The 72,089-nt window shown below is 45.5% G+C and overlaps 1 protein-coding gene across 1 annotated transcript; it reads left to right on the top strand.

Moving 5' to 3' along the window:
* Positions 1 to 22,427: 22,427 nt before the first annotated feature.
* On the top strand, positions 22,428 to 41,059 carry CXXC4 (CXXC finger protein 4; the record flags this gene model as incomplete). The annotated part of the gene is made up of 2 exons (XM_082281982.1): positions 22,428 to 23,495; positions 41,015 to 41,059. 2 exons carry the CDS (start codon positions 22,428 to 22,430, stop codon positions 41,057 to 41,059), a joined length of 1,113 nt encoding a protein of 370 aa, XP_082138108.1.
* Positions 41,060 to 72,089: the final 31,030 nt, after the last annotated feature.

The following is a 72,089-nucleotide window of genomic DNA, read 5'->3' on the forward strand; positions in this document are numbered from 1 at the left end:
TAAGGCAATTGTAAAATGTAAATGCTTAGAAACACTAGCGAACTTCAGCCAACAAAGCAGGGATCAGAAATTTATACCCTCGTTACTGGTAATTACAGTCGCATTCTTTACTGATCTGTATTCCCAGCCAACACATAAAAGTGTCCTGGTGCATTACCTGCTCAGAACTGAGTCACCCCGAACACACATGTTCCAGAAAGCAAATCTGTGCCCATGCTAGCACATGGAGCTCTGCATGTGCTGCTGTAAATGTATCTGTCTACCTTTTAAGCAAAGTAACTGAAAGCCCCTCAGGGTGTTCTTACAAAACGTAAATTCTCTGACTTGGAGACCTCAGCATAAAATCGCTGCTTTTAGTGGATGGCAGTTTAACCCCCTCCTTCCCATAATAAAGTGAGGAAAAAGAAATTCAGTTCCATGGTTGCTTTTACATACATGCAGCATTTGTCTTTTTTCTTCTTCTTTGACAAAATAATTAATTTAGGCATCTAAAGTAATGGAGGCATCTAAAAGTAGCTGCTTTCTTTTTTTTAACAAAAATAAACAATGAATTCTTAATGCCCTTGTGACAGATTAATCTCAACCTGTCAATAATTCATATTTGAAGCTTCTGCTATTCAAGAAGGAATTGTGAGGAAAGATGAGCCTTCTTTTAGGTTCAGGCTGACACCTCCTGCCAAATATTAATATGCTTAAGAAAAAAAACCCACACACATGGGAGCTTAAATTCATTAGCGATCATCTTGTAAATATTTTGACAATACTGCATGAATCACATGGTTTTCTTTGAATGATGTGCACATACACATGATTCATATGTCTTAAAAAGTCCAAGTAACTATCTTGGTTACATAAAATTACCCATCCAGAGTGGCAAGCATCCACATGCTTGACTTCGGGGGAACTGCTGCAGTTCCTTCATACCTGATAACTGGGCCCTTTTCGGTGTACAGTGGGGTGCCAAGTGCTGCCTGTCCAGTTCCAAGGCCACTAAACTGTAGCCATGAAGCAAGAGCCCTAGGTGATGAGAGCTTGTTGCCTGGAAGACTGCTGTGACTTGAGCACCTTCAAGAGTCAGTCATTCAAGTCTAAAAGTAATTTTATAGTAAGATGGCTTCCTTGACGGGACAGAAGTTTCAGGACATGTTACAGAAGTCCAGAGTACTGTTAGCTAAATTCTGATCATCTCAATTTGAAAAAGGGGGATCTAAGAAATTACAGAAATCAGAACCAAAACTTCTCATTGAATCATAGAATGGTTTGGGTTGGAAGGGACCTTAAAGGTCACGTAGTTCCAACACCAGAGCCCCATCCAACCTGGCCTTGAACACTTCCAGCAATGGGGCATCCACAGCTTCTTTGAGCAATCTTTTCTAGTGTCTTGCCACCCTCACAGTAAAGAATTTCTTCCCACTTTCTGATCTAAACCTACTCTCTTTCAGTTTGAGAATTCCCTATTGTCCTGTCACTACATGTCCTTGCAAATAGTCTCTCCCCATCTTCCTTGTAGACTCCTTAATTCTTGTGGGTACTGGAAGGCCGCAATGAGGCATCCCCGTAGCCTTCTCTTTTCTAGGCTGAACAGACTCAATTGTCTCAGCCTTTCCTTGTAGGAGAAGTTCTCCATCCATCTAATCATTTTGGTGGCCTCCTCTGGACTCACTCCAACAGGTCCATGTCCTTCCTATGCTGGGAACCCCAGAGCTGGATGCAGCACTGCAGGTGGGGTCTCACCAGAGCAGAGCAGAGGGGCAGAATCCCCTCCCTGGCCCTGCTGCCCACACTGCTTTGGATGCAGCCCAGGACACGTTTGGCTCTCTGGGCTGAGTGCCCATTGCTGGGTCATGTCCAACCTCTCACCCACCAGCACCCCAAAGTCCTTCTCAGCAGGACTGCTCTCAGTCTGTTCATCTCCCAACCTCTCTTGATAAGGTGTAAACTTCCTCACAAAAGACTTCCTTTTTTCTGTTACTTTCTCATCCTATTGAAAGCAGTTAATGGAAAGTCACCAGTCTTAATGCATTTCAATAAGCTGATTCTCTCTGGGATCTTTCAAAGGCAATGATAAAACAATCTTGAGTTTTAAAGCATAGTGACACTTTATGTAAAAATGTTCTCCAGGATTTTTTCTGTACGTTGTTAATGATGTAAACAATAAGCTTTCTTCCATTTGAAAGTTAAAATGCTACTTTTCCTTGTCCAGTTCTCCAAATTTGTTTGGGCTCTAGTCATCATAGTCATCATGTCTCTGTTCTTTTCACTTTTCATTACCAACTTTTTTTTTTTCTTCTTTTTGAGGTGAAGTAAACTTATTTTAAAGACTTCCCAATTCATACTTGTCTCCTGTCCTAAGTGCTATACAAACACAGAGAAAGAAACAGTCCCTTCCTGAAGGTCTTCCCTGATGATCTAAAACAAGAAGGAGCTGATGGAGGTGTGCTAAAATAGGCCTTGCAGGTCAGTGATGTTGGCTGGTAGGCTTGATTGAACAAGCTAGAAAAAATGTCATTGACAAGTACACAAATTGCACAATTTTATTCAGTGCCAGATCAGAGCCAGATCAGACATGTGTGCATAAGCCAGGGAGACCTTTCTCACGATAAGCTAAGGGAACAGGTCTCACTCATTCTGTTCTCAGGACTGTGTATGAGCTGCTTGACAAAGCTTAAAGGCTGCCTCCTAGGGCTACAAGAAAGGGCACTGTCCAGCCTGCATATAATAAGGGAATAAGTGAGAGGAGAGCTACCTGAGCCCTCCTGTTATATCATGCATTGTTCCTGATGTGCTTAATTTATTTCTCTGAGCCAGTGTGGTTCTGCCACTGTCTCCTCTGGATTAATCACAGCTGGTTTCTCAACCCAAGCAAATTCTTACGGAAACTTGTTTCTCTCTCCCGTGAATGCATGCAAGAAATAAAGTGCTATTTTTTAAATGTAGTCACATTTTAGAATAGAACTCGATGATACAAGCACAAGACACATCATTAACTACAGGAGTCTGTTAATACTCATAATCTATAAATGGGTACAGGACTGTTTCTTGTATTACAGTCACAAAGCGATGCATAGTGTTTGCTAACTGCTGTTCACTTCTAAATACTGCATGTTACTCACTCATTAATTACTGCCACAATTTGCAGGAATTATTCCATAATTAATTGGCCTCTAAAGCACTCTGCTGTATCTCTTTCACATTTGGGAAGTGCTATTCAACATCTGATTTTTCATAAAAGTTTTTCGTACAAGCTCTGCTAAAGCTCTTTGAACATGTCATCTTGGCAGATAAAAACATGACATGGGAATGGCTACAAGAAATGGGAACGACTACAAGAAATGAGATAGTGTGAAAAGTTTTGGAAGCAGTGAAATATCACTATTAAATGTAAAATTAATGTGGCATTCCTACATCATGAAATTCTTCCTTCAAACTATGAACCAGGCAATACTGTAAAAAGTTTGAATGCAGACTACTTTATAATTTATCTAATTCGGGAAATGGTTCAAATTTTAGAAAAACTAATTTATTTGAATATATTTGAACAATATGACTGACATAATGGCATAAATAATAACGTATACCAACTTGGCATTCTTCACTAGCATGGATCCCAAATTAAAGTATCAGTTGTGGAAATGAAGCCACTGCTTCAAGCACCTCTGGCAACTGTATTATAGATCCAGTCTTCTCCACTACCTCTGGTGAGCCATTTATGAATTGCAGGGATTTAGCGTCGCAGATGAATGAGCCAGCCTCTGTTAGGAAAGAAGTACCTTCTCTACAGAGAGTTGCAGAGAGAGGGGGGCAGGCAGAGATGTAATTATTTATGTGGTGCGTAGCTCCTTATGATCTCTAATGACTGAAAATACTGGGAATGATTTTAAGTCTCATTTTAAAAAGCATCACAAATAGCAAGTAGCACAATCCCCACTTCACAGGACTCTTTCAAGAGCCAATCTCATAGTGCCAGTCCACACAGCACTGAACATGTAGCGCTCTGGGAAAATCTTGACATTTATTTAGGTGCTTACAAGGGAGAAGAAATCTGAAAATTTAGTCCCAGCTGCAGGGGGTGCAATGCCTTTGGTAAATTCCTACCAATAGCTGGATTGTAAAGCTGGAGATCACACAACAGCCTTGGAGTAAATCAGTATTATGTACTGTTAATCCACACCCACTCCCAGCCAAAACAAATAAAATAAAAGCTCTTAGTGCATTACAGTAATGCAAAGCCCAAGATAATACAGGGAATGTTCTCCCATGAGCCAGAATGCCTGTTCAGCTGAGGTTCTGAGCACTGGTGATCAGAGCATGGCCAAGCACACCCAGGAAGAAGTGCTGGGGAGAGAAAGGGAGGCAGAACAGGAAAAGTATGCTACCAGAGGCCGGAGGATGGTGTCACTCCGTCTGTCACACTACATGTGCCAAAACCTAGTAACTCCTGCCTGCTCTGTGCTGGTCACAACATTCATGATAACTTGCCCATTGCCTGCTCTGGCAAGTACTGTCTCATCCAGTCAAAGCAACTAAATGGCATTTCATTTTGCTGTGCCGCTATCCCTAAAAATCCTTTATCATGAAGCTTGTGGACTGCTCCTCTTTGCCTCTGGTTAGACCAAATGGTAAGTTGAGATATTTGCTGTTCTACAAAACCCTTTTGTATTTATCACCTCTAGTTCCCTATCATGATCTGTTTTGTCTGTGCACTGAACACGTACTCTGAAGACAAACTCTCAAAGGAGAACAAACCCTTCCTAGGCACAAATTTCTACAGTGCGTAGTGAGGAGGTTGCAAAGTGCTTCTGTGAAAATGAGCTCTTAAGATACGTAGTAGATGAAGTAGTGGGTTTTTATTAGAGAAAAATGATTCTGTTCTACGTATTAATTTAAAAAGTAGATGGTGGTTGTGAAGATGGAGGAGATCAGTATTGTGATGGCTCCCTTTAGTAGTAACTGAAGACTGATACAATTTGTTGTGGTTTGGGTGCATTGATAAGGGTTGAAGATGAATAGGTATATACAAAATGAATCTAAATCATAACCACAGCTAGCACGTGATGTGCTCTCTGGACTCATAAAGACAAAATGGGTACTGGCACTGAAGGACCGACCTGCAAAAGAGGGCTTCCAGAATAAAAAGTAATACACATTACACAGCTAACTATGGTCAAAAACTATGGTTTCATGTTCAGCTCCTGTAAATACATTAGTGTACTTTGATTTCCAGGGCTGCCAAGCCAGCTTCCGCTTTTGTTAGATCAGATGCTTTTTTTGATGAATCTGCAGTGGATGTGGTGGTTTGTTGAGTATTACACTGAGCTAAAACTACTGAGACAAGCAATTGTGGGCCATCTAAGCTGAAGAGCATTAACAATTAAGCTTTGGTGGCAGTATTTGATAAAAGAAAGATACATTACCCTAACTTTGCTGAAAGGACTGCTAATGTTGTGAAGTATTGGATGTGACTCTGAGGTGAGTATGAATGCGAACTCAGACTAAATGAGTAAAATGTGAAGAAAGTTCATTTTGGATTACATATGAAAATGGTTCAACTGTAGGTTTAGCCTGAAAGTTACTTAGAAAGCTTAGCCTGAATTTTTGCATAGTAACAGAAATGTTACCAGCTATTTGATGAATGTATCATTGCATATGAAAATGTTTGATTAGAAACCAGTGACCAACAATGATACAGAGCACAAGAGATTACACAGAAATATACTGAGGAATGCAGAAACAACTGGCTTGTATTAATACTGTGACAGCAAATACAGCTAAGCTATCAAGATAGTAGAAAGGCTTTCTAGCTTTAATACAAATTCCCAAATTGTTTTGGCACTGAACTCAGAATTGCACAGGCAGATGCATAGGATGACTCTGAACATCATAGGAACGCAAATAGCTGCTTTTGCTGAAACATGGAAATGCTAACCTTAGTACTAAATGGAAAAAACATGATTTGGGGAGACATCAGGAAAAAAGCTGAGTGTTGTCAGGTGAGAAAATGAGGTCAAAGAAAAAGAAATGTACTTTCTTCTAATGTTTAAGGAGGCAGAACCAAAGCGGAGTTTCAAACTGGCAGAAAAAAATTGGGGAAGATAAAATAATGCAGGAATCTGACTGAGAGGGCAGCTAAATCAAAGAGGTAAGAATTAATGATCTACCCTGAGGTATAATACACATGGCACAGTTTAGGTGGCCCAACAGAAGCAGCAAATCAAGCTTAGTGAGAAGCTTGGAATCAGAAAAACCGAAAAGGGGGAAAAAAGGATCAATTTATTGCAGAGGGAGAGAAATTTATAATAAATGGGAAGCAAGGTATAATGCAAAGTGAATATGTGGGATTAGCTAGACGTATTGTTTTCTTCTTGAGCAATATGACTGAGCATTAATATAGCTTCTGTATGTGGAAAAAGTAGCAAGGCTTTGCAGGGAAAGCTTTAATGTCTTATTAAGATATGGTTCTCAACCTAGAACTCAAGGTGAAACACTGCAGTTGTCACCCCCCTCACCAAAATGATGCCAGGGACGCTGAGTTAGACCGGCTGATAGACTGTACTTTCCTACAATACACAAACATCTAAACCAAAACCTTTATCTGTCTAATTATCTGCTACGGTTGGTCTAAATGGTGCCCCAAACTGTACAATAAAGTCACTAGATCCTCTTTGTCCTTAGTCTGCCATATGCATATGGCACTTGAGGGCAAAAATGAGTTTCAGTTGAGTGGGGAAGTAATCCATTCCCTTTACTGATGTATGCTAATGCCATTAGAGCATACACAGAAGATACTATATTCTACTTATCTACCTGACTTCATCTCAAGTGCTGTAAAGGATGGTCAGAGTGAAGGAAAACATCAGACAAGAAGCTTTAACTGAGATGAGAGTATGACTGAAGGGAAAAATGCAGGTTAAAATTGTTGATGCTTTTTACAAATTACAGCAACTGAATCATCTATTCCCTTTCCTACTACTGCCAAGTCAAACAATGTACAACTGGAACCAAGAGAACTGTCCTTGTGAGAGAAACAGCCTGTGATCATTAATATATAGCTGATGTTTTCTATACCCTGTCAAGCCATATGTCCACTTTTTCCTGGGTCATAACCAGCCACAACCAGGCAACAGATAGCTTCCTGATGAAATGGAAGCATTATGATATCTAACTTCTATCTCTGTTATTGAGCCAGCAGACTTCCCTTCTTGCTAGGTCTGTTTCACAACCTACAAGATAAATCCTTTTGGGTAAAAGGCACTGGAGGAATTAGTGTTATTAAGGACATGTGTATATGCATATTCCGGTGTATTCTAGGACTCTCCCTAGCAATTTAAAAAACCCGTTTAAAAGATATACCCAGTCCAAAAATGATCTCCAGAAATCCCTTATTGGACAGTCTTTAATAGTACCTCTTAAGACAATTCCTCTTCCAAGATGGAGACTGCAGCAGGTGTTGGAAATTTGGTTGCCTTTGGCTTAAAAGTGTTTAGACTTTCCAGCAATGTAAGAGGTAACACTCTTTCCCCAGTCCAACACACGTACAGTACTAGATGCTTCTGTTCTGAGAGCTCTGAATATATTACCCTTAACAAAGAGAGAAAAGGTGAGAGTTTCAGCCCTTTTGCTCTTTTACTCCAGATAAAAGGGAACAAGTAAATTAAAGCCACCCTCAGTATCCTTTGTCCAGCTGACAGAGATTGCTGGAAGCACAACAGAAACCATCTGTGAGGGTTCCATTTTCCCTGTGGCATGTATTGGCAAGTACAGGGCTTGGAGTGGCAAGGGAAAAAACACCAGTCTGGGCAGGATAACCTTGGAATATTTATGAAGACTGCAGGACTTTCTTAATTATGTAATTGACTTCTCCAGCATCTCAAACCAAGGTGATCTAAAGCTCTAGGACAGCTTCTCGCTCTGGAATAACTGTGATTTTTGTCTTTTTAATTACATTATTGGCAAAATTTAGAATCAGTTAGAATCACATAAAACTGGGAGGAAACATCCTGGCATTTAAGTTACTTGGAGACAAGAGAGATTTCCTAAATCCTACAGTAAATATGAAATTTAAAATATAGGGGTTTTTTTAATTAAGTGGAAACATAGTAAGGAGGAACTCTTGACTTGTTGAATGACTTGAATTGTGAAAACCTAAAAGCTACAGAGAAAATAAACAGCAAACAGAAAAAATTCAATTGAACCAGATCAAGCTGTTACAATAGGAAAAATAGCTCTTTGGATTATTTTTCCGGAGCCTGACTGCTTTTTATGACCAACATATATTTCTGCATGTTCCCTCTTTCATTTCCTTTCTTCCTTCTAAATGTTGTGAGGGAGGGACATGTGAGGGTCGATGGAGAACTCACTGTGGCTGTACATGAATGAATTGTGAGACTTCCTGAAGTGCTTATGTCCAGGCTAGGCTAGAGTACTTGCAGTAAGTATACATTACTCTTAATATATTTATTCATGTTGGTGGCAAGATTTACTTTGAGGGAAATGTTAACAGGAGTTTGATGGAGGAAGAGAGTAAGACCTGCAAATTAGAAACAACTGGAAATGGCTAATATGGTCAATCTCACAACTGGAGAGGGCTCTTCTAAAGTGACAGATGTGATATCTCTGCTAGACAGAAGGAAGACCAGTGAGTCAAATCATGTCCACCTTTCCCTCCCATGACAGTATTAATTTGCTTTCATTCCATAAGGATCTCTAATCCATGCCAGCTGTGTCTGCCTTTTAAATCCTACTTCAAAACGAACTTTTCACTGCAATGCCTAAAGGAAACACCTTGCCAAGGGAGCCTAGCTTGATAGGTAATTTGAGAGATGACTTTATTTATAGTTAAAGAGATCATACATAAACCAGACCTAGTAGTAACTAAAACTACTTTGATTCACAACTACCCCATTGTGCATGGTACGACTGTCCTACTAATGCTCATATCTTCTCCTCTCTTCCCCTTTTCATTGCTTACCACCTTAATAACTGTATTGCTCCTTAAATTAAGTCTGCCACAAATCTGATCAGTATTTTAGTTTTGGGTCTTCTCTGGGTCAGTCTTGGATTGTGCTTTGGAAGCCTCTCATTTCACTGCACATCTTACAGCATTTGATGCATGAGCCTTGTTGTTGCAAATGGATCATTTCAGCAGTGTGGGTTAGACTCATCTCACCTGTCTTCACCTCCTAACATATAAATCTGAGTCAAGAGAGAGAGGTAAGGATCATTAAGATGCCATTCAGACTTATCTGTGACCTGTACTCTAAAGCAGGTTACTTTATTGACAGCTCAGGTTTGGTCTCCCCCAGGACCACAGCACAAGAAAATGGCCACTGTATGTATGTAAATATACAAACATATATACATACATTAAAAAAACATACATATATACAGGTATTTGTTTCAAAGTCACCCTAGGAAGCAAAAATCATTCATAAATTTCCAGTGTTTTGTTAGGTTTGTTGAGTTGGATCAAAAGCAGAGGAAGTTCAGGTGAACTGATGGTGCTGAAGGGATTGTTGTGGGCTGCAGTGGTCAAGGAAGAATATCAGCCAAATAGAAGAGTGAACTCAATTCTGGAAGCTTCTATGGGTATATTTAAGCATGAGGTGCATATATTATCTGCAGATTCTTACATCACACTGGAATGAGCAGGATGCACAGATATTTGAAATACATATTTGATAACAACAGAAATGAAAGATGAATAACCCTAAAATCCTTAAATATAAAAGGACATTTGTCATGGCTGCAGCAGGAAGTGAACCACAGGAATGTCGATAGAATTATACACAGTGATGAATTTCATATGGTAGGAAAACATGGGAGTTTAGTACCCCTGTCAGTGTGTGAAAACATACATTTATTAAAGATTCATTTCTTTTACATACTCTACAGGTCTGCTGTGACTCCACTGTTTTACAGTCACAGCATGGCACAACCAGAAAGCTCGAGTGTTCCTGTTTCATTGAACTTTCTCTTTTGTCCACAGTTTGCAGCAGATTTGGCAGTGATGGGTTTTAGCAGCTGAGATTCTCCAGACAGGAGAAGGAATTATGTGGGGGAGGGGGAGCAACAGAAAGCCAATTCTGAGGCTGACTTTAACAAAAAGAAAGGCTAAAATGTTCCAGTCATTAAAGTCAAGATATTTTGAAGCCTTCCTGAAGGATACATTTAATTCCCGATTCAGAACAAGACTGTTCTACCATTTAACCTGCAAGTTTACATGAGACTTAAATGATACACAGTATGTCCAAAGAGTTACAACTTGCATCGTGCATTGAATGGTGCATAAAGAAATTAGTAAGGTAAGCATATAATTGGTGTTCTCAGTATCTTGCTTTTACAGATGCAAAACCAATACCTATTTTGGGCAACTATTTATTCACTCATACTAGTACTTTTACAATAACAGACATTTAAAGAACCATAAGATAACACTTGCAGTATGGCTAGAAGAACTAAAAGAAAATAATGTATTGTTAAACAAAATTATGAGTGTTTGAGGGTTTTGACAACTGTAAAAACAACACTTTCACAGGCAGCACTATTAAATAATTTTAATTTGCAATAATAGTGGGGTTCAGGTTCTCAAATGTGAAACATTAGAGACCTGTGAAAACATCTACAAAAATATTGAGAGAACATTTACTTTGTGGCAATACTAATCCTAGGTGATAGACAGTGTTCTCAAGGCTTTTTTCAATAACAAAGACAGCAATAATGCTTCTTCATAAATAGCTGTAAAATGACAACAGTCTGCAAAATCCAAAGTCATTTAAAAAAATCTACATTCAGAGAACACAATCCTCACTTTTTTCGAAAGATAGTTTCTTAATTGTGACTTTTTCTGTTTTGATTGAGTCAGATGCCAACAAATTTCTTTTGGGATCTGTTCCTTAAAAACTGAGAACAAATTATTAGCAGAAGCCAGCAGCAAAATAACAACAGTGTACAGTTTTCCATAACAAACTTGAGAAATAATTACCAGACCCCTTCTGCAACTTTACTTTCTCCATGGTTTTTCTCCTGAAGAGCAGGATCATCACTTCCATGCAGATGCCAGGGCGCAGCTCCTTACTCATAGCAGGACTTGGTTCAGCGCAGCTGCAGTAGAGAACATGGCTTTATCTTAATGGGCCAACTGGCAATCCCTGGCACTGGAGAAGACCAGCACAGCCTCTATATTAATCTTGGATAGCATCATTTTGCCCTCAGGACATCAAATACTGCTGGCCTCTCGTAAGTCTGACCCACATCTTGTGATCAGGGCCAAGAAACACACATCAGTCTCAAATTAGCATTTTTCAGTGTCACAACCCCATTAGAATTGGCATAAACAAAAGCAAGAAGCACTACTTTCACCTTCCCACCTCCTGGCTTCCTCCTAGGATGGCTGTGGGCATAAAATGAAGATCATTAAAGAGGACTTTTGTATTAATGATTGAGTGTCTGTTACAGTAATCAGATAATGGCTATATCAGCTTTCATTAGAACTCTCAAGAAACCCATCTTTGCTGTGCATGGTAAACTAATTTCTTCTAGATACTTTGACAACATTGTTGATTAAAGCCTTAATGTTCACTTTATATCTATAGGGCCAACTGGTTTTTGGTCAGTTTATTGCTTTGTGTAACAGCAAACCTGAATATTAAATAGGCTTGAGAAGCCCTAAGGAAAACTCCACATATCCAGTGTGTGGAGTTCTACCCTAAAGTATTTGCATGGGTGTTATAGATAGATCGATAAAGAGAAAGACAGACAGACTTACATACAGTCCAGGTATAAAAAACATAACCCTGTTACTTGATCTCAATTATCAGCTAAAATGTCTTGAGCCATTAAAAATCAAGAGTAATAAAATAATAACATTAATTAACAATGGGCATTTGTGTCATCCTGCTTAGAGTAACACTTTTGCAACTTGGAATCAAGCAGATTCAGCAGAGCAGTGATAACAAACAAATGTTCAAGACTGAAGGTATATGGGTCCTTGTTCAACTGGCTGATAAAATCTCCTGGTCTGCCTATAGCATGTTTTAACAAGATTTCTGCGCTCAGGGCTTTGTTTCTTCTGTTCCGCAGATGCAGCGTAAAGCAGGTGTGTGACTCCTCAAGGGGGCTAAAGTTACACCCAGAAAGGGTTGGAGCACTCAGTGAAACATGCCCGCCATTCCAAGCACGTAGCGCAGTGTGCCGGGAATGGCATGGAATCACGCCGGCGCACCGGTGCACGAGTGAGAGGCGAGAGGGCTTTCTCTGGGGGCTCATCTCAGCAGCACAGCACCGGCTGCCGTGATAACAACTCTTGCTGGCAGGAGAGAGCCGCTTAAAATATTTGTGTGACAGCGCATTTGGACAGCGTTGCACATGCGTGAGAAAGGATAGTGATCTTGTTGAAACAAGAAAGTTTGCTCGTGTCCCTTGTGGTGCCTTCTGTGTTTTGTTCTGCCCTGATTTTCTTGTTAAATCATCGCAATACCGTTTATCCGTATTTCTTCCACTCTTAGCAGTTTGTGGGGTTTTTGTGTTTGCTTTTCACTATGTTTATTCTTATTATTCCTAAGTCCAGTAGCTCACATTTTGTTGCCATTTTTGGGATTGTAGGGTATTCTGACCACACATTGGCATCTGGAACATCATTTCCCTTTCCCAGCATCCTCTTTCTTGAACGTCTGGGTCCACAGCTGTAAGTAGGTGAATATTGAAAAAGCACTCAGGCAATGGGGGGTAACTGGTAAAATGATGGAAACTGGTATTATCTAAACCTCAGAAATTACCTTCTCTGTGAAACATTGCCTGCTGCTGAATGTCCTGCCATACAAAGAAGGTGTTTAGTTGTGGTCATCTAAATGCCAGACACTGTACTGTCAGTATCCAGCTACTTGCAGCATCTTTTAAACCCCCTGATGTGTGGAGAAGCCAGCTGGCCTCTGCACCCCTATTCGTCTGTAGATACGTCTGAAATCAGAGAAAGAAGCAGGTTCTGGGGACATCAGCAGAGGATCAACAGTACTCCTCTGGGGTCATCTGTCAGTCCTACACTGTGCAGCAGTGGAGTCCCATTTTTATGCTTTCTGACAGTAAAGCCGAAAGATGATTAACATTACCCCAGGGAACAGTAAGGAAAATGGCCACCCACTGGCTGTTGATGCTTATTGTAAGTCAGAATGATGGCCTATAGAAGGATACAAGTGCTTCTGGCACTGAGACCATCTTTGAGTCATGAGTGATTGTCATTCTTCCCAATGAAGCCTTAGCCATAAATAGTAGTAGTATGTGAAATCAAGTATTTGAAAACATAAGCTTATTCCAGATTAGTCTTAACAGTGAAAGTGTGACAACAGATGAGGGGAGCAAAGCATTAACAAAACTGGATAGTAAAATATACATGTCTTTTGTCAGAGTGTGAGAACTGAGATGAAAGTAGAATCTCTGGCTATTTCAATGAGAAGGTAGCCAAAGCTATGCGACATCACAACTACAGAGAAAAGACTTTTCTCTAGGGAAAAACCCTACTCAAATTTTCCTTCCTATAGAAACTACCTGAAGCAGATACTACTTTTTCTTTTGTGGTTTTATGAGATACTGAAAAAGTTTGATGTACTTGCTAACTTGGTTTCTTCCAGATGCTCTTCCAGACCAGCAGAACCTGTAATAGTTTGATGTAGCTATCCTGGGCATCCCAGGGCCACAGTCACAGCTCAGTGGTATGAGCTTGATTTTCATTGCTGTATTTTACCAGGGCTGTTTGATCACAGTTGTATGAAAACCTGCCATAAGATGACTGTCGTTCATCTGAAGATGGTGTTAAATTGATAAAACTCTGCTTTTTAAGTAACTCTTTACTCTCCCCAGTTTACTAAATGTGAAAGTGGAACTAGCTCATCAAAAACTTACATACGGAGGTAAAGCAAAACCAGTCACTTTTAAGACAAGTACCAAGATTCAAAAGGCAGCCAAGCCAAGGAAGTAGAACCTCCAGAATGTTTGTAACGGTCACAGACTAGGATCTAGATGATGCCTGAGTTGAGCTTACCCATTAAATCCTTACTCTACCAGTTCTGTACATATGTCTGATTGCATACTAGTCTCCCTGCGGGATTGTTTCCTCATTTAGTTCCTGGTCCATTCTCAGCATGAGTCTTCTCTTCCTTCACACATTTGCCCCAACTCCACACAACCGTATTCCAAAGCTGGAATTCCAAATTCCGTATTTCTACGGGTTCTCTCTGTGATACCTATGTGCTTTTCAAGCATCCATGAGTCAGTGTCCCTACTCTGGGATATCTTCTTTGCTCTGATAATCTGATAAGAGAGGTGTCTAAATTTGAATGCTCTGTGGCTGATGCTGACCTTTTGCTACTGTCACATCACTTAGCAGTTCCAGTGCAGGGAATGTGTCTACAGAGCAAACCTTATTCAAAGATCAGCCAGAATTAGACACTTCAGAGAATTTTTCTCTGTTGCACTTCTAGAAATTCTCTTGTGTGTGAACTAAGATTTCTTTCTTACAGCTCAGAAATTTGTGCAATTTGGCCTAATGAGGTATGTTCATGATAACCAAATTTCAAACTTTTTTCTTCTAAGTGCAAAGGCATTACAGCTCCTTAGAAAAGTAGTTCTTAGATAGTTATTATTTTAGCACAGAAAGTGTGTTAGTTAAGAATGAACTCTGGAAACCAGCTGAATGGTTTTATAGAGTGCATACCTCTCAAACAGGGAACTTTTAGTTCAAAGAGGTAAAACTTGACAAATTGAGAAGTATCTGAAAATAGGGCCCAAAAGGAAAGAAAAACTGTCGGGCATCCTGAACTAGCAGCAGTGATTCAAACCTTTCTCACAGTTTTCTGGGGGACATGCAAGCCCTGAAAGAACAAATACACTTTCTGAGTAGCTGCCCCAGAGCAGTGTTGGTGCAATGCCATTTGAAAAAATAGAAGCCTTAGTGCTGAGGAGCCCAAAAGCTGATTAGGTGAACAAGCCCATGCTTACTGCGTACTGGCCAGGGAGTGCTTATTCTAAAGCCCCTTGTTAGTTGCTGGCATGACAGCTCTGGCTTGACATTTAGATTCATACAGTCTTCAGAGGGTAAAAGCCACTCCAGTCCCCCTCCAGTAACAGGCGGTTCTTAAGAACCATAAAGAAATGAAACTGTAGGACTGACACATGGGCTGTCAGTCACATGGGAGAGACACCTGGAGGAACTGAGTTGATCTAAACAAATCCAGGTGGTTCTAGTAGCCAGCTTTTCAGACCCAGATTTCAGAGCTCTCTGTCTGTGTCCTGTCAGAGTCCCAATATCGAGACAATGAGGATCCTGTGTGTTTTCTTTTTCCTGGGCACTGCTGTTTCTCATCTGGCAGCATCCTATCAAATGCAGAGCTGCGTTGTTGACTTGCATCTGTGACGGATCGAGCCCTCTGGGAGTCGGCATAATTGGAGATCAGCAATCTGGATTCCTGCCTAGGAAGCATCAGGAAAGCGTCTGTACCTGAAGCAGAATCAAACCATATTCAAAGTAATGGGAATGTTTAAGCTGTGATGACTTTAAAAAAAAATCCCTTTGCTACATTATTTTAGTAAATATTTGTAGGTGTCTGTAATAGGGGGTAATTGCTGCATTTCCTTTGAAACTAAAGGAGAGCAGTTTTCAGTAATATTGGATAAAAGCAAGGAATTCTAATGGGTGGGTTTAACCTGATTTTTGCTGACAGATAGTGCTTTTCAGCAGTTCTCAGGTGTCTCTTCTTGCAGCACACAAAAACTAGTTTGTGCCTGGCTTTTCCCTTTACTGATACAAGAATTCCACAGTAGCTGGCAAGCAGTGAAGCATCCCCCTTTGTCAGGGAGCTGGGATGGCTTGCATGTGTCGAAATCAAGAGGGGCAGTTACGAGCGGGGTGAATAGGACATGTCTGGCTGCAACTATGAGAAGGAGGAATGGTACATAGGTACCAGCAGGAAGGTGAGCATCTACAGAGGAAGGAAGAAGGGAGGGTGCCTAGCACTTCTATAAGTTACAGAGATGAACTGCAGCTCAGAGGGGTTGGGTTTGGTATCGTGGCAGTGCAAACAGACAGCTTTCAGGCTAGGTTGGAGCCCAGGTCCCAGAGAGTTCATGAAATAATTTGTATCTCAAAGGATGTTAAAGAGTTATGAGGGATTGCAGGCAATTGGGGTGCAGGTATGCTGTTATGGCTGTGGATGGTGTACAAGACATTTCCATGTCTTTGCACATGTTTGTTGCACCAATGAAGTAAAGAAGAATTTGGTTTGGGAATTTTGAGAAAAGTTTTGCATCTCTTCTTTAAGTTACCCTCATCTGAGAAGGGAAGGACTGTACATTCAGAGTGCCCACAAGACTGGTGCTAGAAGAAAGGTTGTGCTAGAAATGTGTTTCTACTTGAGGGTGGAAAACAGCTGAGCCACTATTCCATTTTCACCAAGAGGTGATGCACAGAGCTGGGGGCAGGTAAAGGGACATGGTCCTGCATGAAAACATACCATTTCCATTTCAAGGTGGGACATTTCCTAATGAGAAAGTGAGGGGAGCAGAGACAGCTACTTTTCCAGTCCCCATCCACAGTTTTTCTGTAGCGAAGGCCTACACCCCAACATTAGCCTGCTCAGGATGTGTGCCACGTGGACCACCCAGAGGAGAACCAGAGTTGCAGCATGTGCCATTTAGAGCTCTTGGCCCCAGCAGAAGGGAACCCAAACACAGCAACAGAGTCTAGTCCTGACAGTGGATCCATGAGTTTTAAGAGACTTAGGAAAAGAGCACAAAAAAGGAAAGAGTAATAATACTAGGAAAAAAACCCAAAACTCCAGCTCGCAGTCTGATGAACTGCTGCATCCCCCAAGGGCTTGCTTCACCTCCTTTTTCTAATCCTGGTGCAATGCTTATAATGCTTGATGGATCTGGGTAGGTTTACAGTGGTGACTTTGTGGATACACACTAGAGTCAGCAACAGAATGAACAAGAACTGAATGTGAGTTTCAGTTAGTTTCTTTTTTTTTTTGCAACTTTCTTTCAGAACAACCTCAATATTTACAAAGGCAGGGCAGCTCCCATGTTCCCACATTACAACATACTGCTCCAGCTGCATTCCTGCTAAAAATGAAATAGGAATGGTTTTTGAACAAAAATCAGAGCCTGTGATTTTTAACTGTCTGTCCCTCCCATCAAAGCACAGATTATGGTGAAAAGATAATTGTAATTGCTTTCTTAGGACTCATCATGAGACAGTTGTAGCTATGTCACTGATAGACTCCTGAACATAACAGTCCTCCTCAGCTCCCAGGCTCAGGGCAGAATGCAGGATAAAACCAAACCCCAAACAAACAAAGTCCCCCAAACTCTCCTAAATGAAAGGTTTCAGGAAAAAGACATCTAAACTGGATTCCACACTTCCTCCCCAACACCAAAAAAGTGTACAACTTTCCAGGCTGGAGTAGAAAGGTTATATATAGCACTACAATTTAATTCACATGACAATTAAAAAATACATGAAATGGTCTTCCTTATGCATGAGAAAAGATTATCAGAGTTTCCCCTTTTCCTCTTTTAGCTTATTAAAAATGTAACTCCTTCAAGAGTAATAAATTAACTCTGAAAGCATTGCTTAAGTAAGACACAGGTTGTGATTAAAGGAAGTTTGGAGTTCAGGAGAAGTCTGTGTTTGAAAAACGTCCTCAGTGTTTGGAGTATTGCATATGGCTTTTGACAACTAATTTGGGAGAAAAGTGGTACGGAATGAACCTCAACAGGAAAAGCTCTTGTTTTTTGTCACTTTGTGACATTACTGAAACACCGTTTCCCCTCATTTGTATTTTCCCCCCCTATAAGTTTGTGTTAAAATGTATCAAAACAGAAAAGACTTTGAAAAAGGCAGCAGAACTGTCATAAAGGATGACGCTAGCTAGTCGGGAGGTTATGCTTTATTATGTAAATCCATGTTTGGGGGTATTTTAAAATGCATATCGTATGGTTAGAGGCAGCTAATTAGCTAGATAAACTACTGCTTCCAAATAAAGCATACCAGTCTATAACATAAATGCCAGGGGCACAACTTCGTGTAGATCTGTGACCTACCTGATTGACCAAAACTGTCCCTCACCTGTACCAGTCAGTCTCACTTGATGGAGCATTAGCCACGAGGCTGCTGGTCCTTGCCAAACCCCACTGCTCAAATCCACCTTGTCTTGCTGCTCCTGGGAAAAGGTTCCTGCAGTGCTTTCCCTTGGGTAATTCCGTAGTGTTGAGCACCCTGAGCTTGAATTCAGTTTGGAGCAGAAGGAAATAAAACTTCAGTCTGCACATAAATCCTTCATTTACTTACATATAAAACCAATGAAACAGTACATTTTCCCCTTCTTTTTCTGTAATTTACAAATGGTTAAAATTATTTTCCTGGCAGAAACATCCATTTCTTAACTGCTTAGTGCCCATGCTGGCAGCACCAGGCTGCAGCAATGGCTCTGTAAGTACCAGCGCTCACTCTGGAGGTACCAAGAGGAGCTGGATGAAGAACTTGCAATGCATAATTTATTCAGTGAATATAAGCCCTTTTTTGTGCTTGCAAGAACTCTGGGGAAGGCAGGTGGGCTTGGTTGTGTTTTTTTTTTTAATAGTTTGCTGAAATTCTTTAAGGAATTGCAGTGTGTTTGTATGCAGTACCTGTACACCGGTGGCTTGTTAAGAGATGCGTTTTAATGTTGGCAGTTCAGGTGCGGGGTACACATGGCCTGCCCGGACAGGTGCCATGCAGCTCCTGCGCTCTGGCACCGGCAAAGGGCAAATGTTGGGAAAGCGCTTCTAGTGAGTGCCAAGACACTTGGGGTAACATCCACGGTTCAGCCGGCTCCATCTCGCCTAAATATGCCTGATATCCGCAGCACCTCACGCGTCTGAAAGAAAATTACAGCGTGCGCGGGGGGTGGTAGTCATTAGAGATATGAAAACTACAGGCTGCGTGGCCGTGCGCCGACCGGGGCAGCGGCCTCCCGCTCCAGCCCGCCGGGCTGGGCCGGCCGGGGGGACCGCCGCTCCCCTCCGCAAACTTCCCGGGGCACAAAGTTTGCCGGCAGTTCCCCGCCCGCCCGCGGGGAGGGTGACAGGGCGCAGCGCGGGGGGCGCGCCCTCCCCGCCGCCCCCTCCCCTCCCCTCTGCGGCGCGGCGCGGCCCCGCCCCGCCGGCAGCCCCGCACCGGGCGGCCGCGGCCGCAACGCCCCCGCCGCCGCCCCCTGCGCTCCCCTCCCGCGGCGGGGGCGGCCCCCGCGCTGCGCCGCGGCCCGTGCGCGCCGCTCGGCGGCGGCCCCGCCAGCGCTCGGCGGCGGCGGGTGTCCGCATCCCTGCGTCCTCCCGGCGCGCTCCCTCACCTCGGCGGCGATCGCCTCCCGCCCGCCCCCGCCCTCCCCTCCCCCGCACCGCCACACGCACACGCACTCCCGGCGCTGTGTGCGAGGGCGGGCGCCGGGAGACGGGCGGCGAGCAGCGCGCCGGCAGAGGAGACCACCGCGCACACGCACACACACACACGCACACTCCCTCGCGCCCGCCCTCCCTCTGTGCCTGCTCCTTCCTCGCCCCCCGCCGCCTCCCCTGCTCCCCCCTCCTCCTCCTTTCTCTGCAACGAGCGAGAGAGGGAGAGGGGGGAAAAAAGCCACTTACAGGTATTTGTTTAGTGGATCGGCGGCTTAATTTATCCCCCCCGCCCCCCCCCACCCCACCTTCCCCACCGCCCCTTGCAGTTTGTTTACAAGTATCAAAGTTGTAATTGAGGAGCTGCCAAGGCACATCTGGATATTTTTCTTCTTCTTCTTTGTGTTAGGGACTGATGTGCAACTAATTAAAGGCAGACAGGCTGGTAGCGTCTGCACAGTCAAGCCCCCCCAAATAAAGAGCCTGGTAAGTGACTGGTTTGCTTTTCCCCCCTCATCTTTTCCCCCCTTATTCTTCGCGGGTTTTGTTTTGTTTTTCGGGTTTTGTGTGTGTGTTTTGGGTTTTAGTTGTGAGGGTTTTTTAGGGGGGTGGGTTTTCTTTCTTTTTTTTTTTTTTTTTTAATTTTTTGGGATTGTCGTGGGCTCTTTTTTTTCTGTTGTTCTTGTCCTCTGGGATCGTAAAAGTAGATTAATGCTAGACTTGGGCAATAAAAGGCGTCGCTATATTAATTTATTAATTAATCTGCACCCGCCCCTCCTCCTGAATGTTAAATATGACCTTTGATCTCTCTGTCTTTGGCAGAGCAGACATGCAATATTGAACGTGTACGGTCACATTTAGCTTAAGCAGGGACGGAATCGCAAAGCCCGGCTAGCAATTTCTATTTATTTATTTCATTCGTGGAAAAGAGGGCGATAGTTAGAGGGGGAGGGAAATCAATAACTGCGTCTCGGGTACCCTTTTCATGCTCCGGAGATGCATCGATTAAGCAATAATGACCCGCTTGGTGGGCACCATCATTTTCTCGCTGCTGGTGGCAATAAAGCCTGAGAAGGGATCGCGGAGAGAGAAAAGGTAGCCAGCGAGGGAAGGTTTTGTGGAGAGAAGCCAGTTTAATGCTGGGGGGAAAAGGGCAAGAAAACGCATATGACTTCTGGCATAAAAGGCTGAACGCTAACATTTTATTCCTTACCAGATGCGTGGCTTTCGTACACATGGCTGACAAAACTAGTTTTATTGAGTAGTTGTTATCGAGGACGTGCAGCTAGGTTTTCCTTTCTGGAAACGGGAGAGGTTTTTTTTTTCTTCTGCTGTATGCAAATCCTTCGCATCCCTCCAAGACGACGCTTAGCCTAGAGCTCTCCGGGGCAGCCTTTGTATTGCCACTAGACCTGTGAAGGCAGCGAGAGTCTGGGTTTTTCCCTGACGTGGAACACAGAGGTGGCTCCTGCGAGCTCGGGGTCTTTTTTTTTTTTCTTTTTCCGACGGAAAGACGCCCGCCAGTCCCCAGTGCAGCCGGGGGTGAGGTTCCTTCTGTAGATTTACGCTCCCTTCATCTGGATTTGTTTACATAAAGCCCGCTTTCAGTGCACGACGCTGGGAGAAGACGAAGTTTTTGCACTCGGTAGGTTGGGCTGCAGACGGTTCATTAATCTAATTATGATCATAATTACCGTAATTGATAACCATTTTGAACTAAACATACCGGAGTCTGGAAACTAGACGTAGCCCCACGAGTGCCTCACGAGTGAGCGTTTCTGATCGATAGCCCTACATCAGAAAAGGTGCTGGAAATATCTGAACTATTCAGGTAGAGCATCTGGAAAACAAAGAGGCAGTGTTCATAAACTGAGGGCATTTTAAGTTATGCTTATGTTTGCTTTAGTTCGCGCAGGCTGCCATAATATACCTTCCTCACTGCCATGAACTAAAATACCCCCCTTCACCTCCCTGGGGGAGAAAGGGGCGGTGGGAAATAACAGGGACGCCGTGTCCTTAGCCCCCTCCTAAACTTTCCTAGCCTGAAGCAGAAAGCCATCTTTCCCCGATGAGGTCTAGTTCAGCAGGTACAGCGACCTGCCCTCCCGAGCGTTTCCGGGCTGTCTCTCGGCGAAGCCCCCTGCCCCGCGGCGCCCGCAGAGGGGCTGTCCCCGTCTCGGTGCGTGTGTCCCCAGCCCTCCCTGCGCAGCCTCCGGCGGCGGTGGCGGGGAATCCTCCCCGAGAGGCTGGGATAAATACTCCGTCGTTAGTACAGCTGCAGGCGCCGGGATCACAGGCTGTGAAATTGCTTAAGTATTTTTTTTTTTTTTTTTAAACCTAGCCCCGTGCCCCCCGCGGCCCGCAGGCAGCCCCCCCGTGCCCGGAGGCGGCGGGGGGGGGGCCGGGGGAGCCGGTGCCGCCGCAACCAGCGCCCGGCGGAGCCAGCTGTGCCGGCAGGCAGCTAATGACCGCCGGGCTCAGAAGGACACCGTGGCAGCTGGCGGCTCCCTCCCCCACCTCCCTCTTTTTTATTTTTTTTTCCTAATTCCTTTTATTTATGTTCCCCCCGCCCTTCTTCCCTGCCTTTTCATTTTTCCCGGTGCTGGTAGGTGGGCAGCTCCTGGTCCCCGTCTCGTGTCCCCCGCCCCCACTTTGTCCCGGGACCGCGCTTGCTCCACCCGGGCCGGCGCTTCGAGCCCTCTGCCCGCGGGTAGGGCGGCGTGTGCCCCCCACCCGTGTGTGCCCCCCCCTCCCCCGGGGTGGCCGTGGGCGGCCGTGAGCGCCCCCCGCACGCGCGCACCCCCTCGGAAATGACTTTTTGTGTTTCAGCTGCGGCAGCTCCCGTGAGGATGCCGGAGGAACGGCTGCCCGGCCAAGCACCGACCGCGGGGATGCGTCCGGAGGAGGAGGAGGAGGATTAAGCGACCCCCCCCCCGCCCCGTCCCTCTCCCCCCGGCCCCCAGCCCCCCCGTCCCGTCCCTTCCCGCCGCCCCCCCGCTCCGGCCACCATGAACACCAACGTGTGCGTGGAGAGCGGCCCCAACCCCGAGGCGCCGGGGCTGCCCAAGGACAGCCACCTGCCCGAGGGGGCCCTCAACAGCCTTGTGGATTACAACTCGGAGATGGAGAGGTACCGCTCCTTCGCCACCTTCTACAAGACTAACGGCGGCGCCTTCCCCCAGGCGGCCAAGATCGCCCGCATCACCACCCCCATCTTCCCCAGCGCGGCCGCCGCCGCCGCCGCCCGCATCGGCATGTCCCCCTGGAACTGCGACACCGCCACGGCCGCCGCCGCCACCGCCATGCTCTGGGGCAGCGGCGGCGGCGGCGGCGCGGCGGGCGGCGCGAGGAAACCCTCCTCCTCCTCCTCCTCCGCCGCCGCCGCCGCCTCCGCGGCCGCCGCCGCCGCCTCCTCGCTGCACGCCGGCAGGGGCGGCATGCACCACCGGAGCGACTCGCAGCGGCTGGGCAAGCCCGGCTGCCCGCCGGCCGAGCAGCCCGCCCTGCCCATGGCCAACGGCAACTTCCTCTCCACCCTCGCCCCCGAGCACTGCCGGCCGCTGGCCGGCGAGTGCATGAACAAGCTCAAGTGCGGCGCCGCCGAAGCCGAGATCATGAACCTCCCGGACCGCGTCGGCACCTTCTCGGCCATCCCGGCGCTGGGCGGCCTCTCCCTGCCCCCCGGGGTCATCGTCATGACGGCCCTGCACTCCCCCGCCGCGGCCTCGGCCGCCGTCACAGACAGCGCCTTCCAGATCGCCAACCTGGCGGACTGCCCGCAGAGCCACGCCTCGGCCTCGCCCGCCTCCGCCCTGGGCGCCGCCGCCGGCGCGGGGGGCGGCGGAGGCGGAGGCGGTGGCGGCGGAGGCGGAGGGGGGGCCGGTGGCACCGGCGCCGGGGCCGGGGCGGGCAACCCCGCCAAGAAGAAGCGGAAACGCTGCGGGGTGTGCGTACCCTGCAAGCGGCTCATCAACTGTGGAGTCTGCAGCAGTTGCAGGAACCGCAAAACGGGACACCAGATCTGCAAATTTAGGAAATGTGAAGAGCTTAAGAAAAAACCGGGCACTTCGTTAGAGGTCAGAGGAGATGATTTCTTTTTCCCCAGCCTCCCGCCATCCCTCCTCAACCCCCTGCCCCCGCCCCTCCAGTGCTTCTTGTCTAGCTTCAAGATGCAGCATCCCTTCTCCGAGGCCTCCTTCAGGCTCTGAGGGAGCCCCCGCCGCGGGCGCGGCTCCCCGCGGCGCGGCCCCGCCGCCCGCCCCTCTCCGCCCCGCAGGGAAGAGAAACGCCGCCTCCCGCGGCGCCCCGCCGAGCCGGGCCCCGGCCGCTGGCCCTCGGCCCCGGGCCGAGGAGGGACGGCCGGGGGGCGCCGGCCCTCGCCCCACCAGCTCGTGGCTGTTTCGGAACGATGCTAACCTGGTTTACCTGCCGTGCTGTTTCCATAAGACTGCTGGCTCTCTGGTTCTTTTTTCTTTTTCTTCTTTTTTTTTTTCCCTTATTTCTCTCTCCCCCTTTTTTTTTCCCCTCCCCCACCCCTTTTTTATTAATGGCAATCAAGACGATTTGGGGCAGTTTGTAGGAACGGGGAGGTGGGAAAAGGAAAGTTTTAGCTGAACATCAGGATCTCGTTGTCAGAAGTTCAGGGAAAGCAATGGCAAGTTAATCTCCAGGCTGGCTGGTAGCAGTTTGTCCCAGACAGACAACGGGCCATGGAGCCCAGTAGTAGGTGAAATGCACCCCAGTGATCTCTGTGGCAATGTCTTTCTTGAAATAACCTGCTCGTGGTGTATTAAACACAATGGAAGAATAGCACAGGTATGACTGAACTGATTTCTGACTGAACTGTATGCACGGTTATCTTTACAACGTTTCCTCGGAACTGACAATGTATTGTGTTCCCCAAAGCTGTAACAACAGGTTTTCAGTTTTGCTAGACGTACGAGAGACAGGCAGATCCCGTGTCGCAGACATTTCGGTTACTGTATTGGGTGCGACAGACAATGGGAACCAAAATAGACAACCGTGAGGAAAATGGCAATTGGATGGTATCGTTAGGGGAAGGAAACAAGTGAGAGAGAAGACTAGTAATCATACTTAATCCCTTGTCATTATTAAAATTATAGTGTTGCTGGTTTGACACACATCTCGGATGTGTCTGAGGGTGTCGGGGATGATGGATTTAGTACAGAGGAGTAGTGTGTGGTGGGTGACACCAAGATTTGTAGTCACAGAAATCAGCAACTAAGTGAGAAATTGTAACTTCCTTCTGTGTGTGTGTGTGTGTATGCCTGTGCATGTTTGCATAGTGGTTTATTCCCTTGCTCATTGCTTGCAGGAGCTCTCTCCAAGAAGAGGTGGGATGAGGGATTCCAGGGAAAAAGCAACACTTAGAGCCAATTAATTTGTTCTGTGTTAAATAAATTGAGATAATAGTGTTGGTATTGACACGGCCATGGGACAAAAGCAACATTTGGGGGTTAACTGACATTTGGCTGATAGCATTAACTCTTTCCTAACCAGCCTCATCAAAACAACTAATTAATTCCTTCTTGCAAGAGTGAACTGTCCTTGCTATACGTTTAATTTGTACCTCTGCATCCTTTTAGCTCTATTTTTGTGAATGGTGACCCAGCATTGCTAAAGCAAAAACCAGGATGGATTTCCCAGTGGATAGAACCTAGGCTGGGTTTTCAGCTCTTGTTTTTCTCAATAATATGCTTTTGTTGGTTTTGTAGCAAGTTTGCAACAAGGATTGCTAACACCCTTGTCTGTTAATGCTGAGTACAACCTAAAAGAGATTCCCTGAACCAGAGGTGTGGAGAATTCCCCCCACACGACCTAGCACTGAGAGTGCCTTTGTGTGCCAGGTTCCCTCATTAGGCTTGCAAACCAGGGGGCTGCTGGGATTTAATGTTTGTGATAAATGATAGGTTCTGATGGCTTATCGATTTGTGCAGAAAGTGAGCTATCTCTGGAAGAAACAAATTTGTACATTATCAGATCTTCCTATGGGTTTGTGTGCATCTCTAAGCACATTTCCAGAACTTCCCTGGCTCCTGACGAAGGTGTTTGGTAGTGTTAAAAACTTTTCAGGCGTGCTATGAGAATGCCTCCCGTTAAAATTGTTTAACCACTGTGACTAGTAAAACCCATTCTTTAATTAGCCACTTGTGTGCTCTCGTAACCACCTGCCTTCACTTCTTTTCTTCATTCTCTCTTTCCCCCACTCGCTCTCTCCTGTTTCTGCTCTGTGAGATACGTAAACACAAAAGCTCCTCTGCTGCTGTACTGTGACTTGAAGGAAACAGGTTTCTCTTTCCAGCTGTCAGTAAGGCATCACTTCTCTGCAGGTCATGGCCCATCACAAAGTTTTGTCATGGGATGTGGCTAATTTCTTTACAGAAATGTGGTTTGTCAGTAGGAGAGGAAGAATAACTTGCTTATATGGTTGTTTTCCTTGTCTTCTTTATTCTTTATGAAAAATTCATTTTAACTAATAAAGTGACAGAAGGGCTGCCTACTGCACAAATGCACAGCAGTGCTCTGGCTGTATGGCCACCAGCTGGAAGGGTGTCAGAGGGTGACAGGGCCTACACGAGGGCACTGTGGCAGCAGGATTGGTATTGGGAGTGGGCAAGGGCAGCCCTCCTGCGAAGTGAGTGGCTGGAGCGACTCATTTGGCCTGTGCTCCTGGGGAGTCCACCACTCTGCGTGGATGATCCCCTGGCACCTCGGTAGGCATGGAAATGCTCCCATGGAAATGCGTCGAGGATCGAGGGGCTCACGTTCCACTCCACACTTACATGATTCGTGAATTGTGCTCAACAGCAGCTGCAAATTTCAGGGGTGATTTACGGCAGGGGGTGGCACCATGTTTAAAAACAAACGAAAAATTAGAAAAATACCAATAAACCGTAAACTGGCTGATCCCACAGAAACCATTTCTCTCTTTTTCCTTTAAATCTCTCCTGCTGGTGCAATGAAGGCATAGGATATAACTCTCAAAGACAGTACATGGAGCTGAAGACAGATTCACGTGAATGGTTTCCAGTCCCTGACCCTTGCATTTTTAATGGAATGCTTCTCGCCCAGCATTTTTTTTTAAACACTTGAATTCTTTTTTCCTACTTTCCTTGTACTATTTTCACATTAAAAGTGTCCCAATGCTCTAGTATTTTTCATAGAATGTTATTATTACTAGGAAATTTTATGTACAGCAATAATAAATCTATAAAAATCAGATTGACGTCACGTTGCACGCTGCCTACTTGTGTATGTATATTCTGTGTTCATTCAGATTTACAGTCGGTTTAAAGAGACATAATCTTTATTTACCCATAGAGACTACTTATTTTCCTTTGATTGGTGTACATGCCTGTAACTTCTGCTGCAGGTTATGACAGTTAGGTGCCTGACGATGGTTTACATCCTTCTCCCTTTGAAGTGAACCCCATTCAGTGTACAAATCTCAGTTGACCCAGTCCTCATTTTCATTAGCATGACAGCAAGTTCAGGTAGAGAGGCTGGCTTGCATTGGCAGGGGCTGAAGTGTCCTGCCAAATGTGAAATATCAGCTGTTTAGGCATGCTGTCACCATAGTGGGCACCGCTTGCTCCCTTTGTAACAGCCCAGCTAATTGATATGTGCACTATTAAAGTGAGCGTTTGCATACCAACCTGATTGAGTCAATACCAGCGTCCAAATCCGAGGCATCTCGCTGAGTTGCATTTCAAGCCAGTGGGATTTTGAGATGGCCTTCTCCAGGGATAGGTTGTGATGATTGATTTCAGCAGGAACGGCGTCTGATCCTGAAAGTCTTAACACCATATGGCATTGCCACGAGGGAGAGAGGCTGCGCTGGCAACCTCCGAACTTGCACTCCGTGTTGTGGTAGCGCGTGCGAGCGCTGTTAAGGGAAGACTGCTGAGCTCTGTGGATAGGGGTCAATTAGTAGGGGCCTCAGAGGAGGCAATTTCCCCGCTGTCTATCTGGCTTTAAATTACATGCACAAGTTAAGTGACGGCATGATGGAATTGAGTAGTGGTGAGGGGGAACTGTAAAGGCTGATAAGAAGCAGGCGGCTAACACGATCCAACGGGCTAACTGGAAGGTGGGAAGAAAGACCACCTTGTAGTTCGCGTTGCTGTTCATCACTAAACATCAGCAGTGCTGCTCTATGATAGGCTGTCTCTCCTGCCTGCCACTGCCTCGTAGCCCTCCATCTGGCTGAGGCTCCCTGTGTGCATGTGTTAAAATACTTTGCAAAAGGGCAAAAAAGCAGTCCTTGTTCCTGGGCGTTTACAGCTGGAGCAAGAACTGCAGTCCCTCCTGAGTGCAATTTATGTTGGCATTGGCTGCAAAGCCCTGATCAGCCCTGAATGCAGTTTTTTCCCCTCTTTCTTCCTTGTTTGTGCCCCTTGTGCTTTGCCAGGGTTCTCGTGTATTTTCTGTTCCCAGGCCCGAGCCTGCAGGGAGTCTGCCTGGTGCTGGAACTGGCTGCTAGCACCATAAGAGAACCCTCACTGGGTGACCGTGATGCTCTTCGTGGGGCTTCCAACATGGTGCGTGATCCTGCCGTGACAGTGTGAGCAGGGAGGGGAGGAAGTGAGAGGCAGGGCAAAAATCTGACCTTTGTTGAACATTTTGCCATGAGATTTTGTCACTTTCATTCAGATACTGCATGTCTGGGATAAACAGACCTTCAATGATGAGTTTTCCTTTTGACCTCTGGCCTTTTGACACCAGGCCTCCTACTGCCACCTCCAGCAGAGACCAGATCAGCTACATCTTTGCTCAGTAGCGCCTGATCTCTGCTGCTCGGAAATCTCCTTGAAGGGCGTTGACTTTCTGCGTTAGGTTCACATCTTGCAAGGCAGGAATGTGCTGCAGCTGTTGGGAGATGTGGGGTAGAGGAAGATGTTTAGAGCCCAAAGGAGTCAAAAATGTGGTCTCCTTACAGTTCTGACAGATCACTGAGTGCGAGTGATTTTGTCTGGTATGTGGTTGGATGGTGCCTGGTTTACTGTGTCATATGTTGTTGTTTCCCTTTCCCCGTGTGAGACTTGCAAATGAGAGAAAGTGTCCAAACCCCATGACATTACTGTTCAGTTTAGAGTATAAATGGCTGCTTGATATTCTGTAGGTTGTTAAGGAGGGGGGCAAAAATGAAGTCTCTCCTGCCTAAGAAAATCTCTTAGTGGTGGGATTTGGTACTGAACTGAACAGAATTTCAAGACATTCTGCAAAATTGTAAGCCAGTCAAGGACTTAACAGCCTCTCTCATACAAACACTGCTTTCTACTTGCATTAAAAATTGCTTGCTTTCAATCACTGAACTATGATTGTTTGCTAGTGAAATTGGCCGTATGGTAAGAGAGATTAACTGGTTGTGGTGGTTCTGAATTTTGATTGCACTGTGTAGTTCTTTGCATGGTTTTCTAAGTACTAGTATTGGTTATGCACTTGGGGCATCAAGATTCTGTGCCAGACTCTGGATTTCAGTGCTGTGACTGGTTAGTCTGGTTTTTTAAGCTGACATAATGAAATCTCTATGTATTGTTTAGGCTGGGCAAGCTGCATGTGTCATGAGAAAGATGATGAATGAGGGTGGTTTGGGGGTTTTTTGAGCAGTAATTAGCATAATAAGTGTCTTTTTCTTTTCTTTCCTTTTTTTCCCCCCCAAATCATCTAGGTCACTTTGAACTAATATTTCAGTTAGAGGTGCATAAAACCATCATGACTTGGAGTCCTATGCCAGCTACAGGATGTTTGGAAAATCTTTTCCAGTTCTGTGTTTGTACAAATTGCTGTAGACTATACACATCATGCCTGATTCATATAGGGAGACTTTGTTTAAGTTGGTAGATATGTGAATGTCATGTTATATACCACTGATTAGGGGTGGGTAACAGTGAGGAACAGTCTCAGTTTTTGTCTGCTTGTCCATGTGTGTTCATATTATCAGATTTTGGGGTTACTTTCCATGCAATTCTGTTTGCTAAGTGCACACCTAACACCTTTACTGAAGTCAGGGAAGATCTTGCTCACTTGGAGAATGGATTAGGATGTCAGCCAGCAATCTGTTGGTACTGCGGAAAGAAAAGGAACAGAAACATTTTTGGGTTTTTTGGTCAGAAAGCAACATCCTGGTACTGCTTTTTGGGTTTTAAAAGAAAAGTGCCCTAGAGAGTTAAAAAAAAGGTTGATATTAATTTCTGTATGCAGTCATGCATTTATGCATGGCAATGACGAAGAACAGGTCTTTTCCAAATATCCTATAGATTTGTATTGTTAAAAAAACTAGCAGTCTTCCAGCTCTTAACATGCATGCATTTTAAGGGTTAGGCTTGGTGAAATAATTCTAAGCAAGCCTAGAAGTTACACCTTAAAGACTCATCAAATACAGCATAATCCTTTTGATCACTGGTTGCAATGGGAAATGGCTGCTGCTTGCATAGGGAAAGGCTTTAAGATAAGCTTTTTGGATGTAACCCGAGTGAGTTGGGAGCAATAAGTAACTCGTGTCACTGTAGCCTTGGTGGCTAACAATTCCTAAGTCACCAACTATGTGCTTAAAAACTGGCAGCAGACACCATGTCTCCTGAGGAGTACCACCACCCAAGGAAGGCATTTCTCTGCTTCTGCAGTGTCTGTGTTTTTGATAGCTCATCTGCTCGGATAATCCTACTGAACCACAATGTCTTGAAGCATGCAGTTTCCTTTGACGCTTTTTTTCCTACTTGAGAGCCCTGACTGCATGTTTGTCTTCTCTCTTCTTTTGGGTACGTTTATTGTTTTCTGCAGTCATATCTTGTTCAGTCACATGCAAACACCTGTCCTGAAACTGAATTACTCTGCGGTGTAATCTAAAGTCATCCCCCTTTTCAGCATCCTGTGCTTTCTGTTGTGTGTTGAGTTATGTTGCACCGTGCTTTCGATGCAACAGCCATTTAATAATGTTGAAGCCTTAGCTCTGCAGGGGCTAAAAAGATCCCAGCAGGCTTGTTAACTTCTACTCTCAGACATTATGGGAAATATTTTCTCCTCCCTGGAACTCTTCGGCATCCTCTTAATTAACACTATAAAAATCCATAGCCAGGTATGCGTGAAGCCTGCTTAATTTTTATGCAGTTTTCCAGAGTTTCTCCATTCCTTCCTATTTAACCAGACACTGGTGCCAAGTGAGATATGAGAATGTAAAAGGAATAAAGGCAGCCTGGGTCATGCTGGGTACCGTGTTCTTGTCAGGCAGCATACTCATCAAGTGCCTTTCCCTGACTCACATAGGATCTTACTTTTTCCCTGTTCTACTCAGTATTTTTCTTTATCTCAATCTCTGAAGTGTTGGGCATTTTAAAACTTTGCACCTCTCCTTTCTCAGGACAGTATTCTTTTCTGCTCCAGACTGTTGTGGTCATGGTGTCTGTTGTACTTCTATGTAGGATCCCCACTAGTTGGTATCAGACTTCATTTGACTAGAAGTTATTTGTACAGAGATGAGAGAGGTTATTCACTGGTTTAGGAAGTGGAGAAGCAATATTAAAATTTGAGGTGAAGGGAAGAACTTAATAAATACTGGAAAATGGGGGGAATCCAAGGGCATTCAGGATGGATATCACTTAAGATGAGGGCAGAGGAAGAGGAAAGAAGAGCTGCAGAGTGCTCAAACAGAGGAGGATTCCAAAGTGGCTGAAGGTTGGTTATAATGTGTGAAGCCTCAGGGGGTGCCTGCTCCTCCACAGGGATGACTCAGTTACAATGGGACAGACTGACTGAGCACTGAAGGATGCAGTGGGAGGGCTGAAGATGCAGTGACATCTCCCATGCTGAGAAGAGCATGGGGTGTATTTGCTGCTCTGAGTAATAAATTAGTATTCAGGTGAAGCAGTTGAAGAGCTCACCAGTAACCATCTTCCCAAAACTTCTGCAGGGGAAGGCTAAGATTTCATACAGCTGAAGGGAACCTTGATGAGGGAAAGCAGGGCTTTCCCTGTGCCCTTGTTGATATCATAAACCAGTTTCTTTAACTTTTAAAAATTGACTGGAATTTATGGAGAGAATTTGAATATCAGGGTGAGCATTTGGTATGGGTGGAGTCTTGTGATCCAAACAAGTTGTTCAAGAAGTAAGGAAATGATAAAGGCATACATATAGAGAAGCCAACAGATGTGAAAGAGAGAGGGGAGGAAAGGAAAGGCTGAAAATGATGATTTTTTGTGCAAGGACTTCTTGGCCTTAAAGGTTTCTCTGGTGGTATGTACTTTGTGTCCTAGGAAAGCTGGAGCATGCTGACAGCACGTCAGTCTGCACTATGTTAACACAAAGAATTTGCCCCATTGTCATGACAAAGAGACCCCAAAACAGCTGCAGTTCAGTAACGTCCATCCTTCACATCCTAACTGTGGTGGGGGATTGGAGATTGAGTGCAGCAGCCTTGGCAGTTACAGGCTTGGAAGAGAGCTGAAGAGCACTCGGAATCTGTGTAGAAGCTACAAGGAGGCAGAGTGAGATTACTGTGGGGCAATTAAAGAGGTTGGAAACAGAAAAGGAGAGGCAAGGAATATACATTTTTAAATATGTGATCTCCAAAGCGAGTAGTATTAGCAGAAAAAGGCTTTTCGTTTTAGAGCGAACAAAAGAGGAGAAAAATATATTTGGAAGGGTTGTGGGTATGACCCACACGGGAGGGGGTGGGAGAGCACTTGATGACACCACCCTAGTAATGATGTAAAACCCATTCCCTCTAAGTCACCAGTTCATCTGAGCTCTGGGAGGTGGTGAAATGGTTGGCTGGTTGCTTGGAAGCTGATGTAGAGTAAGTTGGAGGTCAAAGTCCAGTGGAGGTCACAGTCTCATGAAAACAATCACTGTGTCTTAATTGTCATCCTTGAAAATTTTAGAAGACACACCCGGGAATGAATGGAGTTCAGAACCATTTACAATCTATTAATGTTTCCCTCGCTAGTCAGGAATTGTGGTGACCTGTTGTGTAAGAGTTTGTGTTGCTACTCCTCTTCCTGCATTGAGTCAGAAAATACATGGTGCTCACCTTGATGCTTGGCTACAAGAGAACCAAACTGGCACCTGTGATGAGTCTTAGGTATTGGCTGATTATATTCCCTCAGCCCGGATACCAAGAGCTGTGCATTTGAGTGATGTATTTCTGTATTTCTCCATTTCTCCTTCCTTTTTTTTTTTTTCTTTTTTGCAAGCTTTGCAGAAAAAGAAACAAGCAAGCAGAGACCAAGAATTTAATGGATATATTTTTCACTGGCTCTTTTATCAACAGCATATGAAAAATCCCAAAGGACAGAAGCAGTTAGCTAACCAATGAGGCATCATAGCTGATTTTTGGTTCCATGCAGGAGAAAAAGATACTGAAGCCCCAGCAGCTCAAGGGGAAAGAGATTTAAATTTAGGTTTGGTACTGAGAAACGTGCCTCTCCTCTGCTTGGAGACCAGTCTGTAAGAGATTACTGTACCCCAGGGCAGCAGTTTGGAGGATGATAGAGATGTCAGCCTGTGAGTGCAAAGACTTGTACCACTGGATGATGAACCAGCAGGGATTTCTCATTAATGGAATGAATGTTAACAAGAATAATTCTGTTTTGTGAGCTGGTGTGTGTGGGAAGGATAAATGATAGGGGCTGATGGATGGTCTTCACAGAGATTTGATTAGGGAGAAGGTGAATGGCAGTGTGTGTGTGAGAGAGGGGGAGGTGTATGCACGTGGTACACACATTGCAGAAGACAGGCACACTTCTACTTGATGATGTCTGACAGAGAAGTCAGCAGAAGTAACCAGACAGGTCCTAGGTGAAGCTGAGCACTGGTGTGAATATTTCAATTTAGTGTCTTGTGCATTGTAGGATCTTGGGTGTTATGTTGCATGGTGGTAACAAACCTGTATTCAAGAATTTCTCGATAAAACTTTCATCAGTATCAGAGCTTTCTGCTTTCTGCTAATAAAACATTTGACTAGTGGTATTAATTCCCACAGTCAGTATGGGAGCACTGAATGACACCTCTTCTGACCTGCTTAGCATCATTTTTTGCTCTGAAGTAACACGCTTAAAGCTTGTATGAGCCCTTCCTGGTTCCTGAAAAAGCAGGAGACAGGCCAGACCTACTGGTTGAGAGGCCAGGGAAGCAGAACCAATGGAAACAATCCCTCATCCTGCCTGAGGCCTTCATATGCTGCTGGAATGCAAATAATAAATGAAAAAAGCAAAATAGGCACATAAGCTGAGTAGGCACTCCAGCAGACTTAGCAGCTCCACGCTCAGGTACAGAGGTAGCTGAAAAACTGAAGGAACTGCATGAAGTGCTCGAGAGAGACGTAGAAATAGGGAACGAAACGTGAATCCCTTTGACAGTGAGATGTGGGAGACCCAACCCGAAAAGCCAAACCTCTGATACCTTCCCCGCTGCCTTTGCCAGGAAGCCATTAGGAGCCCCCGGCTGAGGCCGGAGCGTGGCCAGCTGGAACTCAGCTGCAGGGTGGCAGATGGCAGGAGGAGTTCCCGACCCGGCTGGCCCGCCGCTGCCAGCCCCGCGTGCAGGATGCCAGGCGCAGGGAAGCCGGCGGCCAAGCCGGCTGCTCCCCTCGGGAGCGAGCGAGACGGCGGAGGTGGAGACTTGGCTCTGTCCCTCGGCTTGCTGGCCAAAAGGGCTGCGCTGGCACAAGGGAGGGAGTGTGCTGGAAGGCGTCTGCAGCCAGTTACTCCCAACCTGGGAGGGGGTGGGCAGAGGAGATGTGTTCCTTTCCAGAGCTCTGCCTGCATCCGTGTGCTGGTACCCTCTGCGCACCGTCGCAGTGCTTAGTGACTCGAGCTGACCCCTGGGGGTGATAAGGCCCGTGGTGGAGCATGTGAGCTGCTCTCCTTAGAGCTTTAGGTGATGCTCACCGGCAGAGTGAGGAGCTCCAGGGGCTCCATCACTAACAGTTCCTGGGACTGAGCTGTTTCTTCTTTGATAGCATTAGTTTGGATTCCTTATGATTTCTATCTGTAGTTGCCATCTGTTTTCCCCAATGCCATTACGCATTTTTTCAGATCAAGACCCCATTCCCCCAAATTTAATCTCATCTATGTAGTGGAAAAATAGTTAATATATAAAATAAACTGTGGTGAGCAGTGAATGTAAATGAGAGACACCTTTGCTCCTTTTTTATCCTGTGGAGAAACCCATTACTCCTCTGACTAATCCTATTGATTTGGCTGGGGAGCTATGGCCTGCTGCTGATGTCAAGTCCAAGTGGCAGGATCCGGCTGTACAGTGGCAGGTCTCCGTGGCCATTGGCACAAATCCTTTATTCCCCAGCTGACTCCACTGAAATCTCCTGAGGTTACCTCTGAGCTATTTGAGAAGAGCTGGGTTTTCAAACCATGACCCTGATTTAGGAGTACATGTTTAAAAGTTCTACTTGTGATGTCCTGTGGCAAAGGTTTACTTTTCACTCGGTGGAGCTGGCGGCAGAGAAAGTCAAATGAGTTTTCCTAATCTGGTATGTTCTAAATCTGGTTTGTCTCAAATACAGCCTGAGAGATATGCAGCGCAAGTGGAAAAATAACTGGCAGCACGCAGATGCGTGTCCTCTCAGAGCAAATAAAGCTGACTTTTAAAATAAATGTTAAATCTCATCCCTGGTATGAAGGGAGACAGGCCAGTAGCTCAGGTATGGGGAGAGATATTTTAAGGTGGGCTGTGGAAGAAAGCTCACCACCAAGCTTCTGACCCAGCATTCATGTCCCTTTTTATCTGCTAAGTCCAATCATAAGCTTGTTATTAGAGGACATCTGTTACTGCCTGATAACACGTACAGCAAGCAGGAGCACAGCGTTGGTGGGAAGCCAGGGATTTTGGCAGCTGTGGGGAGCGGCAGCTTCGTGGACTGTTTCACACCTCGTCCAGAGCTGGGGCAGCACATCCCTCCCGTGGGCCTGTGGCTGGGTGGGAGGATGCCAGGAGTTTGAGGCAAGGGCTATTCCTGCACGCAGCTCTCCTGTGCCAGCTGGTGTGCACATGTGCCAAAGCCTCATCCACTCATCCTCCTGCAGCCGCAGCTGGCCCCCTCGGTGCCGGGTCAGCGTGGTGGGTCTGCTGGCATTCCTCCAGGACAGGCAGCAGAGCAGCTGGGAGAAACGTGCCACATGCTGGGTTCTGCTTTTTCCTTCTGCATTTCCAGGGGATGCAGTTCACACACTACTTTCTTGCCCCCAAGCCTCCTTGCCTGAAGAAAAACATTCAAGGAGACTGTGTGAGCTGAATCTGAGCATCATGAGGTTTTCCCCACAGTCATTGCTGTAGGTAATGTATATTTATGAGCGGAACAAAGTGGGCTGCAGATGCTTTGAAAGGCTGCTTTCCTCTCAGGGTGGCTTAGTATTTAGGCAAGTAAGGAAGGAGTGGAGATGCTGTCCAGACTGCATTCAACAGTGGCAGAGCAGGCTGGTGCAGGAGAGATGGCATCTTCCAGCTGCCTTCCTGTGTGTCATCAGGGGATGCTGATGCTCTGTGGTTCAGGAGATGGTGATCCTTCCAGTATCTAGAGGGAGCCTACAAGAAAGCTGGAGAGGGACTTTTTAGTCCCTCTTAATAGTGGTAGGAAAAGGAGAAATGGCTTTAAACTGAAAGAAGGTAGGTTTAGATTAGATATTAGGAAGAAACACCTTATAGTGAGGGTGATGAGGCGCTGGAACAGGCTGCCCAGAGAAGCTGTGGATGCCCCATCCCTGGCAGTGTTCAAAGCCAAGTTGGATGGGGATCTGAGCAACCTGGTATAGTGGATGGTGTCCCTGCCCATGGCAGGTGAGTTGGGGGTGATCTGTAAGGGCCCTTCTAATCTAAACCATTCTATGATCTTACAGTGCTCTGTAGGTCAGGAGATTGCATCCCTCTGCTGGGCTTTAGTGCATCACAATGTGACACAGGTCCATTCCAGCAATGAGACTGTGTCTGTACCACCATGTGTGTGCCCTGAGCCCAGCTCTTGTCTTTCCAGAGAGTGAAATGGGGGATGGAAAGTGAGTTTTGAATTTGCACCAGAGTCCGCACTGTTTTTGTCTGAGCAATGCTGATGTCATTTCCAGGGCGATCGTCTGACACCTGAATTAGCTTGTGGCACTAGAAATACAAGGTGTGACGTGAAGTAAAGGCCAGTTTGCTTTCCTGCTGGTGGTCATGTGGGCTCTGTGAGACTGATGAGGTGCATAGCCTGCATTCACACAGTGTAAGAAAAGCATACAGGCACTGGTTTATGGCCAGTGGTGGTCAGTGTTTGCTGGCCTGGGCTGCTGATTGATTCAAATTGCATTTCATGCAGGGGCCAGGACTTTCCAGCTGAATAGTTCTGGCCACCACAGAGCACCAGATTTCTCAATATCTGATCATATCTCTCTCTCTCAATAGATATAGATATATTGGGATATACATAGACACACACACATATATATATTTGTATATAACTTGCTGGGCCAAACTGCTTCTCTTGCAGAAGGCATTTCTAGAAGGGATTGTCCTCCAGCTTGAGAAGCTTGTGTTGGGTTCTCTGCAGATCTTGGTGAGATCAGTTTTCCCTGTGTTGCTAGCACCAGTCCTGCTGCTTTGGGAAATTCATCAGTTTCATTTAATTTGCCATGTGAATTTGGGATTCGTTAAGCTGCTGTCTATTTCTGTGGTTGTGTCGGTCTCTGTAAAGACCACCAGGTAGCCCAGATTTTGTTGGACATACCTCAGTTGCCATATACTCCCTGAAGGGCCTCTGTTGAGCTGGTTTGTTTCTAGGGCTCCTCAAGAGGAATGAGGAGTGCCACATCTGGCTAATAATTTGCTGTAGCGAACATGTGAGTTTACTTCAAGGAGAGCAGGATTTTTGCTCATGGATCAAACATCAAAGGATTCTTACATAATGCAACATATTTTAACATTGGTAAAGTATTAGGTCATAATCATGTCGTGCTCTGATATGTTTTATTACTCTATTTTATTTCTGAATGTGGTTCACCTCAACTCAAATGATTCCTTAGCCTTGCAGAAAATAGTAATACAGGCGACTTACAGTGAGTCTTGGTTAGGTAGCTCTGAATTTTTCTTGCATCCTAAGCAGCAGCAGCAGCTCAAGCCAGGTGCAGCCAACTTTCCTGATTCCTTGTCTCTGTGTCACATCTTTCAGGTGGCTGTGAGACTCAGAGATCCTAGGAAAGAGGATTCTCTGGCAAGTGCGGTAAGCTTGAGCTCACCAAGGGTTGGGCTGGGCAAGCAGGCGGGCCTTGGATGAGCAAATCCCACTGTCTGGCATCCCATGCCTTGCTCCGTCAGTCGGTCACCCCAGGGGGCAGTGGGAGGCATCATTCCTTAATGAGTGCTTTTGCTGTGAAAATACAGGTGTTGAACCAGACTTTGGTGAGGAATTTACTGTTCCTGCCAGCATGCTGTTTCCATGTGTTGCATATAGTAAGGGCCTGCTTTTACATTTCCCTCTGGGGCATCCAGTACAGATACGTAGGAATCATTTTTCCATTTCTGCTTAATTGAGGAGATTTTCTGTTGGTTTCTGTTGTCTGCTTTTTACCTCCTCCTCCAAAAGTGTAGCTTGGTTCCCTATATGAAGCTCATTTTTCTAGGCAATAATTAGATTTTCAAATTTCAAATACTTGAGATACTTCTTTTGCAATGAAAGCTGGTACATAGGGAGCAGAATAGAAAGTTTGAAAGTGTGGAGGACATTTCATTCTGGGTTTGTGTAGGGAGAAATCCTCTCCAGAGCCATGCCTTATGGCATTACCTGCTTGGAGAAGCCAGGGCAGCAGGTTTCTGAGCATCCTCCTGAGAGCAAGCCTGCTGTTCGTCAGCGCTGGCACTGGCACGAGCAGTGAAGGCTTTTACAGCAAAACTGTGCTGATTAACTCTGGTTCTGCTCCTCACCACCCCTCCCTGGGCTTCCAGGGGGATCTGTCCTTCCTGTCACTCAGGTCACAGAGGTCCAGAAATGCGCTGTAATCTTGCCCAGAGTTTGATTCCCCAGCTGGGACCGCCGGATTTATATAGCCAAGCAGTAGATGGTCATTGCACTTAAACTTTTGTGTTGGTGTGCTAAACCTCCAAATGGGCTGCAGGGTCTCTCTCTGTCTGGAAATAACCTTGAGTGGTGAAATCTATGGATTTCATTGCATATATTGGTTTAGATTTAACTTGATCCAGCTATTCTGTTTTAAAAGATTTCCTTTTTTTTGTTTAAGGGTGGATTAGTAGTTCATTCCCAAATCAGTAGCTAGCACAATGGATATTTAATTGTAAATGTGTATCTTTAATTAGAACTTGGTACACGGATGCAAAAATTCCTTATCTTGCAGTTTTTCAAAAACACACGTATTAAACCCCAGCCTTGCCCTTCAAAAATACTATTCTGTGTATTTAAAGGTCTGAATGACCTTTTAATCAGACGTTACATCTTTGCTTCCAGCTGATATGACAACGTCTGACAGTAACTCAACCTGATGTGGCAAGAAAATAAATAAAGGCTGTCTCAGTCACTATGTCTTTAAATCTCTCTGTCTAGCTGTGGTTTTGTGTTCAGGCAGATGGACTCACAGTGAAATATTACATTTAGTTTTCAAGTGAAGACAATCTATTGAGTTTAATATGTTTGCATGTTCGACTGTTCTTTTGAGGTCAATTTAGTCGTACGATTGTTTCCTGCCATTCCGAACTCCAGCCTCTTCTGCAGCCAAGCTCTTTATAAATTTAAATCTGTATACCTCGCTCTCAGCAGCCATCTTACAGCCCACACAGACCGATGTGGATGGTCTAGCAATTGCATTAGCTCTCCTCGGTGTACCTGGGTGCGAGGGCTGCTGTGCTCTGTCACTACTTGTTCTCATGTTCACTTCACATAAACGGGCAGAACAAGGACTGGTATGGATGAATATGAGCAATTCCTACATTTGGACCACCGACACAAAGAGAACTCACACTAGGGTGACTGTATTCAGCACACCAGCTCATTGTCCTTGGAAGTTAATTTTCGGATGATTTATTAAAATGTAACACTTGTGGAGGGGGAGTGGATATTGAATTGACAGCAGGTCAGAGTTCTGATAATACAGCAGAATTATTTTGATCTCTGGTATTTCCATGTACGCAAGCAATAAACTTAACAATAACAGCTCCCCTTTCATATGGGTTTTACAAAAAGAGAAGCTGTGTACTGCTTGAGCCTGGTTATCACAAACTGGGCTAATTATTCAACAAAAAATACTTGCCTTACTAATGAGCAGTTCCCTGGAATTCAGAAAGTAATATTCTGGCACCAAGTACAATGCACATTGTACACTGCAGGGTCCATAATTTGTTGGATTTTTATGGAAAAACTAGGAAAACATTTAAAAGGTCTTCCCTGAAACAAAAATGAAAGAATTCTTTCAAAAAGAGACGTGGTACTTAAATGTGGCACCAGCAACATCCATGGGAACTTTTTTATTGCGAGTACTTCTTTGCAAATTTACAGAGTTTTGCTTTTAGGAGAATTTTTTTCAGATATAACACTACTGTTTTGTGGATAGTTCTTAATGAAACAAATACTTGTGAGCTGGGACAGACTGATACAGTGTCATGTTTGGGCTCTCTCTCCCCTCCCTGGACAGTGCAGTCTGTTCTGGAGGGGAGACATGCAGGTTGAGATGCATGGGTTCAAGGGTGCTTTCATTTCGATTGAAGGAAATTGAGGACAAGAAGTACCTCACAGAAATGACACAGTCCTTGCAGGCTCAGCCCTTCAGCCTCTCATGTAGGTTGTGCTTTAAAGCTGTGAAGGGAATTTGCTCAAATGTGCTCAAATGTACTCAAATGTGTACGGAGGCACCCAGATGCAAGTGGATATCATTTTCAGGGTGCAGCAGGTGAGGGAAGGAGTGGGGTAGCAGCTCTGCAAGTAGGCTGTTTCTGTGTAAGCCAAGGTCCTGCATGTGTGTGAAAGAAGGACAGAGCCATTCTGGGCAGCACCCCCCAAGTCAGCAGGGGGATTCCCTCACTGGAATGAAGTCACGGATATGTTTTAAGTTCTTTCTGCATTGCAACCTAAATGTGGAAAGGTGACCGGCCTGAGGTTTGAAAATGCCATCCTCTCCTCCTAAGGTGTCTGAAGACACAGAATGCTTTCGGAGTGACAGAGCAGTGCCTCTGCTATTCCCCTTCCATGAGCATGGTCTTGCCAAAGTGTCTGTTTAACCCACAAACCCTCCAAGCCGTAACTGCATGCCCAATATGCCAGAGCAAGGGAGAAACCATTGTACAACTCCATGGTTATTCTAGAAGCACTGTCTGTTTTCCAGATATTTTTTCTAGCAATGTTTTCATGACTACCTTGTTAATGAACTAAGGAGAAGACAGCATGTTAGGTGTGTGACACACTGAGTATGATGTATTGCGTGTCTGTTTGGAGAAGGATGTTTCTATTAATTGTCAAGCAATGGGAGGCATCATGTTGTTCCTAGATAAGTGAAAGTATGCCTAAAATGTAAAGGAAAAGAACAACTAGAACTCGAGTATGCCAATGCCACAAAAGAAAGCTTAACTTGTTTTCTTGCTTTTTTTTTAGAGAACACCTGTTCCCAGCGCTGAAGCATTCCGATGGTTCTTTTAAGCAGTAGTGTATCTTATTTTCAAGGCAGTCCGAAGTGAATGGCAAGCTAAAGTCTTGTTTTAAGAAACTGCTTAGTCCACCATTGAAGAATATACTCAGATACTATTTTCATTTATGTATAGGGGTTTCCTCAAAAGCAAAAGACAAAAATCTGGGAGCCTGGGGAATTGGCCAGCTTCTTCACATTCAGTACACCAATTCTTTCTTTGATGTAACTTAGCTATACTAGTGAAGTTGTTGTCTATTTTTAAAGTGGCTGTAAAAAAAAAAAAAAAGTTTGGGTAAACCCCTGCTATAAAGTCATGTATCTTTGAAAAGTAACATATCTATACTTCATTTTCAAATATATGTGTTTCAGTACTGTAAACTGTACAGATAGCCGCTTGTATTTTGTGTGTTTAGACACAAGGAGACAATCATGTCTGAGCATCAATGGAGATAAACGGTTTGTACACAACAGTGTGGTTCTGCGAATTAAATCCGGAGCAATAAATTCTAGCTTTAACTATTATTTTGCTAGTTGTTTAGCAGCAGCAGCAACAGCAGTGCTGTTTTACCATGCATCCTTCCATAGAGACTTGATGCCAAGTTTTCCAAGATAAAAAGATTGCGATGCATCTAGCAATTACCTTCCGTTGTGGTGCTGTGAGAGGGGAAGATGTAACACTTAAAATTAATCTTTCAAGCACTATATTAGAATAGTGGTTTGTGCACTTGCATTGCTTCCAAAGAAGCTTACAGAGGGGTATCTCTCCAAAAATGCTGTCTGGTGTCTGACTCGTTTTTCACTGTGCTCTGAGCTGGAGTGCCCGGCATAGGTGGGTGTGCAAAACTAGTCGTCTAAATAAAGGTTGTTCTAGGATGCAAAACAGAGTATGAGACCTTAGGAAAAATGATGACTCAGCTTAATTACCCTTCACCTATGAGATCTTAAGTAACATTTTCAGTCAATGGAGTAAATATTTTATAAAGTGGAATGCCATGTTTTTGGTTCAGGTGGAGCTCTTCACAGTTAAGTGAGTTTTGATAGTTGGACTGGTTTAGGTCTCACTTGCACTTGTGCTCATTTGAGAGCCTGGATATTTTTGCAGTATAAAAATGAAATTTTTTTAAAATGCTTTTCAAAAAAGACCACTTCTCCCCACATGTTTTTTGGTCCACTGATCTCGACTTTGCTGAATGACTGGTCCCTTAGGCCCCCACAAAAATGCTTTGCCATTCTTCTTCCTGTTCTAGTAGTGTGGAAGAAATGTCTACTCTGTGGAAAGGCAGCACACAGAGGGATATAGCTGACATGCTGTAAAAAAAATGGAGGATTCTTTACTTAGGGATATTTATTATCAATTGATCATCACTTCTTTTGCTTGGCTTTGTCATACCACTCATGAGTGAGAAGGCTATGCCATCAAAGTAAGTGAATGCTGTTGTGCCATGTATTTGATAGATTGATAATTTTATACAAGATGATACTTGTACCAGTAGTTTCACAGACAAGGTGCTGGGCATGGGAATAACCAGTTAATGTTGCACAGCACATACTAATCTACTGTTTCAGGACTTTCTCCAGGTTTTGCTAAGTACTTCAGCCTTTGGCCCTTGGTCACACATAGCTGGTGAAGCACGAGGGGTTGAGTTGGGAATGCTACAGTGTGGGACCTGTGCAGCTGGGGAAGAAGCCAGCTTTGGCAAGTGAGGGAGCCCCCAGGGCTGGCAGGCATTGGGAACAACCAGAAAGTGAAGACCAAGGGATGGAGGAGGAGAAACCTCTTGAGGTCACCCGTGTGTGTCAGGAGGACCAGGCAGAGCGTGGGTGACCCAGGGTAACTGGAGGGGCATGGTTGGGCTGGGCTTACACCTGCATCCTCAACTTAGGGCCAATGCACGTGTCTGTGTCCTTGCGTCGTATGACGTCACATACATGGCTTCAGAGGTGGAATGTCACACTTAAAATGCTTCTATCATGGTGCCCCTCTTACAGGTTGTAAGAGATCCTCAGTTGAATACTCATCCAATGCCCATTCAATGAGCTTTTGTGTCTGTTTGTATGGCAGCTGTGTATGGATTTTTTTTTGTGTTGGAGACTTTTTGGTTAGGGGCCTCTGTTACTGATCACTAGACCAATACGAGCTCTGCAAGGTCTTCTCTACCAGAGTGCTTATTGATTTAGAAACTGAAGCCTTATTTGCACATCTGGCTAGTAAGCTTGCCTTGCTCTTTGGGAAACTCTTACTGCTCTTACAGCAGCAGAGGCAAAGTTAAGTTCAGGCTACATTAGGTGTACAAAGATATTCCTAGCAATGTACTTACTGTCTAATACCCTAATGTTGCATGTTTTCTTGTGATTCCTTTTTTTGTTTTGTTGTTTTGTTTTAAAGAACTGATGGATCTGTATATTGTAATCGTGGTGTTTTACATGTCAATTCAAAATTGTTAAACACACAAACAAGCATACCTGTTAATTATTGAAAATGAATGAGAGGTGATTTTTCTTTGATTTACCCATATGGTTTTTGTTTCGGATGTTGTTCCTTTGCACCATCAGGTTTTTAGATTCTGCTGAAACAGTATTTATATGATGTAGTGTGCATAGAGCATTTTAATTAGTGATGTTTGAAGAAGGAAATCCATTTTCTGGCCTGTCTCTCCCCACTGCCCTACCCACCCGTCCCCATTTATATACATATTTGTCAATCGATTATTGTCAAGTTCTAATTACCAGATTTGTGCTTTTCACAAGGTCCAATGCTGTTTTCCAGTGTGAAAATTTGTATTCTTCTCCGTTCTTCATTCTCACAGTGAAAAGTAAAAAAAAAAAAAGGGTGTGGGCAAAAACAAAGCAGAACTCTTTCTGTCTTCTAGGTGTGAGCGCTAAGTCTAGTGGAAGCATTTTTGGCATACCCCAGATAAACTTATGAAAAATGGTAAGCTTAAAAGGGAGGCACACGTACCCATTCTGTCAATTAATAACAGACCCTCCCTATGAGGGAAAATACTCCCTTTTGTACAGACCCCCTGGTATGTAAGTCCTACAGTTAATGTTGAAGAATGTAAAGTCTTTAAATGGGCTATATCTGTAATCAAATAATAAAGAAAGAAAGTAGTTAAATGAACATACCATTCAGGGTCGAATGCATTCAGCAAAAAGCAGTAGTGGGTCTTTGATCATGGTTAGATGCATAGTGATATCAAACAGTGGGTTCTCATGTAACAGCTAAATGTTTCAGATTTTGTTTTTATTAAATTTGGCAGTTTCACGCTGAGCTCTACTGTATTCTTAGTGAACAAAAGACAGCTCCTATGTTAGAAAGTACTCCATTTTCACAATTGCAGGGAACTAGGAGGGTATTTTCAGAAACATGGGCCACAGAAATGTACTCCTTTCACAGTGTTCTCCTATTTCTGAACTGTGCAGTTATCTATTAAATTTTCTAATAGATATTTGTGTAAGGTGTATGTATGCTTGTGCAATTATGGAAAAAAACAGTTTTGGAAAACAGTGTATTTATGAAAAAATAATCACTTATGGGGCATGTACAAAACTGTATAAAAACATTCAATTTGCCCAGTAAAGTTGTTTTTGTGATATTTCTGTGTTGTTGAATAAAGGACTTTAGTATTCAAAATATCTCTCTTTTTCCATAAACAGGTCCTGTTTGTGGGATCTTAAACAAAGAAAACCTCTTTTACAAAAGAACCCTCAAAATGAGCAAGAAGGTCCAAATGCTGACCTCAGTCTTGCATATGGGAATGAATGCTTATGAAGTGATGGTACAATAGCCACAGAGATTATTCCTTCTCAATTGGCAATGGATGGAACCCCCATAAGTTGTATAACTGAAGGTAACATTGTACTCTGGATTTTTTAAAATAGCAGAGAAAAATACTGGCTTTTTTCGACTAGGAATGTTACTTTGAGATTTTGAGGCTATGAAAGATTAGTGAAGTAGGAGCAAGACTGATTACAGAACAGCCTTAAACCCATTAATGCAGACCTGTGTTGTATAAAGAGTGGACTAGTGAGGGTGGTGTGATAAATTAGCAGTTAGCTTTGTAGGGAGAAGCATGCAAACGTGAAATCTCATCTGTAGCTCTTGCAACGAACAATAGTCCTGAGGATAGGTGATCCTGTTGCTGTTGGAGTATTTGGAATTACGAATGTGGTTTGTGAGAGAATGACAATATTATCTTCCTTTTCGTTTTACTGCTTCTTAGTTCAAAGTTCAGCTCTCTACCTGTCTCAAAAACTCTACATAACTAAGGAAATGTTTTCCTCTTGACATTTTTTTCCCCCCATACTACTTGCCAGCATTGAAGCCACTTCAGATAGGTGTGAAAGTTCATGACAGTGCTGGCAGCACGTCATCTGATTTTGGTGAAATTTGGAATGTCATTTTTCTGGGAATATTCCTTTAATCAACAGAAAGTCTGCTCTTAGATGCCAAACCAGAATTTTGAATGAGTTTGGAAAATGAGGTAGGTCCTTTAGTCTGTGAGATGCCTTCAATGCCAGCTGATTTTCCAGGGGGAGCCTTGGTGTATCCTTTTGTTTTTTAAAGAAAGCAACAAAAGAAAAAGGAACAGAAGTGGATTTTCCACTGATCCTGTCTGCTCTCATCGAAATCCATAAGGATATATGTTCTTGGGAGACGTAGACCGCTCATTAGACAAGAGTGAATCTTGAGGTCTGTTTGAAGAGGAGGAAAAGGGCTGCCAGGTTGCTCAGGCATACTCAGTGATCTCTCTGGATTAAATATAGAATTCACAGGGAGGAAATACACTCATTTCATGAGACGGTCGATTTGGAAGCAGGAAGAGGTCTCTGAGTTCCTATTCTTTTAATGCTTTCTCTTTCAACATTTTTCCCCCTCAAGTATTGTTTTATACTAGTCTGAATGAAAAACATGCCTCAGCTCCAAAGAAATACTCACCCTAGATATGAACCTTGCAGTTTAAAACTACCTCTAGTTTTTTATAGCTTTTTTAATTAAAAAAAAAAAAAAAGAAAAAACAACAAAACCAAGCAACTAAAAATAAAAACCCATACAAGAAGCAGGTAATTCTTCAAAGCCAAAACTGACAAACTTATTACTGAGCCTATTAAAGGAAGGAAAATACACCTTTGTGTGGAAACTCAATTCTTGTAGGCTGTGTTGGGCTCAATTTGGTTTTGCCACTAGCTGTGTCAGTGCTCTCTATATATTTCCAAGGAACAAGTCTGAAATTATGAATGGTCTAGTGATACAGGGCAGCGTGCCTTCTGGGAGGCTCCAGTGCTCCCTATGTTCCCATGGGCTTTACCAGATAACTCATGGAATTGGAGAATAATATATAGGTGACTTAGTTGTAAGTTTGGTCTTACTTCACTGCAAGGATCTATACAGTCACCAGTGTGTACTGAGCATGGATAGATGGCCCCAAAATCTATAAAGGAAAGAAATTCTTCTTCTCAGTAAAAACTGCAGAACATACAATGGTGTTTTATACCACCGGAACTATCTGAAGGAAGGAAGATGAAGTGCCATGTCAGCGAAGATGTCAGGATCTGCTCCCACTGTAGGTTTGTCTTGGTTTGCCACTTGGTTTTTAGTGTGGACATGCTCGGCTGGGTCACTGGGTGCTTCAGCAGAGCAGTTTTGCCCAAGGAGGGCAGAATGAAGGAAATGCAGGTAGCAAAATGTTACTCTTGCAAGACAAGGATCTAGATTAACTAAAGAAGCTGTGATGTTCTGGAAGATTTTCACTGCTCTTCTGAGTTCTCAGATATTAAAGGATTGTCACATTATTATTAATGTAATAAGCAGGAAGAATTTGTCATGCTACCGCCCATTCCTGAAAATCGGGTTTTAGAAATTAGCCTTAATGGGTTAATTTCCCAACCAACTCCGAAGGTACTTTGTAGTGTAATATGACTGCCCTATAGCAGAAGATGCTGTGACTGGGGGTTCATTGGCCTGGATGGGCCCTTGACTTGCAGAGTCAAGGACGGATCTTTGATAGAAAATAATTCAGCAGAATTCTGGTAGAAAGATCTGCAGGTGTCATGATGTCAGCCAGAGCCTGGATTAATTACTTGGTGTAGATCTCCCTAGCTTGGTTTATGACGTGTATAAGCATCCTACATTTGGAAAGAAAGCACCTTTTTCCCCTTGCTCCTTCAAGTCTGCTCTCTTTATGGAGTTAATAACACTAACCCTCTGCACTTCTTCAGGAAAGCCCAAAGCATTAGAAGAAATACATTTCTTTTTGGCTAGACATTTTCCTGTGGAAAGAGAGAATAGTTAATCTAGGTCAGAAACTCCTGGTGCTTGCCTGAATCTCCTAACAGGGGTCTTCTCTGCATGGATGTAGCTTGTGAGCAAAGTCTGTACATCAGCTTGGCAATTGGACACAACCCTACAGAACATCAACACTAAAGCAAACAGGACCCGGGGGGGATGTTCCCACTGCCCTCTCCCTGGTACGTGTGATACACACAAGTTTATGCCAGGTCTCCAGCACCCCTTCCCATGCAGGGGTCAGGTTTGCTGTGCCCAGCAAAGAGGTGAAGCTCCCCACACTTGAGGAACCTGTAGCACGCTGGAGGTTTTTAAGAAGAGAGAAGGTTTTACGTGTCCAGACATGGACTAGAACATCTTGACCCACATGTCTCGCATTAGCTTTTGGTTTCTAGCTGTGAGTGTCAGTGGCCACCAGGCTGTGGGAGAAGGAGCTAGGCTACTGAGTATACCTAGGCTCTTATGTGCCTACATTTTAATGGTTATACCTAGAGATTGATAGTGAATTTGGGCAGCTGATATGTTGCCCGAGTTTAATACAAAATTATTACAACTGGCTTTCAACCTGTTTTTGGAGAATTAGTGAGCAAATAACTTGATCTAGGAAAATTTGTCACCTACATTAGGAACGGTGAACTAATTATTGCTTTCTGATACTTTGCTCTTACTTGTTTTGCCTTTTTATCCTGATTGTTTGCATTCTGAGGACTGATTTGCCTTTCTGATGCAATGCCATGTGATCTGCTGATTAATTTTTGTGAGCAATCATAAACTCCCAACCTATGGCTGACTCCGTATATTTTTATGCTATGCTGCATAAACATTCATTCATTTCTTATGATTACTGTGTGGAAACAGACTTTTACAGGCTAATAAACTTGGATTTAAACTGGACGAAGAGTTTCCTGGTGTCACTTCTTTCCTCTTTTTAAGGAAAAAAAAACCACAACAAATAAGAAGAAATAAAAGTGCAAACCTTGACTTGATTTAACCAGGTCTCTGTATCTACGTCCAAAAATGCTGTCAGTACTAGACGTGGAAATACCAATAGCAAAACTTTATTCTCAAGCTGATTTCATCAACAGTGAGAAACACTCCTTCTTAAAAATAAAACAAACTTCCAGGGCTTAGGGCTGGGAAAGAGGGGGAAGGGAAATCGGGTTTCTTTCTTTAATTGGTTACTCTGGTGTCTTCTCTCCTGTAGACCTGCTTTCTTAAACATGCTGACATACACAGGTCTCAGTCTCCAGCTGAGACCAATTAAGCAGAGCATTTGCCTCCAGTGTGGCTCACTGGCTGCGGCCGGTGATGCTCATTGCAGGCTGTGTGCCGGCGCAGGCACAGCTGTAGCACGCGCTGGCAGCCGACCTCTCAGCAGACAGAGGTCCAGGGCCAGCATCTTCTCACGCTCCTGGGGTCTGACACTCCCTGACCTGCCATGCCTGGCAAGTGTCTGGTCAGAAATGACTCTGCAGGTGGTGGAGTATATTCTTTTTTAGGTGGTTAGTTCAAACTCAAACAGCTTGGCAATACCAAGTGTAGTACACAGAAGGAACATGAATTCTCATGTCATAGCTGTTTAAGGCATCTCAGTAGAAGCTGGCAGTAATTGATAACCCTTTACATGGTCTCTGCACTGAGGCCATGGGGATGGAATGGCACTTTCTGCAGGGAGAGGCAGCAAAGCTAAAATAGGTTGGTCTGATGCTTGCACACAACTACATGCAGTCCTCTGATGTAAAGAAGTCGTCATCCTTTCCATATGTTCATCTGAAGTGTGTCACAAACATTATGCATAAAAATTGTATTTTTCAGTCCACTGGAGGCGTAGGCCACACAGGTAATCTTAATCTCACCAAAGAGCAAATGGGAATTTAAGAGCAGAAGGAGGGCTCATGTTTTGTCAGCTTTCAGACCCTGAATGCAAGCAGTGAGATCAAGTATCACTGAATGGTGCAGCTGGACTGGACAGGACCCAGCCTCCGTGTACACTGACCCTGCCAGTGGCACAGCTGCCCTAGACAGGGATCTTTGGGCGCCAGTGCTCTGGCCCCTGCCTTTTCTAGTTCTGCTGGAAATAGTGACTTTTACAAGATGGGGATGAACCTGAGGCAGTCTCACCACAGAGATGAAGCACAAGCAGGATTATTAGCTGATGATATTTTTTTCCTGTTGTGACCCAGCACATCTTACTTCAATAACATAAGCTAGAATTGCAGCAGCCAGAGAAAACTGCAGCTCCTCCAGCCAGGCAGAGGAAAGAGCTCATTTGCTCACTCTTTCTTTCACATTTTTGTTCCTCTTTCACCTGTATTTCCTTCCTTTAACTCCTCTCTTCCCTAGAGGAAGGCAGGTACAACATATGCTGTGGCTTCTGCCAGCGGGCCCCAGCTCCATTCTTTGTGTCCTGGGAAGGTGATGGGTCTGCACAGAGGCCTGAGCTCCTGGAGGCTGGAGCACCTGCAAGGTAGGTAGGTGCTTGGTGTGTGGAGTGGTGCCCCAGCAAGTGTGTGGGCTGCTGCTCTTCTGCTTGTGCCACTGGATTCCATGGGGAAATGGTGGCAGATACAGGGCTAAAGCAGTCGATGTTGTACTTTTTACATCCCCAGTGTGGCAGGGTCAGGAAGCTGTTGCAGATTGCAATGATAGCAGTGAATATGTAGGTTACATGTGCCCTAAAATGCTGGTGCTGAGAAAATCTAGGGGGAATTCTAAGGGGCAGAGAGTAAGACGTGCTTGATCCATCACTAGCATGTCCTGAACTTTCTCTGGCCACAGTTAGCGTTCTGGTGAAGAGGTTAAAGAAAGCCAGGTCTTAGCTATTTTTTTCCCTAATTATTTTCTTGGAAACAGCTGAGTTGATTTTGCTAGGAACTTGAAAGCATACCTAGCTCAAGGCAGGCACTGAGCTGGAGGCAGATGCCATGCCTGAAAGGTTTCAGCCAGCAGGATTAAAGGTATGAGTAAAGCTGTGAACTGCCAAAGATGGTGCCTTGTAATAGGCACTTTAGGTGATGTGAACTGCGGATGTTGCCACCAGCTTTGATAGGAGTTAAGGGGGGAGTGAGAATGGCATTAATTCAGCAGTGCTCCATGGGGGGACTCAGTCTGGTTCTCTACCAGCAAGCCTTTTTGGGTGGGCATCCCTTTAGTATAAAATACCACTTGTCTGATGGCAAGGAAAAGCTGGGCAAAGAAAGCTGTGGCAGCCCCTGCCAAAATGCTTTCCAGAGTTGCCAAATTTTGCCCCAGGGAGCAGGCAGAAGAGATGCTCTCCTGGCACATGCACTGTGAGGGCTACAGTTTCTGTCTCTGGCTCCTCTGAAAAGAACCAGCAACCCCGTTTGTCACCTTCCTGTGCTGGTGTGCTGAGCACAGAGGCAGGCTATACCCAGGGTGGTTGTTAATAGGAATGTGCTGGGAGCGATGGTGATGCCCTGGCAGTGCCATTCCGGGGGGTGCTGTGGCCCCCTCCCCGCTCCCTGCTGATGGGGTGCAAGCCTTCGCTGTGTTTTGATCTGACGCTCCACGCCGCTGTTCTGACACTTCACCGCTCCCACCACGGCTGCTGCATTTCTCTCCTGCTTTATGTTAAAACAAGGGAGGTGTTTAAATATTTATTATCGCTAGAAACTCCAGAAGCCAACGTTCGTTTGTATAAGTGACTGGCATTTTTTTTTTCCAATTGTCAGTAATAATTCATTAATTATTATTTTAAAGTTGTTGTTCTCCCTGCAATGTGTCACCTTCCCACTGATTTGGCAGCAATCTGCACAAGATGTGGGATGTACAGCATTGTGGTTCTTCCTCCTGTGGGTTGTTGCTGCTCCTTCAAATACCTTCCCCTTAAACAAAGTGGGCGTTGGAGTTCCTGGTGACTGTTCAACTAAAGGGAGAATTTTTTTTCTTTGCTCTTCCTCCACATTATTTTTCTGAGGGGCCAAGTGCCTTCTGCTGCCATTACCACACCTGTGGTATTGGCATCTGCTTTTGCCCCTCTGCAGATGCGGGAGACAAAACTCGTGGCTTTTGGCACCTGGGGATGCTGCATTTGGCTGTTGCTGCTGAATGATCATTTCCACTTGCTGCAGTGGGTGCACTGAGCTGTGCCAAGCCTCAGTGGTCCTTCAGGCTCTAAGCATCAAAGTGGTGCAGTCTGGAATCCAGAGCCATGCAAAAGCAATCTTGTCTGGCTGTGGCAGGTTGGCATTTTTCTTAGATTACTCTAAATGCAGAGTGTTGCTTACTTCCCCCTGCTTCTGCCTGCAAATGAGTGGGGAGGCAGACTTCATCTGCAGGGAAATGGGAAACTTGCATTGGCAAATGCTTTTTGTTTGGTTCTTTTTAGCCCAGAACATGAATCTTGTCTTCTGAATTCCCTTTTTGCAATGCCTTTGCCTTGAACACTTTTTTTACCACTTGTGTGTTTGCCACTTTTGCAGGAGAGGACTGTCTCAGGGAGCAAAGCCATTCGCCATCTGAGCCTACCAGGGACATGCCTGTGCCTAATGCCACCACTGCTATATTCCCACAGATCACGGCTGAGCTGGGTAGCAGAGCTGCCAATAGCCATGGAAAACGGCAGCGGGCTGCTCAAGGCTGTGTCCTAACTAGGCTGCCCAAAACCTCTTCTGGGAACTGGTGAGGAGGCAGGGAAAGAGCTGCTGGGGTTGCTAATCTTTCTTTCGCCTGAGGTAACCACAGGAGCTGAGCATTCCTGGTGCAGGCCATGGGGCTGGAAGGAGAAGCTGCCCCTCTGGCCTGAAACATGCCAAGGAGGGCTGCCTTACCAGATGTAGCTGGCTGGCTCCTGGCTTGCTTGGGAAGGGCAGCAGCTGCTATGCCAGGCTGTCCTGGTCAGTACAGATGGGGCTTCTCTGGTCCTGGAGCCTGGGGCCAGGGACAGGCAGGCAGAGAAGCAGGGCTGGAAGTGTGGGCACATGTTGCTACACACGATTGAAGGTACTCCTGCAGCCGCCTCTGTGCCTTAGTCCCAGCCAGCCTGGGCACACCAGGCACAGCCCAGAGGGCATCTCTGTTGTTGGACCCATTGGTGCCACCACGTCCCAGAGCATTTGCATTTGCCGGTCATCTGTGTGGACACGTGAGTGTTAACTGGCAGTGCTGGGCTGGAGATTAGGTTTGTTAGTCTAACTCTACTTTTTACTTCTTTAAAGATATGATGTGCAATTTGGCTCTGTTCCCACCCCTTCTCTTTCTCTTCCCTCCTTCCCCTTCCCATCCTGCCCTTGCCACTGAATGGCTCCATAACCCCCATTTCCTTAGGGGAAGAAAAAGAGGGAAGACAGACTTTGATTAGTGCAGCTGAGCAATTCCGTGAGGTCTGGCCTTGCTCTCCCTGGAAACCCATGCACCAATACTGTAGCAATGCAGAAAGCCCCTTCCTGGGATATTTCAGCAGGCACCTGCAGCTTGCAGCTGGAGCAGCTGGGAGTGAATGCAAGTGTGGCAGCACCTGCGCTCGTAATTTTTTGGGGGAGTTGGGAGATGTAAAATTTTTCCGGCTTTCCACTGGATGGAGTTTTGCCTTTGCCACAGTAGCAGCTGTTGGGAGCTGCCTTCTGGGAGGCAGGGCAAGCTGCGGGAGCGGGGCTGAGCTGCCAGGCCCAGCGGGATTCACCGTCTGGATAATGCACGGCCAGGGTTCAGCCTGAATGGCCGGCTCGCGTTGTGTGGTCACAGGAGTAATTTGCCGAGAAGGGCTGAGATGAATTGCTTTGCCTCTCGAGAGGCCCAGGAGCAGGGGGAGCTCAGCCCGAGCCCCTAGCGGGTTCTGCCCTGGGAGAAGCTTGTCCCAGGAGGTTTTTAATGGGAAACCCAGGTTCGGGTCTGGACTGCGAGCGCTGCCAGGGCAGTAAGCAGAGCTGTGGCAGGGACGGAGGGCTTTTGGTGAGGGCGCTTTCGCCAGAGAAGGAGTGCTGAAACACTGCTTAAAACATGCACCCCCATAAATAAAGGTACCACAGCTCTGGAGGGGTAGCCAGGTATTAAAAAACCCCCTAAGAGCAGCCCTTATGCAATGCATGCATCACTTGCTGTGCTGGGAAATGTGCTGTCAGTCAGTTCCCCACCTCTTCATCGGAGGAAGGTGGTAGCACTGCAAGGACAGGAAATAGGAGAGGGAGAAAGCCCAACAGGTGCTGTCTGGGTGTCTATAGAGGAAGCAAGCATGGCCGTGACCCTGTAGGTGCACCTGGGCTCCTGGCCCTGACTGTGGCCCCAGCTGGGCTCTCTTCCCGTGCTGTGTCAGAGTATTTGCCTCTCCCTGTCCCCTCAAGAGATGTTCTTGCTCCTCGTAGCCCTTCCCAGTGTCTGAGGAGTCTGGTGGTGTAAGGCATATGGCCACATTTCCAGGAAATGCCCTGCAGGGACGCCCTGCTCTGGCCATGGGCCTGGCACAGTAGAGATGCAGTGTGACACGATGTCTGCACTGACCCCAAGGCTCAGCACTATCTGGTGCTGCTCTGGGCTCCCTGTTTCATTTTTTGCTTCATTCGTCCTCTAATGGACACCTGTCACAAGCAGCTTTCAAGCCCGTTTTTGCTCTGGCTCTTGGCCCACAGAGGTGTACGCAGCTCCTAGGTAGGGCACCAGAGGAGCTGCAATGGTGTTCAGGGAGTGTGGCGGGGACTCCCTGGAACAGGGTGGAAAAAGTGATCTCAGCGTCCGCCAGGCAGTGGCAGCTTTTTTTCCCCAGGACATGCAAGGAAAGCCCAAAGCTGTGCCACAATAAATAGGGGCTGCTGCGGGTGGTGGCTGTCTCCTTCGATGCCACCTCTTCTGCAACATGGGTTTGACTTCCAGTTTCATTGCCAGACCATGATGCAAACAGGTATTGCTGTCTTTGCACAGGCCACTGTCACAGACCAGCACGCCTCTCACACTCCCTTCCCAGACTCTTGGGCACTGGCTGCTGTGGTTGCCAGCCGAACTGCAGGCGGCAGCGTGCCTGTGCCCCCCGTGCAGCAGAAGGGGCCATAAGCCACTCCCGGTGTCGAACAATCAACCTGGGTGGAGAGAGAGCGCAAGTGGGCTGATCTGCCTGCACCAGTGTGACTTCCCTTACAGCCACCAGCTGGTTCCTACTAAGTGCATTTAACCGTGTTTCACTTAACAGCGTGGCTGTAGAATGCCCACCTTCACAAAGGTCATGCTTACTGCAAAAGTGATTTATTTAGCTGCTGATGGTATCGACATTGCAGGTGAGTGTTGCAGGGTGGACCTGTAGTCTGGGTTTACTTCTGGTTCTGCCTTTATCCAGGAGTGTCTCCAAATCAAGTGCATTTCCGATGCTGGCAGCAGCTAGGGTAGGAGTAATTTGCTGGGCTGGGGTGTCACTCAGCCATGAGCAGCATGTGACAGCCATGATCGAAAGGGACATTTATTTGCCTTTAGGATGGAAGGGACATGACACTTCTTGTCAAATCCCATCTTTGCAAATGTGGGCTGTGAGGCAATAAGGCAGAGGTCATGGCAAAAGGTCAGACAAAGCAGCGCTCTGCCTCGGTGGGCGTTTGTCTGGGTGCTGCAATGGCGTGAACACGGCATGGGATAGTGGCAAGCATGAGGAGCAGCTGGTCCAACTTCTGCAGGCTGCTCCCCCTAACAGCCCAAGTGGTTTTGTCAGCAATGGCTCACACTGCTTTGATACGTGCACATGTGATTTTACATGTTGGTGGTATTTTACACCACAGGAGTTACTCAGAAGACCAAGGGGTGCTTCATGTGTCACTCACTGGCTTGGTGGAGCCCCACATGGATTTTTGCTGCTTTGGAGGCCTCTTTGAGAACTGGAGGTGTGCAACCTCTCTGAAGCATAGGTGTGAGTGTGGATTTTAAAAATGGATTAAAGGAATCATTTTGTTTAAATACAGATTCATATCTGTAGTTGAGCTCTGGTGGTCAGCGTGGACTAAAGCAATACAAAGTAGAAGTGACCGTCAGCTGTGGACCGTAAGGGACTCCCATGGCCTACTCTGCTGCCATGAGCATAAAGACAGCAGACTGAATGGATTCAGGAAAACAGAGGTGATGGTTTTGCACACCAGGGAGGGGAATTTTTCTGGGCTACAGCCTGATGCCTGCCTCATCCAGGGCATCAGAGTTAGGTTCTGGGTCTCATTCCCACCACTCCTGCTATTGGCAACACCATGGCCACTGCAAAGCTGTGGCATGCATGCAAGCCCTTCCCCTGCCCTTTCCTTCTCCAGCCCTTCCTGTGCTGCTGAAAGCTGCTCTTTTTCTGCATTCATGGGAAAACCAAACCTGCAGTTTGCAAAGACCCACTCTGCTCCTCTTTTCCCATCAGTAAACGCACATAACCAGCACTTCGCACCATTACACCTCCTCAGAGATGCAGAAAACACATAGGTTGTTTGTTTTCACATATACCTACCTAACTGAGGGATTGGGAAAGGGGAGACGGGAAGGGAACGTCAGCCCTATTAAACTGTTGGGAATTGCGTTCCTTGGATTAGAAGTGTTTGTACTATAAATACTGTGAGAAGCTGAGGCAGACAGTGAGCTGGTTCTCAGCATCTGGGATAAAACCACCAGTGATGGTGGAGCCCTTTATAAACATTTCTGTTTTCCCAGATGCAAGGAATAGTTAATCCAAACTACACACCTGGAATTTTGTTCCTATGTCCATCAACAGTGCTGCCTCCATGCTGGACCAGGACCTTAGGCAACGGAGCGGAGATGTGCACACATCCCCGCCTGGCCCTGTTTTCCAGACAAGCTGCTGGAAAGCCACTCCCTGGGTGTGAATACCTGCAATCTTTGCAGGTGGATTTTTAAATCTAGAATTGAGCTTTGCAGCTCAGATCTATTTATATACAGTGCGTGGGGCAGAAGTATATTCAGGTGAAATTTTTCAGGGGCTAGAGAGATTTGGGGCTTATTTATGGCTGAGCATAAGAAAAGAAAACAAACAAAACAATAAACTCCAAAAACCACCCTGAGTATTTTTTATTTTTTATTTTATGTCTGTGCACCATGCTAACGCTTAACCAGAAGCTGAAGCAGACACAGAAAGGTGTCTGAAAAGCCATGTTCATATTGCTCAGGAAACACTGATGGGTTTCTGTTTTGGGAAGCAGGGCTGCATCCTGCAGGGTCATGGCACCTGTGGAGTAAAGCACAGTTATTACGTAAACCAAAACGAAACGGATCCTGTTCCATCTTCCTCTCATTTCAAGAGGTTACTGTGAAATTCGAATGTGTAAAACCTCCTTTTGGAGCATTTTGCTTTTATCCTGATGGACAAGCCTGACACGGTGTGAGCACTCCTAGGTTAGAGGTATCTCCCTATGGTTCTCCCCAGACCCACATCCTTACTGGCGGGCTGCTGCCCTGCCCCCCCCTGCCTCCAGCTCAGGGCAGACAAGCAGTCGAGGGCACTTTGGAGAGTTGTCAGGTGGATTGGGCCGTGCTAAGTGAAGTGTGCAAGGAGGAGAGAGGGGAAAAGAAAAATACCAGGGCTGTGTGCCAGTTCTTCAACCTCTGGTAGGGTGACAACCTCGCAAGGGCAGCGGAGCTAAACGTGACTAAAACGGGTCCTCTGGGGTGGTGACTCTCCACTTGTCATCTCCAGCACAGGGCTGAACTCAGCCTGGCCGCCTGTAAAGCTGGGGGAGCGGATGCATGGATTAGTGATTACCTTTCCCCTAATAAAAAGAATTGAAAAGGGAGAGCGAGAGGTCCTTTAGCAAGTTATTGCTTTTATAGCCGCACCTCTGTGCACTGAGCTGAGACAGCTTCCTCTGGGCATTCAACTGAAAACAAAGAGTGAGAAGGAGAATGAAAGAGCAGGACGAAGCCTTCCCCTCAGCCAGCTCCCAGACCTGAGCCTCGCTCCGCTGCCTTCCTGCCTGCCTGCATGGGAGGGACACTCTGCTCTGGGTGTGGGGGCTGCGGGGGGCACCCACCACCCTGCGCACTCCTGCCCACCTCCAGCACCCTCAGAAGAGTCAGGGGAAGCCACAACCAGGGGCAAGAATGCAATAACTGAAAAAGGCTCCCCCCCATCATCGAAAAAACCCAACAACCCCCCTAAAACCCACTCAGGATCACTCAGGCAATAACTCCACTGTGCACAAACCAGTCTAAAATGGAGAGCATTGCAGAGCCACGGTCTGGTGTAGCTTAGGTAAAATGGGTGCATTATCTGCAGTAATACAGTGATCTCGCTCTTTCACCTCCACGGCTCCGCCAGCATGGAGGCGATTGCACAGACAATGTGCCATCCCTCATTCCCTCCACTTTTAATTCCTTCCCCCCTCCTCCTGTGAATCTATGCAATTTTGCGTTAATAAAAAAATAAGAAACTAAAGCTCTTCCTCAGAAATCTAGACATTAGCATACTCGCCCTAATACTTTAATCCCCATCATTGTTTATAATCGGGCTACACACAAGGTTATGCACAGTGCTGACTGATTTATGAATATATATATATTTTTTTTGTTGTTTTAATTGAAACGGCAACATTTAGGTTCCACCTTAACAGTGCACCTTAAAAGATTATCTCGGTTATTTCACAGGCACCGAGCCGGCACTAATAGTCCAAGGCAGATATTGAAAAGCAGCACAGGGCCAGGCAGATCTATTAGAAATTCCCATCCACGCGCCTCATACATATTGATTTCTGACACCAAGCAGCAGTGAAAGCCCCCGTGGGAATAATATATTTAGCAGGGTTCGCTGCGAGGAGGTCACAGAGTGCATACAGATTAGCTACAGAGGACCAAGGCACTAGTGTTGGAGCCAAATGCTAGATTTTATATCATTTTAATCTGAACTTTTATAATCCTTTTAGTTCTTCTTTCTCTGGATGGCAGAGGAAAGGCTCCTCCGCATGTATCATGCATCTTTTTTCTTTTCCTTCTTTATTCCTCCTATAAATGTGCAAATGCTGTTGTAATGGGGAGGAATGTACCCTTAGCATTAACAGGAATAGGCACAAACAGATTTGGGGTTTATATATAGGTATGTGTGCATGTGTATATATGCATTTATATATATGTGTGTGTGTGTGTGTGTATGTATATATATATATATATATATATGTGCCTGTTTGTGGATAATAATGGTCATTTTGGCTGGAGACATCTTTATTTGAAGGTTTCCTTCAGTGGGGGTGGTGGGAGGGGGTCTCAGTAAATCTCAGGCTCCAGTTTTAATGTGCAGAAATAAAGAACTGCTCTAAGACCCTCTTTTCTCATTTTTATCCCAGAGCTTAATTGTGCAGAAGTCACATTTGTGCTGTTGAGCCTCAGAAAGCAAAAGCAACAACAACAACAAAAATACCTAAACAGTTTTAATTACCTTCCTGCCTGTGCTGAGGGGGAGGAGGTGCCTGCTCGCCATGCGGGGGGATGTTGTGGCTGGCTGAGGCAGCAGGGTCGGGGGGCTGGAGGGGTGCCAGCATTGCAGAGAGAAAGGTTAGAGTTGACACACTTTGACACGAGAGTGAAATGCGCTCCGACAACAAAGAAACCAGGAGATTGCAGCTAAACAGACACAAAAGCTCGTGGGCATCTTGCAGGCGAGAGAAACACACTGACTCCAAATTTTTCCCCTTTTTAAAATTTATAAATAAAAAAGTTCTCAATTCTTCCCAATAAACAGTCATTATTCCCATACTGATCAAACCCACCTGTCTCTGGCAGGGAAGTCATTCCTAAAAGCTGTGTGATGAGTGGACCCACTACTTTCAGTGTTCCCAATCCTGGCATGGGGCACTGAGAGTCATCCACCCACCTAGGTCCCAGCCTGCCAGTTCTGGATGCTGCAGGATGAGTACGGGTCACTTCCTGCCTGGGAGGCAAAAAATAATTTGAGTCTTGTTTTCTAATTTTTAAAATGAAAGACAGGAGCAGCTTTGGACACTTCTGTTGTCCCTCAAGCCAATGAGGTGCTCAACCTTGAGCTGAGAGAGACTGTGAGAACTGCTACACGACCTCACTGTGGACTCCTTGCAGGCTCACTTACTGTTGATCTTGTCTTTGGATGCCTCTGGAGAGCAAAGATAAATCCACTTCTCCCTTGATTTCTGCAATCAGAAGAAAGAGTCATAATATACACAGAATGTGCTATGTCACTACACAGAACAAAGCTCTTCTTTGCTTGTCCTTCAAAAGTGCAACGGTCTTGAGCATCTCAGCATCGTGCTTTTGTCTTCTTCCCTGCTAAACCTTCTCATGCATCAGCCTTATGAACCTCCCAGGGATTGATGACTATCACCTACCTCTGTTAGCACAAGCACCCATTCAGAAGTGAGGGCTGTGCTGAGCCTGGCTTTCACCAGTGGTCTGAAACTACAGTGGCACACGTGTCCCAGCTTGCACAGGTGCACTCTCTTGAGAAAACCCTTTCTATCACACTTGTGCTTTCCAGGGGCACAAACCCTGTCACAAACTCTGTGGCAATGGGCACTCCGAGTCCCAAGGCTGCTGTGCTGCAGTTAATGCACCTACCTGTCCTAAAGGTGAGCCTTAAAAAATTACACCGATGGTCAGGCCAAGAAGCTTGTCCACTTAATCATCAGGTTATAAACCTGGGGCTGCTTTCCCAAGGTTCTGGATAATGTGTCACATCCCTGTTGCTCTGTGACCCCAGACCAGGGCTTAAGCTGATGCCAATGCTTCTTAGGGAATATGGGGCACATCTTCCCACCCGCGTACTTCATGGGCTGCTGGTGGTGACCACTTGCAGTTCACCACCTTCTTGTGAGAGCTTTGGGGGCATAAATAATTGCTTTGCTGTGGCTCTAGTAAAACATTGAAGTGCTGTACAGAAAAGAGGTCTCTTCATAACATTCAGCCTCCCATTCCATAGAAGTCAGCACTTCTCATGACTTGTGCTTGGTTAAGCCAAGTGCTGGCATTTTGCAGAAGAGTTTGGTGGGAACTGTCTGTGTCCAGCCCAGTCCTCTGACATTTGAAAAATGCTGGGTCCATGTTACATCTGTGCTGCTGGTGAGGTTATTCAATTGAGCAGCTGCCTGGAGCCAAGTCCCACCCACAAATTCTTTGTCTAAATGGGAACTCAGTGCTTGGGCACAATGCAGGTCTTGCCAAGGACCTCACTTGTCAAATAAAATATTTACAACCCCCTAATTATTTTTGTCAAGATAAAAGATTGGGGCTTATCCTCCATTGTTCACTACTGGATACTTTGAATTAAAATAAATTATAGGTGAAAAAAACCCATATTCGTTGACCTCAAAAATACAGGGTAGAGTGCCTGATGAAAAGCTGTTTAGGTACAGGGGCCTTTACAGCAACCAGAGCTTGATCTGTATCAAAAATAGCACCAAACAGAAAAACGTATTTTAGGTTTATATGCCACCTCAAGTACCTGGCTGCACTTTTTGTTTTACCCAGGATTCCAGTCCAACATATTCGCTGCTCAAACAAGGTTGCTGCTGAGAGCATGGGACCTGCTCCTCCTCAGATTTTGATTCTTTTCCTTTCTCAGTGGCAAACAGACCCAAAATATTGAGGTGAGGTCATTGCTGGCCCTTCGCCAGTCTCTTCCACACAAGTACCCTGTTTCCTTCTGTGTCTGGAGGAAATGGCTTTGTTCCTACATTGTGGTTGACAGACTCCATGCTTTATCCTCCTGCCTTGAAGTTCCCCTGGAGCACTCTTTGTGGCTCCTTAGCAAGAACCATGCAAATCCTTGAGGGTGGCAGCTTTCTCATCTCTTGAAAGATTCCTGACTCTCTGATGGGAGAAGTCCTATGCAATACTTCCCTGATGCCGCTCTTGAACTAGCAGCACACCTGGAGAGGTGCCTCAGGAATGATGGTGAAGCGTAAAGACTGATGGTGATGAGTATGGGCAGGAGGCTCCTGCTACTGTAGCTGGGAATGGGTCCTTGTCAGTAATGATGAAATCTGTATTCAGACCCATTATCAGATGCTATTTGGGAATTGAAGCCTGTCAAGGAAAAGAGACTGCTGAGGTCTAAGCAGGGTGGGAAGGCTGGGGGCATGCAGGATGTCTGGAGAGCAGATGGGCAGCCTGGATGGTGTTTGTTCTTGTTGTGTCACCATTGCCTGCACAGCTGGTGGGTCGGAGGCCGGCAGTGGCTTTGGTATGTGCTAGTGCAGCCAGTTCTGCAGGGGGGGCTGATAAGTCACCAAAAGAGCAGGAACTGCTGGGCTCAAGGCCAGGTTGGATGGGGCTTTGAGCAACCTGGTTTAGTGGAAGGTGTCCCTGTCCATGGCAGGGGAGCTGGAAATGGTTTCTTTGAAGTCCCTTCTGATCCAAACCATTCTGAGATTCTATGAACTGGAGTAGGTGGTTTTGAGGTAATTTCTGTCAGCAGCCTGCACACAGCTGTGCCACGTGCTTGTGAGGGTCACTTTTGCCTGAGAAGCTGACTGCCAGCAGTGAACCCAGGGCCAGACCAGTGGTTCTGAGGTAGTTTCTGCCAGAGCAGCTCACGGGACACCTGGTGGCAGGGTGTGAGCTGTGAAGCTGGGAAGTCACTCTTCACCAAGTCTTCTCCATTGGAGCATCCCTGGAGTTCACGATCTTATGACAGCAGCACCAGCAGACTGGCCAGCAGCAGGGCTGTAGGTCCCAGGGTCTGCACCAGCTGCCTGCAGTTGTAGAGGGTCATTTCTGGCATTGCAGTAGCTCTTGACATGCAGGCCAGTTTGGGATGGACGTCTGTCCTCCCTCCCGGCCAGGCCCTCGGCTGTGCTGACTGGTGCCTCACTGTGAACCCAGACATGCCAACAGCAAAGAGGTCACTCCAAAATCCATCTTTTTGACGCTGTTGTGCTTGGGGTGTGCCCACAGGCTACAGTGCATCTCTTTTTCCCCTCTCCTGTTGTCTTCTCCTTCTCCCCAGTTGTTAGAACCCAGAGGTCTGAGGGCTGCGCTGAGTGATGGATGGTTATAAGTGACACTCCAGGATGTACCCAGGCCCTGACAATGGAGAACGGGGGCCAGATGTGGCATTGCCCTTTGGAGAGCAAGGCCAAGAAAAAATGGCAATAACTGGGAATGCAAACTAACCTTATGTTCTCAGAAGTTTCTTCCCAGTGAGGCAAGAATTAATAAATCCTTCTTCATCTTTTCTGACGTGGTGGTAGTTTAATGGCTGCTTCCTTAGACCAATTCTTGGGTGACTGGTTTCAACTAAGATGGACAAAATTCGCTCCATACTTGCACTGAGGCAGTGTTTATTTCCTATCCAGTACTGTAATTGATCTCAGATACAAGAGGCCTAAGCTTTTCTGACATATAGATAGGATCTCTTAAGCACCACATTCCTGAAAGATGCTTTTAATTGTCAGGGATAGCCAATATTATCTAACAAAACCAGTCAGGTCACAGCTCAGGTCTTTGAAGGGCTGCATGCTTTTTGTTGGAGTTTTGTGGGGTTTGGGGGTTTTATTTTTGTATTTTTTATTTTTATGGTGCAGAATACTGCTTGTATCATTCCAAATTAAACAAAATGGTTTATTTTTCTAAGAAGTAGTCTCCGCTTGCAATTCACCCCTCTTGGAGAGGGAGTCCCCAGCAAATACCATCAAAGTCCATCAAACTGATTTTTAACTTCAAAGTCTTAGGATAATGTAGAGATGCTCCTTCTTAATGCAGAGCAATGTTGGTCAACATGAACAGAGCAGCCCAAGTTTCTGTGTTGAGGAGGGGAGCAGGCAGCAGGGCAGACAGGGCTGTGTAAGCCCTCAGACCCTGGCTTTGGAAGGGATGCACCACGGCTGGATTCACATCTGGCTTACACTTGAAAGACTGCACACACGCCAGCTTCCTGCTGTTTATACAGCTGAGTTTTAACACACCAAGTTTGTTCTGGGCTTTTGTCTCATCATGTGGTAAAAAGCTGCAGCTTGGTGGTATTTCTTTTGGCAAGCTACTTCGCAGGCTGGGATATTCGAAAACAAGTAGCATTGGTGCTGGGGGAATGCCCTGTCCACGTGGGCATCCCACCCCTTCTGGTATCAAAGCACCAGCTTGTTTTATACACATATTTTTACATTTGTTATGTATTTATATACAGCCATACATTTATTTACATCCATATATATTATTCTGAGAGAGGACAAGGAAACATCTCATTCCAATGCAGGTATGTTCCACAGGTATCTTAGTTCTCATGGTGACCAGGAAAAGGTGGCCCACTGTTAAATGAGGTGGGAAAACCAGCAGTAGGCAATGTCAAGAAGAAAAAAGCACTTCATATCTTTCTTATTTTTCCTCCAGCTTTACCCATTTATTCACCAATGAACTTTTTTTAGGTTGACAGTGTTCATCTCAGCAACAAGGAGATCGAATTTAGGGTGAAAGAAGAAGACAGCAGGATATTTTCCATGAGACTGGATCCGAGGGAGCTCACAGAAACAGTAATTTAGCTGTTGGCAATTTTATTTTTTAGAACTGGTGGCAACCAGGGGAGGTTTCTGAAGCCTGGGAGAGGATAACAGGAATGCCCATCTTTGAGAAAAGGCAAAGCAAGGGGACCAAGGAGCCATAGACCACTCAGCCTACTTAGTGCATGGAAAAATGCTGGAAGAAATAATCAAGCAAATTATTTATGAGCCTCTAGAATATAGCATGGAGATAAGTAACAGCCAACAGGGATTTGTCAAGAACAAATCATGTCAAACTCACCTTATTTCCTCCTATGACAGGGCAATAAGCCATGTGGAGAGGCAATGAATATCATATCTCTTCACTCAGTAAGGCTTCTGATGCTGTCTCAAGCCACACTCTCCTGTAGACGCCACAGGGATGCAGACTATGAAATGGGGAAAAGCCACTGACAGTGAACCATCACCTCTGTGCCCCATCCCTATGGTGGGATGCATGGAAGTAGGGACAACTGGAGAAAAGGCGAGGTGCTTCAATAAGGACAAGTGCAAAGGACTGTGTTTAGGTAGGAGTAAATGGTGCACACCCACCCCTGGTCAGGAACCCTTAACAAAACAGCAGATCAACAGAAAAAAAGGATCTGCTGGGGTTGGAGAGCATCACAAGCTGAGCACGAAGCACAGCTGTGGAAAAGCAGATGCCTCACTGGGTGAAACAAGGGGTGAATCTCAGGTGAGAGAGACTTTCTGCACTACCCAGTGCTAGCAAGGGCTCAGGTGGCATTGTCTGCCCCAGTCTGAGCACTGCTGTTGGAGAAAAATATGGATTAATTGGGAAGAGTTCAGCAGAGAGCACTGAAGATGGTGTGTGGTGTGGGGAGCATGTCCTGCACAGGAGAGTGGAAAGAGCAGGATTTATTGATGCTGAGGCTAAATGGTAGGTGCAGGAAGGTGGGGGGCGAGGTGGACAGGACCAGAAGCCGAGGCTGTGTAGCAGGAAGGGACCAGGAGGTTGGAAACGAGTGAGATTGGTGGTAAGGGTGCAAAGCACTGGGAAGAAAGTGTGTGACCTGGAGGATGGTGGGCTTGCCGCTGCAGGGAAAAGTTCGGGCACAGGTGATCCCACAAGTGAGCAGAGTGATCCCTCTGGCTCCTTTCAGCCCTCTTTTCAGAGGGGGGCAGTTAGGGAGGAGTGTGGTTTTGTTTTCCTGGGCTTTGTGCCTGCACGGGGATGCTCTCCTGAAATGAGAGCAGGCTACTGCTGCCTCGTCAGCATTCGGGATACTCGCCGAAACGAGACCTGCGTTAATCAGCACAACGGGGACATAATTAATTATTCTCAGCACCTTCTCAATGGAAATGTTAGAAAGGAGGGCTAAGCTGTCCCCGTTGCCCCCCTGTAATCCTATGCCACGGCTGGCTTTATTGGCTCTAAGGGGAAAAGAGGCACATTTGCTTTCCCGCTGATACGGCGTTTACGCGTGCTCACTTCACAGGCGCGTGCAGATGAAAGTGTAATTGCATGGAAGGTGAATTGATTGCAATTAACCTCGGGACTTGGCCTCGGGCTGGGGTGTCCCACCTTCCTCACCGGGAAAGTGCCATCAGGGGCATGGCGCGCGGCTGATGAATACGTATATCATGGCATGAAACACATACGTTACAGGTGAAAGTACATAAATCATCTAGGAAAACATGGATTATACCGAAATCATCAAATTATAAATGAAGCACATAAATCATGAGATTACACCGTTAGATGGTATCAGGGGCCATAAATTATATAGTGAAGCCCGAGGTTCACCGAGAGGTTCACGGAATAATGAAATGAGACTCATATAACTTAAGGAAAATGTCGTTATCTCCATGAAATGGAAACGCAAATATCCAGCCCGACCTCCATGTATTTTTACAACATCTTCTATCAGAAAGGCTCGCAACAATAGGGCCAGTTACGCAGAATAAGCCCCAAGGAAGCCTCCCCTGCTGAAGCAAACAACGATTACACATTAAAAAGCATGTTCTAAAGATAAGTTTGTAAGGAAGATAAAAAGTCTCCAGCAGGGCTGATAGTTGGGCGGCGAAGCTGCTCCCAAGGTTGGTGACACACGAGCAGGCTGAAAAAGCTTCGCTGCTAAGTGCAAAAAGTAGGAAGAGTTATTCTGTGAGCAGCCGCTTGATTTCCTATTGATGGAGAGCGCGGGGTGCTGGGGATGGTGGGGCGCTCAGGATGGTGGCTGGAAATGGGCTCAGCAAGGCACTGCCTGGCAGCTGTAGCAAGGCAATTAAAAGTTAACATGAAAAAAAATTCAAATCGATATGCTCTACAATTGGAAACCAATGGTGTTCAGGGGAAGAAAGGGGAAAGGGATATTGAGTGCAGTCATTTCATACCTGATCTTCTGGCCGCTTTTTGCTTTTATTGGTCTATTTTTCCTTCCTTGCTCGCTCCAAAAAGCAATTTGCTTTCTTGCCCCCTCCCCTAGGTTGGTTTTTCAAACAGATACAATTCAGCAGAGGAAAGGCCAATCCAATAAAATAGAAACTCCTGATTTATTTGTTTCAAAACACAGCTTTGTTGTTAATCAAACCAGCTGTCGAGAATGAGTCTGGCTGCCCTTTGGCTGCTGCTGGGATTCCATGTAACAGAATGGGTCAGGGCTCTGGGTTTTGTTCCCAGTCGGTCAGTGTGTCAGTGATGTCAGTGCCGTAGTGTGACTCTGGAATTTACATCCACTCCCAGCATTGCTGAGCTGGGGTTGTGGTTGGCACATGTATACCAGGGGATTCCTTAGTTGTTAACAAAGTGTTTGACCTGTTTCATTCCTCAGGGCAAGCACGAGCTGGAGCCAACTGAATTTATGTCCTGGGAATGGCTGGTTTATGGCTGACCCTGGAGGGGCACTGGCTCAACCTATTTCTGGCTGAAGATGCTAATAAGGATGCAGAAGATGTCTCAAGTGGGCAGCAAAACTAACATTTAAGGGAGAATGCCTAAAATGTTTCATAGTACACAGACATTATTTTTAATTAGCAGGCATACCAGATATAGTATCCACTAATACTCAGTAGTAAAATCTGTCTTCAATAGCAAAACTGTCTTCAGCTCAGATTCTCAGCTCCTGTAAGAGAGGGCTCCACACTAATTTATTTTTCAGTGAGCTTGAGATGGAAACCTGGGTTTGTATGATGGGAAAATAGATACACTTTTGAAGAAAAAAATGGGGTTTGGGCTGCTAATCCCTAGGAGGGGGAGGGCCATGCTCAGCCTCCTAACCAAAATAAGTTGGTTAAAAATAAATAAATGGTTGAGCCTGCTAGGTGTGAGCATAATCATTTTACTATATGATCTATGCCTTTCATTAGTTGAGGTACACATTTCGCTATAATAAATGTGCTTCAGCAAATGATCTATGCATTTCTTTCTGGAATGTATGTGTTTCACTGGAAAAGGTATGTGTTCATCAGCTATGAGTAATGCTCCTGACGGCACTGCATTATATTGCTCAGCTGGTATCAGCTCAGCACGGCACATCCATTCCCCCACAGCCGCGGACGCCGATCCAGCAGGACAGCACCGACCGGGCCCTGTCACTCCCGGGCTGCGATGCCACCTGGGCTGGAGGGCGCTGGCACCCGGGAGATGGAGCAGAGGAGGGCAGCGGGAGGGCCTGTGTGCGCTGTTCGCCTGCTGGGCACACATTAGAGCTGTGGAAAGCAGGGCAGGCTGTTGGTGCGGGCAAGCCAGGCTTTGGCAGCGCACGCAAGGGATGAGCCCGTTGGGAATGCAGCAGGGGATGCAAATGGAGGGTCATCCACTCTCTGTCCTCAAGTCCTCAGCGGTCCTTTCCGGTCACCCAGCTAAGAGTAGGGTGATTTCTTTTGCTTCCCAAGCTCACCCAGTGCAGGAACATCCCCCTGAGGTTTCAGTGGGCCAGCCCCTGATGGAGTCCCTGCAGAGGCACCCCATCACCACTCCAAATTTTCAATTTCCTCCTTGTCTTCCTTGGCATTGTCACCGCGTTTTGGAAACTGCCCCTGCCAGCACCTGAGGAAACTAAAGCTACGTGAACAATTGAGAAAAGGTTTCCTAACTGCTTGATAATCAGTCCCCTCCCCCAGCAAGGCTCCTTTCCCATTACAGCATTGTTATTCGCTTGTAATGACATCGCTTATTACCGCAGAATACACATTAGTCTTGGCCATGGGACTAATGATTTGTATCTGAGCCTTCATTTTAAAATCACTTTTCATCAATACATCCATTTTTATAGATACAGCTTTATATAATTCATTACACATATTTGCCTTTACTGACCTATTTTGCTGTACCCTGCATCTATCACTGTAGATGCTATTCTGCTCTTCTGAAAAAATCCTGCTTTTTCTACATTTCTCTTCATTAATATGCTCAGGAGCTGTGGTCACATGTATTTTTGTATTATCTTATAGTTTCCTCCCTTCTGTCTGAACAAAAATGGTGATTCTGAAAAGGGCTGTAAAATCTGAATGAATCTGAATTAATTAGGAGCTCTATTGACGTTACATAATGCCCATTTCAGTTTACCCCATATATATTTTCTGATTAGTTCCATTCGCTTTCTCTTTCTCTCTTTCTCAAAAAAAATCTAAACATTTTCATAGTGTGTCATTTGGTGGAAGCAGTTTTAAAGGAAACCATTTCTGATGGAACTAGTTCAGTGCTGAAATAGGGCTGAGTGTAGCTCACACTCCAAACTGGGTCAGCCAGGAACATTGGAGACCATTAGGAGACCTGAAGTATCTGTTTTCCATGAGGGAATAAATATTTTGGGTCAGGACTTCAGCAAGTCTAAGTTAGAACAGGTCACGGATTTATAAGCAGCTCTGGCTGTGTGTTGTTACATGCACCTGTCGGTAATGCGCCAGTCACCGAGCAACAGGATCATCATTAAGGGCCTCGTTAAGAGTGGATAATGATAGTCCCTTTTGCCTGTGAGTTTGAGAAGTGGTAATGTCATGGATGAACCCGGTACTCTGGATGCTTTCATCACCCCTTGGTGCCTGTGTTGGTGTAGTACCTGCAGGCTCATGGGAAGGAAAGGCTCCCATGTACTGGGCTCTGGCACCCAAGCCAGCTGTCCTTCAGGGCATCCGGAGGGTTGGGAATGTGCCCTCAGGGCTGGAGCAATGAGCTTGGAGCCACAGTGGGGGGTCCCACAGGGTCTCCCATCACTTTTGCCCACCAGCAGATGCTGATGCAGCTGCCCCCGCAGGAATTTCTCCATGCTCTGCAAGTCCATGCCTGTCTCCCTGGTGGAGTGGACCTAGCTGGGGCAGAGCAGGCTTCCTGAAGGCAAAGCTCAGGTTGCACTCTTGCCTTCCAGCAGGGTTTGTGCTACCCTACCTCTGTGCCAGTGTAATTTCTGAATGGTGCCTGAGGGTACAACATGGCCATGCCTAAGGGTGTTCTCAGGTCCCATGCAACAGCTTTGGGCCCACGGAGCTCACTTTGGGGTGTGAGGGTAGAGTGGGATGGAGGTGCTGTTGATGATGAACGTTGCAGTGATGGACACGCAGCAGGATGCTGCTGGTCTGCATCACCCACCTTCCCTCTCGAAAAAATGGTACAAAATGCTCTTGCTTCCTCCCCAACACCACAACTCCTGTCTTGTCTCCTCCTTCAGCTTTTTCCTCCATCCTATTTTATTCTGGGCTTGTGGGGCACGTCAGGATACCGGCCAAATATTTGCTGAATCAAGACTATGATTTGTCTGTGATTCTCCGTACTCATTTGCTGACTGTAAATTTTCGCATAGACTCTGGGACATACTTTTTTAATTTGCTGCAAATTGCTGTATCCTTTTCAGATGTTTTTGCTACCAGAGCATTATGGTTATGAAATTAAGTTCAAAGAACGCTGGTGGGAAGAAGATAGACTGAAGCGTTACTTCGGCTTGTAAAATAAGGTGGGGGGAAGGAATTGGATTATACAGACAACCACAAATCTTAAATTGCTCTGATGTTTTGGTCATCACCGGCAGTGCCGGTGGGGAGATAAATCAATTTTTGGCAGCTGCAGACAGCGATCTGACTCGGGGCCAGAACAGCTTGACTGGAGAGGCACGGTAAAAGTTAGGGGGCTTCTATCACAGGAGATTTCCTGAAGGTGTGGAGGGATGGGGAAGAACAGGGAGGAAATGAATCCATAAAACAATATTCCAGGTTAGCCTGTTGTTTTCATGAATTCAAACATATATGCAGAGCCTGGCATTTGCAAACTTGATGTGCTCCTGCCTGTTTCCAATCTCTAAAATAAACACAGCATGAAGGAGGTTGTAGTTGTCCGAATCCACTTTGTTTGTTGCAGTCAGCTGCTTTTTATTAGAACATGATTTAATGTGCATGGCAGGAGTAAAAACTACTAGTTTTGTATTTTTTTAATCTCAAATGGAGGCTTGATTTTCTAAAATGCTAAAAGCAGCTGTGGTCTAATATAAGATTCTTGAAGGCTGTAATGTTGGGCTCTTGTCAGGGGTAGAAAATCTTTGGTAATGGTGTCCCAGATTGTCAAGCTAAAGTATTTATAATAAGAATTTCTTTTTCTTTTTAAACCATGGGAAAAAATATTGCGCAAACTAAAGCTCATCTGCCTCTTTCTGCAGTTTCTTTTTTACCTTATATGCAGTTAATTTTGGAACACATCTTCAGTGATTCTCAAAATAGCCTGAATTATTAGTGCGTTGCTCTTATCTTTTTTTCTTTGAATCTACAAGGAACTGCCTCAAATGGTCAATGATTATCTAATATTTGTCACAGGCCATCTTTCCTGCAAATCCATTTTCTGTGTGTGATAATCACACCCAGTCACAGCCCTCCCGCTGCAGAACTGTTGAACGTCATACTGGACACAACCATGTAATGGGTGACATCTCATGCCAAACGATTCCAGAGTACTGTCAGTGCCAAATATATTCCTGGCCTTAAATGCTGTTTTCCCCCTTGTTGCAAATATAATCTCTGCTTTCCCTGCCATAACCCAGTGCTTGGAGTGCCTAATGACAGCTGATGATGGTGATGATGCATTTTAATGCGTCTACCGGGCCAGCACATGTATAAGATGCTCCCTGCTTCCTATTCTTTCCCCCACGTCAAACAGAAGGTAGGCAAAGGCAGAGCTGCATTTTTAGGTTTTTTATCTCAGGATCAGTGACACAATATCAGACGTTGGTGGGGTTAAGGAAGGCAGAAACCCATTGGGAGAATTCGTTTCTTGTGGAAATGTCTGTGGAGCTCCTTTCCAGATACCTGTTCCAGGCATTCCCAGTGGGTTGATATCTCTCAGCAGAATTTTGGATTTTAAATCCTGTAAGACAAAAACCAAGTGAAAATCTTGGAAATGGCATCAGCTGTATGGCAGTTCCCGTGTGGTATTTTTGAAACACAAGTACAGGCTGACCTTCCTCATCTCAGTCATACAGGGATGAGGGGATGGAGAAAGAAAGAGGAAGAGACCAGGACAGTTCACCAGTCAAATCAGCCATTTCCCTGCTGATATCACTGGTTTCTCTATTTTCTTTTACACTTAATATTATGGAAAATACGAGGTATTTCAGACCTCCTTTGTGAACTACTCCAATACATCATTTATAAGGACTGCTTAGTAAAACTTTATTGATTGCGCCTCAGATTTTGATAGACTAATATCACTGCTGAAAACTGTGATTTATGAACATTTTTCAGCAGTAAGTAATACTAATAGGACAGGGGGGTGGGGGGAACAAGCCCACCAAGGAGTGAAAAAAACCCTCTTTTTTTGCCTGAATCAAGAGTATGCAGGAAAAACATGTAGTTGTGGTCTTTGTCACTAGCAGAGATTTGGCAGAGGTTTGACAAACACACATCTTGGGCTATTACAGGTGCTAATTTGGGCTTCTCCACCACTAGAGAAAAAGCCTCCATGTACAAAACTCTCCACTTGCTGCCAGAGCACGACAGTGTCTGAGCAAGGAAGCACCTGTGATGGGGAACTGCACCCCTCTGAACCCCAGAGAGGGGTCCTATTGGGAAACCAGTCTATGCCCTCTCCTGATTGTCTGCTGGATGGCTTCCCAAAGGAAAAATTGCCAGCAGATCACACAGGTTTGGGGGCAAATGTCTGGAAATAGATCATCCTGACAAACAGTATTCCAGAAATTCATGTTTTCTTGAGGGCAGTGGTGATTCCAGAGGGCTGAAGTGGGGGAGCTAAAAGGCTTCAGAGAGCAGCAGTTATGTCTTCACAGTTTAAGTTTCACCATTATCCTAATTATCATCACTAAGGGATTACTCAAGCGAAACTTTATTATTATTATCATCATCATCATTAATTTTGAGGCAGGAATTGTAGACATTATGTGTATG

Source organism: Coloeus monedula (genome assembly GCF_965178545.1).
Source record: "Coloeus monedula genome assembly, chromosome: 5".
Taxonomy (NCBI): Eukaryota; Metazoa; Chordata; class Aves; order Passeriformes; family Corvidae; genus Coloeus; species Coloeus monedula.